Source organism: Ruditapes philippinarum, unplaced genomic scaffold, assembly GCF_026571515.1.
Source record: "Ruditapes philippinarum isolate M1 unplaced genomic scaffold, ASM2657151v2 ctg4657_1_1_1_1, whole genome shotgun sequence".
NCBI lineage: Eukaryota > Metazoa > Mollusca > Bivalvia > Venerida > Veneridae > Ruditapes > Ruditapes philippinarum.
The window spans coordinates 1-72,089 of NW_026865242.1; the positions used below are offsets into that span (position 1 = coordinate 1).

The 72,089-nt window shown below is 32.8% G+C and overlaps 6 protein-coding genes across 7 annotated transcripts; 3 read left to right on the plus strand and 3 right to left on the minus strand.

Moving 5' to 3' along the window:
* Positions 1-755: 755 nt before the first annotated feature.
* LOC132728329 (uncharacterized) lies at positions 756-7,416 on the minus strand. The gene is made up of 4 exons (XM_060713979.1): positions 7,121-7,416; positions 3,904-3,995; positions 3,451-3,533; positions 756-2,266 (listed from the first exon to the last, which is right to left on the minus strand). The coding sequence occupies exons 1-4, from the start codon at positions 7,265-7,267 to the stop codon at positions 756-758; spliced, it is 1,833 nt and encodes a 610-aa protein (XP_060569962.1). The 5' UTR covers positions 7,268-7,416.
* A 2,999-nt stretch (positions 7,417-10,415) lies between these two features.
* On the minus strand, positions 10,416-12,885 carry LOC132728328 (uncharacterized). The gene is made up of 2 exons (XM_060713978.1): positions 12,765-12,885; positions 10,416-12,275 (listed from the first exon to the last, which is right to left on the minus strand). The coding sequence occupies exons 1-2, from the start codon at positions 12,808-12,810 to the stop codon at positions 10,690-10,692; spliced, it is 1,632 nt and encodes a 543-aa protein (XP_060569961.1). The 5' UTR covers positions 12,811-12,885; the 3' UTR covers positions 10,416-10,689.
* Positions 12,886-23,882: 10,997 nt separating this feature from the next.
* LOC132728327 (uncharacterized) lies at positions 23,883-26,205 on the minus strand. Its single transcript, XM_060713977.1, has 2 exons — positions 26,042-26,205; positions 23,883-25,899 (listed from the first exon to the last, which is right to left on the minus strand). Exon 2 carries the CDS (start codon positions 25,760-25,762, stop codon positions 25,136-25,138), a length of 627 nt encoding a protein of 208 aa, XP_060569960.1. The 5' UTR covers positions 25,763-25,899; positions 26,042-26,205; the 3' UTR covers positions 23,883-25,135.
* A 1,792-nt stretch (positions 26,206-27,997) lies between these two features.
* LOC132728324 (fas apoptotic inhibitory molecule 1-like) lies at positions 27,998-34,818 on the plus strand. 2 transcript variants are annotated; one of them, XM_060713975.1, is made up of 5 exons: positions 27,998-28,108; positions 29,796-29,915; positions 30,761-30,992; positions 31,857-31,906; positions 32,735-34,818. In XM_060713975.1, the coding sequence occupies exons 2-5, from the start codon at positions 29,802-29,804 to the stop codon at positions 32,918-32,920; spliced, it is 582 nt and encodes a 193-aa protein (XP_060569958.1). In that variant the 5' UTR covers positions 27,998-28,108; positions 29,796-29,801; the 3' UTR covers positions 32,921-34,818. The 2 variants fall into 2 exon arrangements, with proteins under 2 accessions (XP_060569958.1, XP_060569957.1); XM_060713974.1 differs by having other exon boundaries at positions 28,032-28,104.
* Positions 34,819-38,561: 3,743 nt separating this feature from the next.
* On the plus strand, positions 38,562-58,795 carry LOC132728323 (glycerol-3-phosphate dehydrogenase [NAD(+)], cytoplasmic-like). The gene is made up of 9 exons (XM_060713973.1): positions 38,562-38,681; positions 42,721-42,901; positions 48,959-49,099; positions 51,814-51,961; positions 52,288-52,400; positions 52,784-52,904; positions 53,162-53,271; positions 55,457-55,563; positions 56,778-58,795. The coding sequence occupies exons 1-9, from the start codon at positions 38,635-38,637 to the stop codon at positions 56,908-56,910; spliced, it is 1,101 nt and encodes a 366-aa protein (XP_060569956.1). The 5' UTR covers positions 38,562-38,634; the 3' UTR covers positions 56,911-58,795.
* Positions 58,796-63,133: 4,338 nt separating this feature from the next.
* On the plus strand, positions 63,134-67,265 carry LOC132728325 (uncharacterized). Its single transcript, XM_060713976.1, has 3 exons — positions 63,134-63,290; positions 65,900-66,090; positions 66,723-67,265. The coding sequence occupies exons 1-3, from the start codon at positions 63,194-63,196 to the stop codon at positions 66,858-66,860; spliced, it is 426 nt and encodes a 141-aa protein (XP_060569959.1). The 5' UTR covers positions 63,134-63,193; the 3' UTR covers positions 66,861-67,265.
* The last annotated feature ends 4,824 nt before the right edge of the window (positions 67,266-72,089 follow it).

The following is a 72,089-nucleotide window of genomic DNA, read 5'->3' on the forward strand; positions in this document are numbered from 1 at the left end:
AGTCCAACGAAAAGTTATGTACAGGGAACGTTTTCTTTATTTACATCATTTATATAAAACTCTGTGCATGTTTACTTTTTTCTCTTTTTATTTCTTGCGAAAAAGTGTAGCAATGTTCTGTTGCATTATTAACCCCCAACATTCAGAGTTTTTGTAGTGGTTACAGCACTTTTTTCACTTTTGAACCAATTTTAAGTTATAATCATTGTAACATAATTTAAGAAAAAATTACTTTTAGTTGACCTTAAACTCATGTCATTATGGACGTATTGCTGAAACCTTTTGATACTATTTCATTATTATTTCTCACATTATAGTACATTTGTATTACAAAATAATTTTTTGTTATAGAATTAGGGTTTTCCAAAACATTACCAAGCAAACATTGGTCTGTCGTTTATTTGATATTATACATGTACATGTATAAATAAAGTCAGAACGTTGAAAATATGAAAGCCATTACGATGGAAATTAAAAAGAGAAGTGCTTTTTGAGAAAGGAAAGTTTTGAGATTTAGTAAAACAACTACAACATATGTATCTTAGAAAAAACAATAGACTACATAAATATAATTTATATAGATAGGACACAATTTCTAATAATGATTAACACGGGAAGCGTAATTAATTAGCAGCTTGGTTATGACTCCAATTGTTATCTCAGTGCTTAAACACAGGAGAAGAAATGAGTAGAAATAAAATAGATTCAATCAATAATTTTTTTCATGCATTCAGCCCGAGACTGCTGTAATGAATTTAAGTTGGAATGAAAAATGTGTCCGTGTCTGTTGCTTCCGGCTGTAATCCGTTCATTTGCTCCTTTCCGTACATTTTGCATCTTGACACTGTATCAGCCGACTCAGTATAAGAGTATGCGGAACAATAAGCGTCCTCAATGCACAGTTGTTGACATTTCTTCGAGTCTGCTTTCTTGTCCTCCTCATTTTCGAATCCCCGCGGAACGCCAATAATACCTGTACTGTTGACCACAAGCTGCAAATCGATCTTTCCCGGAAACACGTTAGTTTGCCACTCAGCGTTTTCATCATCGGTCTTTATACTTGTCAAACTGTCAGTATTGTTTTCTGCGATTAAATGACACGTTTTGTAGTCACGGTTTTTAGCCGAGCAAGTGGTACAAAACGAAACTGCTACACAAGGGATGTCGTCCAGACATATCTCAATACAGTCTGACACAGACGACACCGCCTCCTCTTTATAATCTCCAACAATTCTTGTATTCCGTAATTCAATGCCCGCAGCAAGATCTTCGCAAGATTCTATTTCACCTTTCTTTTGAAGGAATAAGCAATAGTTTTGCTTGTAACTTACGATCTTCTTGAATATTCCATTGTAATCAACACCCAATGACTTCATGTATGTTGCTGTAAATAGATTTTCTATAGATGAGAGCTGGTATGAAGACGGTACTGGGTTTTCTTTCACCTCGGATGCCCAGGCATTAGCACCTCCTTCTTCCGGCGGCGGAGCCCCAACGGTCATTGTCTTAGTCTCCACATTTTCTCGGAAATCTGACATGGCTTGTTCCTGATGGTGTGACAGCTTAAATTTTGCCTTGGTGTACACCCCATACAAGAGAGCAGACGCACTTGTTTCTACGTTAATTTTTTGTCGCATTTGTTTCTCATAGAATGTTGATGTCATCTTAAACTCGTTTGTATATCTCGCTCCAAACGTTACTTCAGTTACAAAATGTGTCCCATAAGTTTGAAAGAATTTAAAGTATAGCTCTTCATCCGACTGAGCTCCATTCAGCTTACGTATCCATTTAATGAATACATCGTCAAATTGTGGGGGATTTTCAGTTAACATTTTACTGAAGTAATAATTACATTTGGCTGTGGACAAAACGTAAACGTATTTACCCGAGGACATTTTTGAAGAAAATCTTTTAAAGCCAAAACTTGCAGAAAATTTAAATCCCCAAGATCTGGCGCTAAATTTTGCATACGTTGATAATGCATTGGAAAATTCGTACTTGGTTTGTATGGTAGTGGATGAAAATGTCGTAACACAAGACACGTCTGGAATGACGACAAGTCCTCTTGGAACCGAGTATCGACAGTCGGCTGTTTGTTTTCCGGCGGAATAATCTGCTTTAAATATGGGATACGTAAAACCTGGGTCATGTCCGACAGCGAGCGGAAATCCCTTTAATATGTTGTAGCCCAAAAGTGCGTAATCTAAATCAGGAAAGGACTGTTTCAACTGTGGACCTTTGCAGTCTTGATAACTTGGCTGCTTTTCTGAAATAAGATCATAAGTGTAAATTTGAAATCATTATAGAAATAGAGGTTAACCTTTAACCTCATATAGGCGTCTTTTGACGGCTTTTCGCCCCCCTCCCCTTCTTTTGAGGCCTCAAACAGTGAAATATGTCCTATTTAGGTCCCAAACTCCGTTTTTCATGTGAGAATTGTTGTTAAAGAAGTGATCACTTTTTCGGCGCCACTTCCCATCATTTAGTCACATCAGGGGGTTGCCAGAAGGGGGTTGTGCCCCCTTCTGTCTGAGGATTTAAAGGAGGCGGCAGCCAACCCCCCCCCCCCCTCATCGCCAAGAAAATTCTTGACATGTGACAGGCTAAAAATGGCATCAGGTCGATCTTACCAACGCTTAAAAGCATTTTACTTTATTTCAATCCATTGAGAAGTTGCAGCACCCCGTTGCCAAGGTAACAGGAAATTAAAGATTGAGCATGCTATTACAGAGGCTATGGTTCAGTCAACATTAAATTTTGTGCCAAGTTTCATCAGTATTGAAGCATTTTTCATAGTTTCATAGCAGTTTGAACTTGTAACAGGAGGCTTTTCAATGAAAACGGCCATTTTTCACAATATGCTCATGCGGTAAAAGGTTAAGTCTTTAGAACTTGAATAGCCGCGGTCTATATACTTTCTATTGAAATGAATGTTTTGCCTAATTTTTTGATTCCAGCACTTTTAATGGTGTGATTTGAAGGCTTGGAATATGACGCATGTACCTTTATAAAATCATGGACTGCCTCTTTGACACAAAATTGTCTGCGAATATTTGTTTTTTGTTTCAGTTGCGTTCTCGGGAATACCTTTTCCATTTTTAGACAAAATGAAACGAAATATCTTATAGTTCTGTGACATGGTTTTTTAAAATGTAATCTTTCTTACAATTTTGTTCAAAAATAGATATGAGCCATGTCACGACAAAACCAACATAGTGCGTTTGCGACCAGTATGGATCTAGACCAGCCTGCGCATCCGCGCAGTCTGATCAGGATCCATGCTGTTCGCTATCAGTTTCTTTATTGTAAGCGAACAGCATGGATCCTGATCAGACTGCGCGGATGCGCAGGCTGGCCTGGATCCATGCTGGTCGCAAACCCATTATGTAGGTTTTGTCGTGTCGCGGCTCATATATGATCTGATAACTGAATGGCAAAGTGTTTTATTACCTAAATGCATTTCTATTGCATATGCAGAATTGTGATCACCAGTTTGTCGTTCAGCTGATGGTGCAACCAATGCTTCCAGTGTGCTTTAAAAGTACAAAAATATATATTGTCAACAACACACTGACACAAATCACCCAAGTTTAGTCAAGTACTATTGATTTTGTATTTTGTAAAGTAGGAAAATACAACATGTAATAATACAACCTCTTTTTTATTTCATTTTTATTTCAAAGCTGACAAGTAGCATAAAATTGATAATAATTTATTTTTAGATCTTTATTTTGTTTTTCATTTATTATGTTATTTATTTTTATCATTTCTTCTTATTATTTTTGAACGAAAATATGAATTTCATAATCATAAATTTCCTAAATTGATTTCATTTTGTTTAACACCATCTTTATTGTATATATAATAAAAGACACCAGAAGAAAACAAAACAGTAATATTCACCTGTCTTGCTTTATCTGTGTAACAGAGTAGACAACAATGGCAGTCACAATAAGTAAGCTGATGACCATAAGCTTAACACACCCTCCTGAAACCTGTAAAGCAAAAAAAAAAACCCTTATGTACGAATATAACAGTTTTCTGATTATTCCAACACCAAACTCATCACAGCGGTTACGTCACACTTTGCTTCTTTAACTGTACTGATCAGGGGAAGTAACCGCTGCGGGGAGTTTGATTATCACGTATGCTTAAAGTGGATTGGTCTACAATGGTCACATGATCAACAAGTATTTCAAATATTTTTCAAAACAATATGCCATTTGGATATTCTTACAAAGTATTTCTTGTTAAAAAAATGTTGATCGAGTTCGAAGTGATTTAGTATGAAAATATTCGTATGATGTATAATAATATTTTGTTCTAGAATAATTTTTTATCTGTTATATAAAGATGTGTAATATCACATCATGTATCTCACATCTACCAACGACAACCATATCTAATTTTCTCATAATTATAGTTTTTGTCAAGTATTATACTAAATACTATAATAATAATAATAATAATAATAATAATAATAATAATAATAATAATAATAATAATAATATCTTTATTTAAAGAAGGTTACACATTAAGAACATACAATAACAATCATATATATCTTATTTCCAAAGTGGCCTTCTGAAAAAGAAAACAACAACAACAACAGGACATGCATAGGTAGAAAAATGAATGTATAATATGTAATTTTTAGAATAATACAACTCATATACTTTCGACAGGCACTCAACAATTTTTGTTTAAACATATATGTATATTGCATCATTTGTTCGTTCGTTCATTCGTTCGTTCATATATTTATTCATTCATTCATTCATTCACTCACTCATTCATTCATATGAACATCAAGATATGCTTTGTATTTTTCTTTAAAACATTTAAGGTTATTAACATTACGAATATTTAAAGGTATATTGTTCCAAATGTTCATGCCATAATAAGTAAATGTGTCTTTAATATAATTTGTTTTAGGTCTTGTCCATAATACAATATCTTTCCGTGACCTAGATCTTAAGTTATATATTTTGTTGTCGGATAAAGTCATCAGTTCTGTCATATACGTCGGTGCCATGTTATTTAAAGTTTTAAAAACAAGCACCGCCGTGTGGTATTTACATCTGTCAAGGAACGGTAACCAATTAAGAGTTTCGAATAGATTTGTTGACGGAGATCTTTGAGGTTGCTGTAAAATGTTTTAGCAATTCGTTTTTGCGACGGACGCGCCCTCAGGCGCGTTCAGAGCTAATTCATCTACACATGGGATTTCGTCTGCTACAATCGCGCAGTGTCCTCAACCGAGTAACAGCCCATGAAATAGTACATGAATTTGATCCTTTAAAACTTACATTCTTTGTCGGGATATCTTAAAATCTTCCATATTTAGCCTTTTCAATTTTCAAATTAAGTTATCCAAGTTAAAATATGAACGTATTTGATTGATAAAAACGTTGTAGTCCCGTAGTATTATTGCGCAATATGCAAATTACTGCCGAAACGATTTACAGCTGTCGAAAAAGTAGGACAGCAAATTATACTATAATAAAGGTGTAAGCTCTGAGTTCCAAAAAATTATTAGTAGGACATAAATATTTCTACATTATACAAAACATAATTATTAACAAATCAAAGTTTTTCGTGACTCTAGAATAACTCGCGCATTAATAAAAGAAGAACTATTTTCGTGACTCATACAGCGGGTTTAGCTGAATATTCAGCAGTTATTAATAAATTAGATATAGTATAATGGTTAGTATAAATATCTATTTTTGAAAATGCTTGTAACAAGAGAGTTTTTTCAACACTTTACTACCATGTAGTCTTTCATGGTAATCTTTATTGAAGGAAGTTATAATATCAGTTCTACTTCCGATTCTTGTGGTTTGTTTACATATTTTTCTAGGTCACGATATAACATTCGCTATTCTAAAAATAGATTATGCTTCACCTGCAGGCGATAAGGGTGTACACATTATACATGTAATAAACCAGCGGATACTTACTTTGCTTACATGCAATACTTACAATTGTAAGAAAATGGAATTTAGTGTGAAATTGAAAAGAACAGCTTAAGTGGCATTTAAATTAAAATAAAAACGATGTGCTCTGGCCTCTACATCTTTACCTTGTAAATAAAAAAAATCTAAAAAATACACTTTTAATTGCTGATGATTTCAACCAAAAATATTTTTAATTAATGAGACATATCCAAGAGAAATAAAAATACAAATGACTTCTATTTTATTGTCTGTATGCCCACTATGATATAACACGAAGCAATTCTAAATAACATTCTCACATGTATAATGTATTATGCTTGAAGTTAATTTGCATGGTTTATTTTAGAAATATTTCGTTGACAGTTTTTTCTATTTACATATCATTCCTTGGACACTGATTTACAAGTTTGACCAGAGTTTTTAGGCATAAATTTCATTCTGTATAAGTAGAAAATCTGAATTACATCAGATTTGGACACATAATATATATTGCTCTACAAATCTCGAACTTGTATGGAACAAATTTTCTCTGTTATATCTTTTGTGTTGTTTTTTTTTCTAAAAGAAAACCTTAATGTCTCTCCGGTTGCATGTCCGTCGCATTCAGTGCTGCAGCACTTTGATTGTAACTTACAAACATTATTTATGTAGTTTGTGTTTCCTTTACCCCATATAATACAACAATAGTCCATAATGGGCAATATATATGCATTGTAAAACAATAATTTCATATCAAAGTGCAAAAAATACGATATTTTTTTCAATAAGGCAATTTTTCCGTTAAGTTTTTTTACAAACATTGTCAATTTGCAAGTGCCATTTTAAGTTGTTATCTATGCAAATACCCAAGACTTTTTGATCAGTTACATTTTCAAGAGCTATTTCATTTATCTTAAGAATTAATTTTCTCATAATATTTACTTTTTGTCTTGTTCCTATTACCATACATTTTGATTTATCTGGATTTAAGGCCATATTATTTATTTTGCACCATTTGTCAATGTTATTTAAATGATCTTGAAGTTTTATACTATCAACATGCATAATTATTTATGGCATTACATACGTTTTATTATGTATCATTTCACTTTAAAACCTTTACTCGACTAAAACTGTCTCGGAAAAAAAATAAAACCAAAGAACGTTTATTTATTACTTACAAAGTTTGGACATTTATGTTTCGACATTCTCTGGAAGATAGATGGATGTCTGTTCAAACGTTCGTACTGACGTTGTAACGCTCCATTTTGATCTTGTAAAGTTGTATTCTGTACAAAAATTTCGCTTGGTCTAGCATCTGATGCCATTTTTCTTTCCTATGGTTGCTTATTTTACTCCAAAATAACACTCATCGTTAATATAAAGCCTTAAACTGTTCTATTTTAGAGGACACGGTTATGGAAAGTCGCCCTACGTGATAACTTTCGACAAATCAGAGGCATACAAGGAAATATTTTTAAACTAAAAAATGTTTAGAGACAATTCATTGTAAATAACACCTTTTTCTTTTGCAAAGTTATTATACACCTAATTTGAAACCTTTTGTTGAATATCTTGTAAATCAGGGAAGTTTTTTTTAAAGGTTTTGTATCAGCGACAGTTTACAAAAACATAAATCCATGGGGAACATTGGTTACTTGCTCGTTAAATGATGAATTAATTTCCTATTGCATTGATGTGTACGTGACTGAATTATTATTTTCGTCTATTGAATGAAAGAATAAAGAAAATAAATAAATAAAATAATTTTAATTTCATGTTACGATCTTCATTAAATGGTGGATAATAAGATAAAGATGAAGTACATGTAGTAAATCAATGAAGGCCGACAAGATTTGACCAGAAAGAATGATCATTACTATTGACCATGAACAAATGAGCCGCGTCACTACAAAACCAACATAATGGGTTTGCGACCAGCATGGACCCAGACCAGCCTGCGCATCCGCGCAGCCTGATCAGGATCCATGCTGTTCGCTGTCATTTTCTCCACTTGTAATATAGTTGGTAAGCGAACAGCATGGATCCTGATCAGACTGCACGGATGCGCAGGCTGGTCTGGATCCATGCTGGTCGCAAACCCACTATGTTGGTTTTGTAGTGACGCGGCTCTAATACATGTACACCAAAAATGTTGTCTAAATATTTACGTGTACAATAACATTCTAGTTACTTGAGTTTAAGGTAGAACGCGACACTGTGAACTTTCCATTGGCGTTCTGAAAATTGGCATGTATAAAGTTGATCATATTTCAGATTCCGTCGATTTTATTCCAATAGTTTTAGCCATTTTTTGTACAAATGACGTCAAAGTTGACCACTGAAGCCCGATTTGGAACATGAAATCTGAAATATGGTCAACTTTTTACATACCAATTTTCAAGACTCAAACTAGAAAGTTTGCAGTGTCGCGTTCTACCTTAAGTATTGCTGTTTGAGGTCGTTGTACAGTAGACAGTCAATCAAAAGGTGCACTTCATTTTCAATAACATACACATTACATAATAGACAAAATTAACAATAACTTAATTCTTTGTAATTGTTTAAGTACCCTCCTGATTTTATTTTCAAGCTATGGCCACTGCATCTAAAATTTGCTAAGGCGCGCTAACATACATAAAGGCATACTCTTTGACAAATAGCATTCATCAGAACTATATGTTTTATACATACTGTAACTTATAGCATTTGGCATAAATATAAATATCAGACATTAAAGCAGCACGCATCCAGATTCATGGTAACTTTCCTTAAAAAAATCAAAAATGTATTTAGAAAGTAAATTATTGTAAAGTAAACAAAGAAAGTAATTCACGCATTGCAAAGAGCACTTCCAATCTATGAAAGTTACCTGAAATAATTCAAAATACGCAAAAATAGCCCTAACTGCGCTAGTGAAGCAGTAGAAATATGGTGATTAATTCTGCACAATCAGCCACTCATTGCATATAACATGTAAATAATTTCTTGAATTGTAATAATTTTATCTTTCTTTGAATCATCGTATATTTTTCTCAAAGTTCATTATCTTGCAATTATTTGGCTCATCTGGATGCGTGCAGCTTTAACGCTTGTCTACAGCAGTATGAGACTCGGGTCTTAAATGTTTGCATGAATGACCCCGTTGGCCAAGACCTATGTGAAATAGCATACGTTCAACATAAGTTGCCCGTGTGATTCGCCCTTATTCTTTCAGTTTCTCAGCATGACCTAACATTGAAGGTCCTAATGATGGCTTACAAACTTGGACTTACACATTTGTAATAAGGTTTTTAATCTCCCATATTTATTGTCTTGTTTGTATTTCATTACTCCTAATCATTATTAAAAAAGACTTCATAAGGCTTTCCAAACTCCTTATTAAAACTTACACAATTTTTAAAGAAAATTTTGCGTACCATAACACTTTCGAAAATATTGTCATTTTTTTAAAAGAAATTTTCGACCATGCGACCACATACATGCATCGAGGACATGTTTTAATATAAAGTGACCGTGCGACCACATACACGCATCACATGATTCCCCTTCTCTTACGAGAAAGGGACAAAGAGTTGCCCGTCTTTTTATTAAAGGACAGACTTTAAAAATATGCCATTTCCATTATGTTATAAGGAGGCTAATTTTCACAGATATGTCTTAAATTGGTTTATATACAAGACTATTTATGCAAACCAAGCGAGTTTTAGTTTTTCGTTCTTTTAAGTTCGCTATGAAATTTTCAAAAGATCATATATAATTTCTTGTAAAGTTTGAGTTTACAGGTTTTTTTTTACTTTTCATTCTGTCTATATAATAGAATTCTTTTGCTTTTGCAAAACATGAACGTTTCCAAAACGTTTTATATGCATTGAATATATATTTCACACTTTGTTTGCAAATATTAACCTGGGGGAATTTTGCTAAAATACGCATTTAGTTTCTATATTCGCCTTATCCTAGTAGTAATAGAAAAGGTATAGATAATGTGATGGCCTGTAAGAAAAAAAGATGCCGACAAATCTGACACTGGTAGGACTGTATGTATTTGCAAGCCTAATCTAAACTTGCTAAATTTGTTAAATGCACTTTTCAAACTTCCATTGTTTTAGATCTATCAATCTTGGAATATTAGATTGAAATTTCTAATGTAAATAAGCCATATTTACAGAGCCGGTTCAGTCTGCATGGATGTACAGCCTAGCTTATTCATTTCGGTTCCAGCATACATGTGTAACGTACGCATACATGATAAAAACGTACAAATTGTGCTAACATTATAAGTAACGTAGACTTTATCATATGAAAACTATAAACAACGGAAAATCGTGTTCGTGACCATGTTCAAAGCCACGTTTAACATATTTTGTATATTGTGCTTAGATGAAAAAAATAGGTAGAAATGTTTAGTCACGAAAAGTTATGTACAGGGAACGTTTTCTTTATTTACATCATTTATATAAAACTCTGTGCATGTTTACTTTTTCTCTTTTTATTTCTTGCGAAAAAATGTAGCAATGTTCTGTTGCATTATTAACCCCCAACATTCAGAGTTTTTGTAGTGGTTACAGCATTGTTTTCACTTTTGAACCAATTTTAAGTTATAATAAATTTTAATATCAAAATACTATCATTTGTGCAAGCAGACCTGGCACTAAAATGGTGGTAAAAGCTAATCACTTTCGCTTCCAAGAGGCTAATGGCTAGGATCGAAACAGTTCATCAATGTATTCAGATATAGTTATTATATCTATAAAGTTACGTCAATGTTGCTGGGTAGAAAGAAAGTATCCATGCCAACCATTTTCTCAAGGGCTGTTACAAGCTTTTGATCGTAAAGTTTACATAGAGTGGTATTGCCTGAACTGTAACTAAACGTGTAAACTGAACAGTAAGCTTCAGTAATGCAGAGCTGTTGACAGCGGTCAAGATCTGCGCGCTTATCATCTTCATCGTCAATAGAGATTTCTGGACCAATAACAGAAACATCGCTTAATTTCAGTTGGGTGTCCATTTTCACTGTAAAGATATTACTCTGCCAAAGAGGGTCCGGTTTTTCTGTTTTGACAGCTGAAATTGCCGAGTTATTTAGTCCCCTCAGTAAAAAACACTTCTTGTAACCGGGATCTTTACTCAAACATGAAATGCAGTAAGTTGTTGCTTTGCAGAGGACATCTTTCAAACATTTGTCGATGCATCCAGATATCGAGGTGACGGCAAGTTCTTTGTAGTGTCTTAATAGTTTTGTGTTCTGTAAGATGATTCCAGCGCCTAGATTTGCACAAGATTCCACTTTACCAGCTTCTTGCAGAAAGGAACAATATTGGTACTTTAAGCCTATTATATGACCACGCATCTTTTGATAGTTGATTGTCATGTTTTCCATAAATGTATCTGTAAAAAGGTCTTCGATCGATGAAAGTTTATACTCCGTCGGTATTGGGTTTGACTGAACCTCTAAGGCCCACGATAGCGCCGTTCCATTTTCTGCTGGGGCGATACCAACAGGAATTACTTTTGTTTCAACATTCTCTTCGAATTCGGGGGCATATCTCTGAAGCGTAGTTGACAAACTAGCATCAAGAGATAAACGTTTTGCCCCTACGTAATCTGATAAAATATTCACGTTGACATTCCGCCTCTTTAATTGATTATAATATTTTGACGACATTTTGTGTTCAAATGTATATCTAGCTCCAAATGTAACTTCTTTTACGAAATGTGTGCCGTAAGTGTCAAAAAGCTTGAAGTAAAGTTGAATGTCAAGATCCGCTTCATCGAGTTTGTTTAAGAGATTAAGAAAAGCCTCGTCGAATTGTGGAGCTTCCTCCTGTACCAACTTACTAAAATAATATTTGCATTTTACTGTGGAAAACACGTAAACAGTTGCACCGGATGATAGTTTTGACGACGTTTGCTTATACCCAATGCTTGCAGAGAAGCTTTCACCCCATGGGTTTTCTGAAGTGTCTTCGGTGTTCTTCGGTGCTTTCGCGTCATTGTCTCCTTGTTTTCTGTCTTCACCTTCTATGTTAGTGTGTGCTTCAAGAAGTTTTGAATATTCATATTGTGTTTGAACTGTCTGAGAGGTTACTGAAAGGAAACATGAAACATCAGGGTTGACAACTAGTCCATCGGGTACAAAGAAACGGCAATCAGCGGATACACCATTTGAGGAAAAATCGGCAGCAAATATAGGGTAGGTGAACCCTGGGTCGTGACCATCTGCCAGCGGAAATCCCTTCAGTATATGATACCCGTACAACGCGTAGTCGATGTTTGGAAAGGAACGCTTGAATTTAACATTGCCGCAGTGTTGAAAGGCGTGCTTCGAACCTAGATATAAGCATAAAATATTCATAAAATATAATCTCGAAATATCTGCTGTCTTTCTATTTTATATCGGAGACAATTAATTGTGTATCTAAACTAAATATGCTATTTATTACTGCAGTATCAGAATTAGTTCCTTGCTGATATTCTTTTTCGTACTTGATTTACTTTTCTTTCTTTCTTTTTTTTCTTTTATTATTATTATTATTATTATTATTATTATTATTATTATTATTATTATTATTATTATTATTATTATTATTATTATCATTATTATTATTATTAATATTATTATTATTATTTATTATTATTAATTATTATTATTATTATTATTATTATTATTATTATTGCCTAATACTGAGTATGAATCTTCTTCTGTTCAATACATCATTACATAAATACATGAAATACGTATAACTTATTTATAATTTTTTGGGTAGAAAAAAAGTATCAGTTTTACAAATCATTAAGTGCAATGAGTGCACCACTCACCTATATTTAAGTCTATGTCGTCATACGTATTGGCTACCGGCTTCATCTCCGACGCTAGGGAAACCAGTGAATCTATTGCACTAGAGTACAGGAAGATAATAATATTTAATTCATAAAAGTTCTTTTTAAGAAATGTTATTAAAACCATGTTTTGGAATTTTAGGTACAAATTTAATTTATCTTATTGAAGCATTACTTATTGTAATGTTATGTAATGTAATAATAATAAAATTAATGCCGGAATTGGGAAAATAAATAGCCGGGATCAAGCCCTTGATTTCCGCTGTTGGTTCAAATCCCGCCAGGGACTTCGGAGGAAGCAAAGCTATCTAGCTAGCTTCCGGAACGTTGGTGGTTCTACTCAGATGGCCGCTCGTGCCTGAAATGGCGCATTGAGGGGCACCTGAGGTCTTTCTCCACCAGTAAAGCTGGAAAGTCAACGTATGGCCTTTGAAAAGTGTCGGTGTGGCTTAAAACCCAACGAAATAAACAAAACATTAAAGATATACTATGCTCAAATTTGATATTATAAAATTTTGATAATTGCTACACAGTTTCTTTGTAAATATAAAATAAACATGTTTTGACTTCAGGGTTTTTTTAAAAGAAAAGACCAACTTTACTTGACCTGTTACCGTGAACGCAGCTTCACGTGCATTGTTTACTCATTCTTGTAATCAAAGTAGACATATTCAGTAAGAATTTCACAAATTTCAATAGATCTATGCAGTTAAAATACTTTAATTAAGGATGAGCATAGTATATCTTTAGAAAAACAAACGTTAATCTTAGCTTTAAGAAAAAGAAGAAAGAAAAAACACCTTCCGCTTACTTGTTTTCTTTGATGTGCGTAAGTGTATATGCTACAACTGCTCCACTGACTATTAAAAACACTGCCATATACTTCAGCGCTGTTTTGATTCTCTATAAAACATTTAAACATTCATGATTTGCATCAATGAACATTTTCAAATATATTTTAACAGTTATTTTCACCTGAAGCCGAAATAAATAAACAATTTTAAGAATAATTTCTAAACTTCATTTTTTTTGTCTGTAGTGTTCAATATTTTTTGTTTGTTCAATGGCCTTCTTTCTATGGACGAGCTTTTTGTTAATCTTATGCAATTGATTAATGATAAGAATGATTTTACAATAAAGCTGAGGTTTTTTTTCGCTGAAGATTTTGCAAACTTATAGTTTGCAAATATGTTATATGCAGTGGATGAACTATATACATCGTATTGTACCAATTAAAGATATATATAGGATCTCACATGAGATGTAATATAATTTTATAAGGTTATTACACATTGCTGAGTTCAATATTGAATTCTAATGGACTATTACTCAGTTGTGAAACCTATATCGGACGATGCACCAGCTCACTCAACCTCTTTATTTCACACCTCCAATCGTTTTACATTTCGACAGAACTTTTTTTACTTTGGATACAATATGAAATTCATATGGATTTGGACAAACGACGCTAGATTGATAAAACTGGTTTCAATTATGATTGATATTGGAACATCACGTGGTGCAAACGCTAAATGTTAACTGGTAACATTTCAAACGATGCGAAATAAAAAGAAATACGTCATGGAAAACAGACGTCATGTGATAAAACAAGTTATCACATATCCGTGCCGTTTTTGCGTCTCCGTAAATATGGTGTTGCACGGCCGTGCACATATTTTGACGTGACGTCATTTTTGCGGTATATAAACATACAGTAGCGTTAAGACGTGCAAAATGTTAGCGTTACACTATAGGCGCATCAATGAAAAATGGTTCTTTTTGAACTCGCTGAATAAAATAATTTTATTCAACTCGTTCAATAAATTCAGAATTAAACTTACACTCATTCAATATCCTCTATATAATGTTTGATGTTAGTTTTCGATTCAGCCTGGTAAATTAATAATTACTTAAAATCTAAACTTTTAAGAACCCCATTTAATTTTCCTGGCGTCACAAATCTTATTAAATGAAAAGACTTACCAAGGATTTGTACCTGGGTTCAGGTGTAGTCTTATATTCCGACTGGTGTAAACCACGGCGTTCTTGTAATCGAGGTAATATCTCACTATGATCTCTAAGCGGAATACCATCAGTTTCTATCTCCCTCGGGCTGAGTATGGTTGCCATTATATATGCGATGAATATTAAAATAGTAAATTAGTTTATTTTAACCATGCAGAAATAAACAAAATGTGTAGGTATGATATGTCGATCATAGTATGATAATGGAAATTCAATACAGAAAACTTTGCTATTGAAAACATTGGGTGTTTGGGTGTTTGTTCCTTTTGTCCGAGCCACACAAGGAAGTTTAGTAGTCATGTCGCTATCGCCGTGGTTTCGAGGTGGTTAAAGCTATTTTTAGTGTCATATTTTGTTAAAAACATAGATATATTGATAGGGCATTTGATTTCTAAAGTTTAAAAACTCTTATGTGTACAATCGAATTTTACACTGCTACGATGAACCTTAAATGAAGATAGTATCAAGCCTGGATCTTCCTGATTGTAGGAAATCATCAGAATTGCGTTGGAATTTCTGACTGTTCATTGGAATTTCTGACTGTTCATCGGAATTTCTGACAGTTCAAACATGCGTTTCTCTCTGCGGAAAATTCCAAAAAGCATTATATTTATCCTTACTCATTAGAATTCCAGACTTTTTGCTGTATTTCACAAAAAATAAAAATGAAAAGCTATCAGTATTAAAGAAATATCCTTTATTACTGTTTTTTCCCCGCCAAACTCTAATCTCAAAAACTAACGTTGCGGGTGTGATTTGTTTTGGGTAGAACATAATATGTGCATTTTATCAGTTGAAAATTTATGTGTATGGGTATAATCTAAGCACCTTACTATGATAAAACTAAACGTCGAGTGGCATTTTATGTAAAATTCAAATATTTCCACTCGAAGAAAAAACACAAACTAATTAATTGACTTTTTTCTGCGTATTTCGAACTTAACGAAAGTAAATCGCATTGATATGCCAAATACATTTTGAGTGACACTTTCACTCAAGTCAAATATATTGACTGACACTTTCACTGAAGTCAAAACACTTAAAGTTGGAAATCATTACAGATCCAGAAAGTGATGCAACCTTGTTTAGAAGAGCTTGGGAAGTAGAGCGGGTGCGGCTTTTAAAGGAGGGGTGGGTGCGTCCAGATGCGTCCTTTAATGGAGAGTTTGTGCGTTCTAAAGTGGAGTATATTATTATTATTATTACACTTTATTTCCCATTTTCATAGATTTTAACATAATAGAAGAAAAAAAACATATATATATATATAAATGTACAATCACAATCATTACAAGTTATACAATAATTCAACATAGAAAATATAGGTCATGGTGTAAACATAGGTTAAGCACATAAATTTATATGCATCATAATATAATTTATACATATTTACATTTGTAACAAAAGATGCTGCATGTGATATATATATATATTTATATATATAATTTATTGTCTAGAATTCCATTTAAAATTAGTGCTTTAACGAAACGAAAACAAAAACACTAAAAAATGGATTAACATCTAGGTACGCTTATTGTTTGATATGACACAATTTGTGAAATATATTTCAGTTAGTTTCTCTGACAGTAAACTTGTTGCCTACAACAAGTTTTATATAAGCAAACGACTGGAATAAAAAGGAGTGGTACTCGTTTGGGTTTATTGCACATGTGTTTAAAAGAAGAGATCCCATCATAGCGTCAAGTTTTAAAGGATTTGAAAGATTATGTATGTCTTGTATAATATTGATATTTACAATGGAATTGAGTTGATCAAAAAAGTGTGATCTTTCATTGTTGTTAGATGGACATTCTAAACATATATGTGTCAATATATCACTTGTTTGAACGTTACATTTTAAACACATCTGGATTTTTAAGTATGATACACTTGCCCATAATTTTGCAATGTACATACACAAAGTCAACTCCTGAGCATTACGTGGTATTTCGTAAATTATAGCAGGTTTAAGGTCCAGATGTAATCTTCTGAAACGAATAAAGTCTTCATCTTCAAAGATATTTTTTCTCCATTCAAAAACTGTAAACGATTTAACAGCTTTTTTAACAATTATTTTCCACATCCATTTAGATGCAAAACGACCACTTTTGGCATAGTTGTATAAGTAATCTGTTAAATTATATTTTCTTAGAATTCTAAATATATCTGGTATGAATCCTTTCTGAATAGTGAAATTTCCATTTATAAACAGCTGTAATCTAAGATCGAAAATTTGTCTTGCCAGTAGATATGTTGGTGTTGTGCATAGTTTTTCGAGAAAAAGTAATTTTCTTTTGTCAATATTTGACTCCATTGATGACCAACCAAGCATACTTAGTGCGATGTCCGTTCTTGTTCTTTGACTGAAATTTTGTATACGTTTGGCACAGAATCTAACAAACTTTTCTACGATATTTGAATCATTCAATGTCATGCTATTCCATAGTTCACAGCCGTAAAGAGTCGTAGGGAAAACTATTTTTTCAGTCATATTTGCTAGAATCATTGGATTTATTTCAGAGTCTTCATTTCTTAAGTCCAATATTGAAAATAAGGAACCTCGGCCTTTTGAGCACCTAGTTTCGATTGAATTAGTACATTTTAGTGATGGCACAACATCAATACCGACGTGGCGAGCACTATATACACGTTGTAGATTCGTTGATGCTATCCGAATCATCGGTGGTATATGTGGGTTTCTTTTAAAGCTGCATATCAAAAATTTGCTTTTTTCTCGATTAAAAAGGAACCTCCATTTACATGAGTATGAATATGCAATATTAAGAGATGACTGTAGAGAATTTGCATCCGGGCAAATAAGAGTAATATCGTCTGCCATTGTAGGCGCGGAGCAGTTTAATTTTCCCACAAAACAACCTATTTTATTGTTTTCTAGTTCATTCAGAAGATCATTTATGTAGATTAAGTAGTAAAAACTTGACAACACTCCTCCCTGTCTTGTTCCTTGGTGCAATAAAAACGCATCTGTGACAGTTCCATTCACATATATCATACTCGTCATTCCGCTGTAGCATTTCATTATTATTCGTAGAGTTTTTGATGGTATGCCGATTTGTTTGAGTTTGTAAAATAGTCCATTGTGCCAGACTGTGTCAAAGGCTGACGAGGTGTCTAAAAGACCAACATATGGTTCTGAACCATTTTCGCAATAATATGACACGGTTTCTCTCAGGACGAATGAAGTTGTTAATGAACCAAGATACTTTTGATAGCCATTTTGTAATTTATTCGGAAATTGCATTTGTGTCTCACATAACCATTTTTGTATTCTGTTCATTTTAACTTTTTCAAACAGTTTATAAATAACTGGTAAAAGTGACACTGGTCTATAACTCGTAACTTTCTTAGAGCACTGTAAGGCCACATGTGTCACAAATCACATTCGTCACAATTGTGAAGAATGAGATCACATTCGTCACAAATTTTGTGATGCATGTGATCCAATGTTTTAGACAATCACATTCGTCACGAGTTTAAAATCACAAATGTCACAAATTTGAGATAAATATTGTTTCTTCAATGCTTTTCACTGAGTCACAAACGTCACAAATTTTTAGGACTGAAATCAATTATTGGAACTAAAACTACAGACATTTTTATCCCCTCCCCGCTGATGAAATCGGGAGTGATGGGACTGTTTTAGCGTGTTCGTCCGCCTGTCAGTCCAGATTTAGTTTCCGCACTATCCGGCCATTGATTAGTTATTATACACTGTATATGGAATCATTTCGTTTCCACGCTATTTTTTCAGCAACTTCTGGATGGATATCGATGCTGCAACTTTGTAGGAACCTTCATTCACAAACCAGTTGCACATATAACCAGCATATCTCCATTTCTTTTTTAAAAAACAGACTTATTGCCCCTTGTTGTTGTTGTTATTTATAAAACACTGTATATAGAACTATTGCTTTTCTGCGCTCTAGGAATTTCAACGAAATTTAGTTTAATATAAAGAGGAGATGCGCATCTCGAAAAATCTCGACGGGACACTAAAGGATTTGGTCCGACTTGAGGGTACGGTCGCTTATATGGGCTTTCCGGCGGCGACTTTAGATAAACACATAAACAAACAAACAAGATGTGCATATCATCATCATCATCATCATCAGTATTTCCCGTTTGGCCGTTTAATACAGAGTTATGATCCATAATTTATTATCATTTATTGTTCATAGAAAATCTTCGCGGCGAAGAAACGAAACAAAAAAGACACGGCGTAAATCAGCAACAAAGTGTTTTATTGAAACCGTGTGGACATATAACACAATTCGTAATGTTTGATTATGCGTCCTTTTCAATATTTTGAATTGCTACACGATAATATTACATTACATTACAACTTACATGCTATCCTACTTGATATGTTTAATAACGTTCTGTACTATACAGTCGCGCAACAACATTCTGTATTACACAACACTTTTCAGCATTTAACTACAAAATAATTATTTATCACGTTTGAAGTCGCGGGAGTGGAATAAAGCCATTACATATTTTCCATATTACACTAGTGTAATATCGTTTTGACGTGCTCTTCATGTATACTGAAGGAAATAAAATATCTATCTACGTTAGCGGACGTTGCTTAATTTTACCGCGCTTATAAGGGAAAATAACGACAAGTTTTCGCTTTTTCGGCGGCAAAAGTTTACCTGTGATAAAAAGAATATTACATTCGTGTCTTTTAACATTGAATTTATTAAACTCGTTGAATAAAATAATAAAATGCTCGGCAGAGCCTCGCAATTTATTATTTTATCAAACTCGTTTAATAAATTCAATATGAAAAGACACTCATGTAATATCCTATATTTATTTGATGCTAACTAATGAAATACTGTTCTATCAATGAAATATATTCATATTATATCAGTCACAGTGTGGTGATATAGATTTGGGTGATATAAGCCACGCCCACTCTGCGTACGTATTTATAAGTCTGGATTCCCTAAACATGCATTAAAAATAACTGTTTAATTTCATTCTAAATGACATATTTCTCGATTCAAATGTCCGTAATTTTGTAAGATTGTTGACAATGAGACCGCAAAAAGAAATATAAATAAATAAGGATTATTTTGCTTGCAGCGTTAACGTTTGCCGTCATATTGTTTACGCGCGCGTAGTCTCCGCGCTTCAGTAGTAAACGGTCTAAAAGCACTTTTCAAAAGGCACATAAAATAAAAAGAAAATGTGTTTGCTTTTCGTGAATATGAACTATATCTCACATCGAAGTGAGAAAATGTTCATATTTTCACTCGCGCTACGCGCTCGTGATACATATTTCATTTTTTTTCTCACTTCTCAGTGAAATATATTTCATATTCACTCAAAACAAACAAATATCCTCTATAAAATTCACTAAACACCGTCGTTTGAAACTATCTAATCATAAAAGGCGAAAAAAGCTAAGACGCGTCGAAACGATAAAACGGCCCCGCCACAAAGACACGATCTGTTTAAACGAATTAACTATATTATTATTACTAGTGGAATAGATATGGAAAGTTCCATAGAGCGTCTGCAAGCAATTGGCACAGACTTGCAAAATCGTCTCAGGAAAGAAGGTTCCTAGATGTCAAAATGTCATACTCTTTAATTGAACCAAGATTCCTGAAAGTCTGCGGAAGTCAAAAGTCTGTCAGACCAAAAAAGGTTCATTGATGTCAAAAGGTCCTAATCTCTAATTAGATATCCTGAAAGTCAACGTGGGTCTCAGCTACTTCCCAAACAATCATATATGGTCTCATTGGTGTAAATATGGTCATAATTTGTACTGAAACTAAGATTAAGTCTGTGAGATTCCTTTAGACTGTCGCTGTATGGTGGGAAGAAATTTGAGGTTCACAGAGGTAAAAAGATCACTTCCAGTTGAAGTCTGATACTATGCCGTGCATTGTCACCAAAATTTTTTGAAGGTTTCGAGAACGTAAGACGACTTGATAGCAATACCATTACGACAATGCGACAGTTCTATGAAGACAATACAATGCCGACGATACGATATTGCAACAAGTTAGTACGATGGCGATAATGCAATGGTGGTGAAAAGATATTGGTATCGTGATGTCGACATCACAATATCGATTTATTGCATTGTCGCCCTTGTACTATCGCACTGATATAACCACGATTGTCCTTATGATATTCCGTGTATCACATATTGAAAAATAAACTTGTGACATTTGTGATTCGCCTGTTTAAAAATTCTCAATTTTGCTTGTGACGTTTGTGATTGGCATTTTTACCCGATTTTGGTCAATCACATTCGTCACAAAAGTCATTTGTGACGAATGTGATCACATTCGTCACAAATTCATAAAAACTTGTGACGAATGTGATTTGTGACACATGTGGCCTAACAGAGCACTTTCCTTCTTTCAATACAGGAATGATTATACCTTTTTTAAGATCGCTCGGTATGTATTCGTGCTGTATCATTAGGTTAAAGAACTCCAATAATAGCTTGCATACACCACTCCCTGCATATTTTATATGTTCATTTACAATTTTATCGTGACCTCCACTTTTATTGATTTTCAAAGAATCTATCGCAGTTTGAAGTTCATTCTCTTGCACAGAATTCCCAAATATACTGTCAAATTCAGAGAAACTATTCGAATTAATGAATTCTCTCATTTCAGCATCCACTTTATCTTTAAAATCCTCATCGAATGAATTACCTTCTGTGGGAAGAAATATGTGTTGATAGTGTTTTTTAAAGGATTCTGCGATATCAATGGGGTTGTCTTGAACGCTATTGTCATCAGATATAATTTCTCGAACTATGTTTTGCTTCTTTTTACGTCTTCGATTAACAGTGCGCCAAAAAAGCTTAGAGTCACACTCAGCATGTTCTTCGAGATTTTCATAAAATTGACGATCCACGTCTGAGATAGCTTTTACTTGATCTTGTTTAAATTTCCTTTTAGCATTTTTATAGTTTGTAAAAGAAACACTGCATTTACCACGTGGTTTGCCCTCAGATATCCAAATACGTCTAAGACGTCTCTGTTCACTATGCGCAAACTTAACTTCCGTAGTCCAATATGGCTTTGAGTGTTTGTTAAATTTAAATTTTGGAAGTGTTTTATCAGCTGCACAAAGTAATAGATTAACAAGATAAAGGTACATATTGTCTATCAAATTTATAGGGTCACTTCTCACGGCGTTTTCAAGGTAGTCATTGACATCAATATTTGTTATATTTTCGAATTCCCGCTTTTCGTTTTCCGAACATTTGGACCAGTTTGTATTCGGATAAGAACTTTCTTGAAAGCTATACTTAGAAAATTTGATGTTTAATATAGCGTGTATAGGATTATGATCTGAAACATGACAAAGATCATTGTCTATTACTTCACACTTTGCTATCATGTTGTCATTAAACTGATTGAATACAACGTAATCAAGTGTCTTTAAGGTAGGTCTAAACGTATGATTACAACCTGCAGTCTTTGCATAAGACATCTTGTTTCTGTTTAGAAACTGCTTGAAATATCTATCTCTTTTGTCAGGCTTGTCAATAAATACATCAACATTGAAATCTCCAAAAAACATAACATTTCCATCTTTGGAATATTTTTCTGAAATAGTTTCCAAAATGTCAATACAGTCTTTGAATTCATCAAAATCATAATTTACAGATGGTAAGTATACAGAAAATAAGAATGAGGATATTTCATTTGAGTGACATATTTCAATACCAACAATGCGATCGCTAAAATTATGCACTATTTCTTTAATATTAAAGGATAACTGTTTTCTATATAAAATAGAGACGCCTCCTTTCCCCAATTTAGTACTTTTCATAGTAGAGTTATCAAATCTACTAACAGATAAATAGTCTGTATGAATGCTATTGAAAAAGTCTTTACAGTGAGGTTTTAATTCATGTTCAGATATAAAGGCTATATCAACATCAAAGATGTCTAACAATTTGCTTAAACTAGCAGAAGAGGACATAGCGCCTCGAACATTCCAAGTTAACGTGTTTATATTTAATTGTTCAGTACTTGAACACATGTCATTAAAAGGTGTTAACAGCAGTACACAAATGATATAGAATGCAAATTTAAACATTTTCATTGTAATAATTTGCCCATTCATTTATTCCATACCACCGACGGCAGTACATTTTTTTCAGCCAAAAGCTTTTATTTTCAATTATACACTTAAAGTTGGAAATCATTACAGATCCAGAAAGTGATGCAACCTTGCTTAGAAGAGCTTGGGAAGTAGAGCGGGTGCGGCTTTTAAAGGAGGGGTGGGTGCGTCCAGATGCGTCCTTTAATGGAGAGTTTGTGCGTTCTAAAGTGGAGTAGCGGGTGCGACCTTTAATTAATGGAGAGCGCTTGCGTCCTTCAAACGAGGAGTAGTAAGTGCGTTATTTGATAGAGTAGCGGTTGTGTCCTTTAATGGAGTAGCGGGTGCATCCTTTAATGGAGCAGCAGGTGCGACCTTAAATTGAGAGTGGGTGCGTCATTTTGCAACATCGAAAAATTCAGTCAAGTTTATATTAACTTTTAAACAAGATTTTGCACATGCGTTTATTGACTTTATAATATTCAAAAGTGTACAACTTAAGTAAACAATATAATTTGAAATTGAAACAGGAAGATATATTGGTGTAGAAAGAAATGCGATAGTTTGTAAATTTTGTTTTCAGCAAGCTGTTGAATCGTTTTATGCTGTTCACTATAATCAAATACAAATTGACATACTCCTTCCCAAATCTAAATAAATTTTCAAGTGATGGCAATTATGAAAAGAAAAAAAATATTTCAACACGAGTCCATTTTACAATATGAGGATTGAAATGAAAATGCAAAACACACAAAAAATCAATAAACATTTATGCTTTTTATACAAATACAAATGTGTCTTAGTTTTAAATTAGATTAAGTTGTCAAGAAATAATTGATCTACACGAAATGCATCAACAGAATTAAATAATTTTTTTAAAAATGTCACAGGGCCAAATATTCTATACAGAATGTAGGGAAACCAACTCATCAATTTTGATAAAGAAATAAGAAATACGGAAACAATGACTCTGCGTCAAGTACGTATATAATATAAACAGAGATATATATCATCACGCTACATTGAGAAAATTTATAGAAGTTAGTATTATAAACTTATAGAAGTTAGTTTTCGCACAAAATATTAGCAACTTTGATATAATTATGTAGTTTTATTGTTTATAAATATAATAAATATAACTTGATGGCCAACACTGTTCAAGACATTTCAGTGTCAACAAATAGTTGCAATTAAGTATCATGCGTTATTATGACTGTAATTTTTGCTGTATGAATAATTGGAAATCAAGTCTAATTAATACGTCATTATCATTGTACTTTTGCTAACTTATTCCTCACACGTAAGTATAACAATATATACCCTTTCATTTAAGCGATAAGCGTCGAGAAGAGTTACTTCCCTTACCGGATTATACCCGTTGATTGTTATTGCAATATACTATGTCAGTTTAAAGCTGAATAAATTGTATTTATATTGTATTTTTATTTCATTTAAACATGTCATTGTTTGAACATAGTTTCATCACCCGTATATTGTAGATTGGCAAGATAAATACATGTATACAAACGACACAAAATAATAGCGGGTTAGTTAGTTTTCACATAACATAATAGCAACTGAGATAAATAACGTAGTTTTAGTGTCTATTATAAGTCTTAGACATTGATGACAATGTACAAATGACTTGTAAAAAATCAATTGTGTCGTGTACATTTGTAAGATAAATATTAAACGAATAACCCAAAATAATAGCGGGGTGAATCATTAAAAAAAGAACAAATTTATCTCTAAAATCACTAACAATTGTTAATGATTAATGGATTTAACATTCTTAAAATTCAAACTGTAGAAGTCATGTCTTTTCAAAGAATATATCTTTAAAAAGTATTATTTAAATTCCTGGTAAAAGTTGAATTTCACTATATAAATAAACGTCTTCAACTGATATCTAACTCCATTATTGATGGATTTTTGTTTGTTGAAATAGATTATATACATGTATAAAAGAAACTGAGAAATCATACATATTAAAGTTTATGGTCCAATAAATCCGACATGGGTAACAACTATAAATAACTACATGTATTCTCTAAATAACTATTAGTCAGCATTTTTCGCTTCGTCATGCAGCCGTGGCATTATCGCATGACTTAAATTAATGATTCACTCTCCCATCGATACAAAATGACAATTTTGTGATAGACTTTGAAAATTGTTAATATACATATTATTCAATGAAATGCTGTAACGTAAATTTATTCGTTAACAAAGTCTGACCCAGTTATTTCTTTTCTTTGAGGCATTCTCCCTACACGCACTGCAGGTTTACACTCCTTCACCTTTTCAAGCGACGTCTCAAGCGCCGTAAAAGCAGGATTTACCTTTTGGAAAACTAATTCATTACCAAAGGTTTCCATTAGCACTTGCTTCTTTAAGCTGTCTGCATCCACTTTTTTACCGGTATGGTACAAGTCAACCGCTTGATAAAGTTTGTCCAAGGTTTCTCTCTCACTTGTAAATATGTTTGTTATTTCTTGTCTTGCAACCTCCAAATGGGCTAGTCGTAATTTCTGTAAGTTGTCCAGGGCTTTGTTGTACGCTTTGTCAATCTCCGCAAACATCTTTTTTTGTTTCTGGTCCACTGTCATTGTCTTTTTAGACGCCAATATTTCCTGTTTCATAACAAAACATTCTTTCATTTCATGACTCATAGTTTCCATTTCCAGAACCTTACAATCGATACCAAAATGAACCTTTTCTGCTATACAAGTCATGCAAATAAGAGTTTTGTGAGATGAACAGAAACCAGTTGCCTTCTTTTTACCATGATAATCGCAGTAAATAGTGCTGCCGAATCTAGGTAAAGAGTACGACGCTCCCATTTCCACAACTGTTGTTTACTTAAACCGTGCTGCAATTACGTTCCCGAATGTAGAATCGGATTTCAGAAAATGCTGTGTTGGTTTTCAAGAATTAGAAACCCACAGTAGCTGGCCCGCCACGTAAATGGAAACGAAACCTAAAACGAAAGTAAATAAATCCGTTTAAAAATAGTTTCCTATTGAAAATTAAATCAATAAACTGATCGTCAGCCATTTGCGGAAACAACATTCAAACAAAACGGTTAAAAGAAAACTACGCTATTCAAATAAATTGTATACCTCTGTCTTGAATCACGAGGGATAAAAACACAAATGTAATTAAGTATATCCGTAGAAGAAGGAACAATTGAAACAGAAACAGAAAATACAAATGCCGAATTCTTGTTATCGTTCCAATATTTGATATTGATCGATCCTATATATGAGCCGCGTCATGACAAAACCAACGTAATGCGTTTGCGACCAGCATGGATCCAGACCAGCCTGCGCATCCGTGCAGTCTGATCAGGATCCATGCTGTTCGCTGACAAACCCTATTACAAGTAGGAACAGCATGGATCCTGATCAGACTGCGCGGATGCGCAGGCTGGTCTGGATCCATGCTGGTCGCAAACCCATTACGTTGGTTTTGTCGTGACGCGGCTCAAATATAAACTTACTCATCTATATACACTTGGTAGTATTACTTCGGATCAAACAAGTTAAGGTCGAGTGGTTCCGTACTCGACGTAAGATCTACATCGATTGAAAAAGTCCATTAATTTGAACAATATAGGTATAGGCGTTTAATACAAAAAGTGACCGCTCAATGTCAATGCGCTAAAGCATGTGGATAACTGTTTAAATCAAGTAATATTAAATCATCATTGAGGCTCGCCTATTACATGTACAGAGAACAATGTGTATGTCTGTATGTCCGTCCGCCCTTTCAGGCACTGAGTGTACGGACCCCGAACATACCACCACCATTCGTACGTGTCCTTAAATGTCCTTAAATGTTATGATCTACCAAAATGTGACATATAAATTTTGAATTCGGTAAATCACTGCATAATACTAAATAATATATATGCAAGTCGAACGCCCTATCCTCCCGAATGAGAACTCACGTATATGCGTGACATTTGTATTTTAGTTGATTTTTTTCTTAATTATCTTATTCTTATCTTGTACAATACAGTCCTTACGGACAATGGTACTCCATAATCAGATATGCTTTGCAACCGATTTCAAGTATAACAAAATGCTATAGGAGCAAAATGTGCAATCTTATCATAAAAACAAAGTTCAAGTTTAGTAATCTTAGAATTTTTTCAATAGTACGGTCGTTTTTAAAACGTTTTACGCTGTTATTAAGTCGGCGTTTAAACGGTTCGCATTTTTGCTAACCGTGACCACTCCTAAATATTTATCTGCGTTATATTATGCAGAAGATTATCATGTTCTCGTAGCCAGTGCCTTTCATCTCTTTTCAAAATGCATTCGTTTTATACTTTTTAATGAAAATGTCATTACAATAGTTGGCAATTTGATAGCAATAGAAGAGGTAGAGACTGACCGAACGTTTTAAAATTGAAAAAAGTACTGTTACTAACTTGCCTAAGTGTCATATCTTATAGCAAGTTCTTTCTTTTTTCTCTCTGTCAAGGTATAAAGCTCTGCTCATCATCTGACACGATCGGATTTAGACGAAATCAAGGTAGCTTAGACTTTTCAAATGGTAGCGACAATCAAATACTTTAAACAATTAAATTATTATAAATTTGAAAATATGTTACTCTCAATTGTTGTCCTTGCTAAACCCTACAGTATAGCCTGTGCATGCCTGCTGGGCTAGGCCTATATATAATAACAATGAACCTCTCTATTATATTATCAGACACAATTTGAGGAGCTAATTAATTACTGACATTAATCGTTTATCTATAAATGTTCAATTGTGTATATACTGACGTCAAAAAATATTTGTATTTTGCATGTCAATTCATTCTCTGGAGTTAAATATATGTTTATATATCTGTGATATATGTAGACCATTCTTTGTACGTCGTCTAAATTAAAATATAACATCTAGATGTTTATTCAAATTATATAAATCATAACCTCAATAATCTTTTCTAATATTTTGAGTATTTTAAGCTGTTTTATGTAATATATTTGATTTAAAAGCCTACAAATACTTGCATATTTAAAAGCGAAATGATGAAAATCGCAAAGATTTTCGTTATTAGTAAACTCCTTTCGTAAGTTTTATTTCCATTTCCGGACCAATCGGATTACGTTGTTGCCCGGATATTGTAAACAGAATTGACATTTAGCTAATTTTAGCTGTTTTCTTGCTAGTTGGTATCTATCTATATTCATTTCAAAACAATTTTTATTTCTAAAATCAAATAATTTCTGTCAACTGTAATTTTACTCTGAAAATTCGGATTGGCGTTGATTTAGTAAAAATATTTGTTTCCACTTCGTCCTTAAAATATGTCGAACCCAGTAAATTGTAGGATGTTTTAATTACAAATATTTTTTTAAATATTATTCCACTGACTGAGAACTTATATAAATGTTTAATTTATTATCTGAATATCTAAATATAATTTTTTAACTGTCAAGTATACTCTAACTCTGTATTATCGGCGCAACTCTATTACCGACGTACTCTCAGTATTTTGTCATGTGCGGTCATGCATACATTGAAATTAAAATTCTCATTCAATAAAAAATGTAATGATTAGTTGAATTTGTACTGCTTTACCAAGAATATTGATTATTAAAGTCATCAATGAAATTCAATGCAGACATATAGGAAAAGTTAAGTACGCCGATAATACGGAGTCCCATATGCTACTTGTTGCTTCTGGTGACCATCGAAAGGGGATGGCACAATGAAAAATAAAATGTATCTGTTTTGGCATTGAATACCCTTCCCCCATTCAGCAAGTTGAAAAATGTCAATACCCTTTGAAAAAACAAAAATGGGATTATGGGATAAAAAATACTCTTTGGATCAAAAGCTTATCTGGAGCTCTGCAAAAATATGCACCACTTGACCTTTTCAAAACCTAGCTAAACACCATTTTCAGGTACGTTAGTCGTTACAGATTTAGCTCTGGGGAATTACACCAAATGAAGTATAAAGCACTATTACATGATATTTCTATTTTACTATGATTATTTTACCGTTTAAGGTGAAATAAACTTGATGTTTTTGAAAATAATCAATGTTCCTTTAATATCTATTGCAAAGTTTACAAAAAATAAATTGTTTATAATAAAAATTAATAAAATTAAAACAGTCGTTGCTCGCATCTCCCATGATAAATAAAGACATTTTTGGCGTAAACCTGTGTATTAACTTTATATTTTGTATGGAATAATTCATTCAATGATATTTTATTATTAATTTATTTTCTTAGTTTTATCTCACTACATAAAGCGTTCATTGTTACACTCCATTAGGTGATTTCCCCAGAGCTATGTACAGAAAGTACTTGAAAACGGCGTTTAGCTAGGTTTTCAAATTCCTGACTTGCAGTGTCAAATCATGGAAAGCGCCTTTGGTGAAGGATTCACATATTTTTTTCTATTACTTTAAAATTGGCCATGATGAATCCTGTCAAATCTGTGATGTAAATTGTCATAATGAATTTGGCCAAGCTAAATAAGAAACATTTTAGTTAATTGTAGAATTATAAAATTTATTATTTTATTACATGTTACTAGTTTATGAGTAACCTTTCAACAATAAAATTATTGTCTTCCACATAGTAGGAGATATCAGGCCTTTTCATTCATTTTGGGGGAAAATACCTTACCCAGATTGTGAATTTTGTGTCATAAAATTGCTAAATTGGGAAAAATGTAAGGTACTTTTAAATTAATGAATTAGTATACACAATTGTAACTATAAAAATGTTCTTGTTTAATTAACTTTCATAACAGTTTTCCTGTCATACTCTAAGAATTTTTTTTTTTATTTCGTAAAGATAATATTAAGTTCATTTAACACAATCATGTTCTGTTTGTATATAAGATAAAGATGTCTTCTGACTTAGTGGCAACTTGGAGACTGCCACTGCCGGATGGTGATCATAAAGTGGAGTTTGAACATGGAACTACCTCCGGAAAACGTGTCATTATTGTTGATGGAAAGGTATGTTCTATTCATAATTTTTTTTTAATAACAGGCTGTGACTGTATTGATTATATTATATTATATAATTTTTAAGGAATTTATTATATGCAGCAGTTTTAAGTGTCAAGAAAAAAAAGCAAATGGCTTAAGTTCATCATTAAAGCAGGCTCGAAATTTAAATACAAAATTTCTTTGTTGATTCAGTCTCATTATAATCATGTCCTAATCTCCAGTAGCTTTTGCTAGATAACACTGATCAAGACTGATGACATACAGCAACATAATAAAAGGCGTTGCATAACCCACATCTTGTAGACTTCTTACTACAATAAATACTGCAAAATCAGTTAATAATTATTGCACATAATTAATATATTAATTTATATTATTAAACAGAGGGTATTGAATGAGTGTAAGTTCAATACTGAATTTATTGAACGTGTTATATAAAGTTATATTATACGAGCCTCTGGCGAGCATGGTAATAGTATTATTTTATTCAACAAGTTCAATAAATTCAGAATTGATTTTATATTATATAATATTCTATTTACCACATACCCAAAATAAAGATTGTTTAAAGTGAAGAATAATCAATTTTCAATGACACGCCTATAGTGTAAATCTAACATTTAGCGTGTCTTTTCACTATGTTTGTAACGCAAACATCAACATATATGTACGGCCGTACAATACTGTTTTTACACAGTCACAAATCGGCACGGGTATGTGATAAAAAATGAATATTTTTACTTTTTCATAAAATCTTAAACAAATTTTTTTTCTAAAGTTTGATTTTCTTGAAATATTGTGGCTCATCTGCAGGCATGCCACTTTAAAGATTGTCTTATTTTTATATTCAGGAAATATACAGAAATGACTGGATGTTTAAACTTGTTGGAAAAGAACATTTTAAGGTTGGAAAGGAAAACTGTACTATATCTATTGACGCTTGTTCAGGCTTTGCATATGAGTACACTCTGTCAGTGAATGGCAAATCTTTGGAAAAGTTCAAAGATAACAAGAGTAAAACTATGAAATGTTGGTACTTTACCACAGGCTCAGCTAGCAGTACACCTTATAGAGTAGTTTTAGGTGAGTTTTTCATTATTTCAAAGGTGAATTCTCACTCTTGTAATGTTTTACATGGGTTCCCACTCTTAGGTAAGTTTTCACTATTCCTTTCAGATCTTTTAGGTGAGATTTAGCTCGACTTTTTAAAGAAAAGGGAGAGCTATTGTAGGATAATAGGTCACTATCCAAGGCCCATAACTCTAAGATGGATTTTGACAAAAATCATGGCCCATTTCTTGAATTTTGAAAATTCTACATTATCCAGGCTATTTTTTGGCTATCAAGCACTGAGAACAGTCAAGCATGCTTGTCCTTTTGACAGCTCTTGTTTATATTATTACAAAGTTGAACTTCAAGATAAATGAAGTTTTATGGGGTATCCATCATTGCTGAGTGCATAAGATAATGCTAACTGTCAGTCATTTACCCCTCCGAGCTGTAACTTAGAAGCTTAATAGGATGCTGAGTTCTTAAATGTAAGGAATGATAGTTTTACTTACATGCCTTCTTATGTGTTGAATGGTGAATTGAGGTATACTTCTCTTATAAAATGTTAAAAGTTGACATTTGACCTTTATACTAAGTACAAAACCCAGTCTTAAAAAATTACAAATTTAAAATCTAATAAAATACATTGCAACCTTTGTTATGTATATCTCATATGTTGAGTATAGTTTAATGTACATTTTTAACTGAAGGAAATGCTGCAACCGATTCTAAATGTAACAATTGGGTAATTTTTAATCAGTAATATATGCCTGTTAATTAAATTATTGTTAAAATCGAAAAAATTAATATGCAAATAGTTTACTGAGGGATATAAACAAGATTCTATTTAGTGTTAATTTTGATAATAGAAACAATAAACTTTTTTTGAATTTACAGAAAAAGATAAACTTGATATATGGGTAAATGGCGTAAAGGTGGAATCGACTGTAAGTATTTTTAATTTACTTTGAACATACATTGTCTTCTGACGGGCGTCTATGGCAGAGTGGTTAAGGTCGTTTACTTCAAACCCCTTGCCTCTCACTGCTGTAGGTTCAAACCGAGCAAGAGTCTTTGGATTCTTTTATGTGAGAAAGCTATCGAGCTAGCTTACTAAATGTTAGTGGTTCTACTCAGGTGCCTGTTTGTGTCTGAAATAATGTACAGAGGGGCACCTTAGGTCTTCCTCCACCAGGAAAGCTGGACAGACGCCATATGACCTATATTGTGTTGGTGCAACTTAAAACCCAATAAAAAAATCTTTTCCTGCTGCGTCATTGATAATTCATCCTGAAATTTTTTGATGGAGAAAAATTTTTATCTGTTTGGGCATTCGGGCATTTGATAATTTGTTATCTATTTGGACATATTGTGCACTAAAATGAGATACTGTGCAACTTAGTATATTTGCATATTCATAAGCATAAATAGCTAATATAGTTTGATGATATAAAAAATATGAAATATAAATATCTGAAATAATCTGGTTACAGTTTCACATAACACTACTTACTGTGCCAGGAATAATGCATGGGGTAGCACGCCCTCTCAAAATAAAGCTGGAAAATTGCCAAATAATTGCAATAGTGTGATTTAAAGCCAGCCAAAAAAAGGGGAAAAAAATTCTAGTCTGCATTAGATGGCAATTTTTTATCATGGTATTTTCATTGTCATATAATTTTTAAGAGTACAGAAAAAAAATTGATATTTATTTTGCCAAAAGTAGAACCTAACTATTAAATAATATACATTATTATTTTATATTTTACTTGAAGGGCGAATTTACAGATGAAGGCACTGAGACTCACTTTGCCCTTGGTAATAGCTGCAGGTCTGCGTACATCAGGGCGGAATCTACGGGGAAGAGACGGGAAGGAATAGTTCATAAACTTTTTATTGATGACGAGGAGGTCCCGTCGCTAGAGGAACAACATCATAATCAGTTCCAGCAACATGATTAGTTTAAAACAACAGTAGTGTTGTTGACCTTTCTCTTCTTAATACTTGATCTGTTAAAAAAAAGGTTGAAAAAACTGTGGACTTCAATCATGTCAATTCTCACCTCTTTTGTTTATACAAAGTTTTTTAAATGGCTCTTTTAATATGCATTTTGTATCCTACATGAAAAGTCTTTTTAGATTTAAATGAAAAGCGTCTAATGAAATATCATAAAGTGAAATTTTAGTAGGCTTTACATGATTTCTTGGATGAGATTTATTTAAATCTATAAAATGGCAACACATTTAAACATTTTTTTTTATTACATGATATTTTATTAACAGGAAAATGGCAAAGTTTCTATCGATGTAACATTTTATATGAAACATATGAAATATAAAAAATACATATGATGGTTGTATTAAATTGAAAACAAGCGAAGTCATGTGATAAATGTACATTTTGTTTTCTCAAGTTGGTTCATCAATGAGGTTACCCTTTCCATAATATGTATTTGTCGGACTAGCAGTCCAAAGATTTCTTGGGTTCAAACCCCATCTGAGGCAAGTTGTTGTTTTCACGAGTTAGAAACTTTACACTGGTTGCTTTGTACTGGTTGTTTCCAAGAATGGGTCGGGGAGTGTTTCAATAAGCTTATAGCTTCCTTCACAATTTAACTAAAATTAAAACATATAAATTAATATGACTGTATTGAAATATTAGACATGTTAATTTGATATTGATAGGGCTATCTTTCATTTATTTTCAAAGCACGTGCACAATTGATTCTAGGTTGTTTATAGTATTGTAGGTATATACCTAGTCAATATTTTGTTAGCCTTTTTTTTAGATTTCACCTTAAATGGATTCTACTGAGGTTTTTTTAACATGATTTGTTGATTTGTTTACGGATATTATATTTTTAGAAACAAACATTTTTGCATTATAAATAGCTCTCTTGACGCTGTTTTAAGGAAAGCTTACACTGTGTTATGATGTACTTTTTCTAAGATATGAAATAAATCTTTGTTAAATATTCTTTACTTTTTTCCAGATTTAAAAATGATTTGTCAAGAAATCAAAGAGTTTAATTACTTCCTGAACTAGAAAATCAATCTGGTTTGATTGTCTTTGACAATATGTTGGTTTGCAGTAACTTTTCATACCAATTAATAAAATATTCTATACATTTTAATGCTATTTTGGTCAAAAATAATTTTTTCTTGATCTGATATTGACAATGTTAAAAAACAAATATGCCATTGCTAATTTATTATTATTCTTATTATTATTGTATAATTGCAATAGTGTCAAAAAAAATCCAGTGTGGATTTGAATTTCTAAAAGTTTTAATGTAGTTAATCAGGCAGCTATATTAACCTACTATATCAACCCATGTTTGTTATTTTATGCTGAAATCTCAATTTTTGTTTTCTTTTTTCACTCTATTTTATGCCTGCTGTGATCAGAGTAGTTTTATGTATGTGTCCAAAGTGTAAGTGAAGATAGAATAGAGATTTTAATACTTTACTGCTGTCACTCAGTAAACTTTTACCTTTACCTTTGTTGTGTAATTGACTTAACTGAATTAGAATTCCATTTTTACTTGAGATATTTTAAGAGTATAATTTTTGAATTTGAGTAGCTAATAGAAAAGAGTAGTGTTAGACTGTGACTCTGGCAGTACTTGGAAGCATTTTCAGGGTTGAGTGCAGACGTTTGCAATAATTTAGAGCATTTTCAAGGCCTAATGTAGAATCTGGCTGTAATTTTAAGCATTGCAAGGGCTAATAAAGACTATGTCAGTAGTTTGAAGTATTGCAAGGGTTAAAAGTAGACATGTCAGTAGTTAAGTATTGCAAGGGTTTAAAGTAAACTTTGGCAATAGTTTGAAGTATTGCAAGGGTTAACTGTAGACTATGGCAGAATTTTGAAGCAGTTTAAAAAGAATTAAAACTTACTTGTCAACCAAATTTTATCCAAAGAAAATGCTGTATATATCTTGATAAAATAAAAATTAATCATATATTCTGGGGTTTGATTATGAAATATTTCTCTAAGCTTAAATAAGCTTAAACAGGCAGGTTGAAAATGTGGTGATGAAAATGATAAAATTTGCCATCTTGTCACCTTGATGCAGTAATGGATTAACTAATAATGATAGGAGTTAACCTGTTAATGCACTAAGATGACAATATTCTGCATTTACATGGTTTTTCTAAATGTCAATATTTATACATTCCTTAGACTCAGATAATGTGGGTTTTTTAAGTTTGATGTTTTGTAAAACTTCAGCTGCTAATCTGGATGCATGCAGCTTTAAAAGCAGACTTTTTGTAAGAGAACATCACCTTGATGAAATACTGATCATGTTTCTCTATATTCTGTTGAGATTTTTACAGTGTTGTATATCTCATTTTCTCATTTTTGTACTGTGTATATAAAGTATACTTGGTTTGCATAATTGACATAATACTTGATTTGCATAATTGACAAAGAGTGATGCTAATATATTAAAAAATGATCTTGTAATCAATAATCTTGATTCTGTGCCAAATTATGTACCAAATGTACCTATTGTTAATTTGAATATTTTTATAGTATTCAAGTATGTTCCTGGGTCTTAAAATGTAAACAATTGAAAAGTCAAAGAATTGTAGATGCAAATAAGAAATATGAGCCGCGTCATGACAAAACCAACATAATGGGTTTGCGACCAGCATGGATCCAGACCAGCCTGCGCATCCGCGCAGTCTGATCAGGATCCATGCTGTTTGCTTACCAACCCTATTACAAGTAGGGAACGTGATAGCAAACAGTATGGATCCTGATCAGACTGCGCGGATGCGCAGGCTGGTCTGGATCCATGCTGGTCGCAAACCCACTATGTTTGTTTTGTCATGACGCGGCTCATCTGTATACTGAATGCTTGAGTATTTTGGTACATTATACATGTACAACAATGGGCAGAATATTTTTGAGATTAGAAGGTAGTTAGTTATACAATCTGTGAAAATTTGACTTCATAGAAATGGTTTAAGTTACCAGAATTATGAAAAGTAATGGTATTTCAACTCCTTAAATTTCTAAATTACACTGCAGATAAAATGACTTCTTTATGCCAGATAAGTCAGCACGTCCCTGCGGTGTTATCAGAATGCTCTGTTATGTAATATTGTCTGACTTAAAGTTGCTAATTAATGATATTTGAAACCCCTATAAATTAACATTGGACATTTCCAGCTTTTAGACAGAGAAATTTCATTAGACAAATTTATTTGTTTAGAGGTGAAAACATAATATTTGAGATTATGGATAATGTGCCTTCTTTTATATTTGTTGAATACATTTACTAAAATGTCTTATTCTGATACACTGATCTACATTGTTAGTTGTATTTTGGGGGGTTATTTAAGGGTAAGAGGGGATTTTGGAGGGAGGGTAAGGGGGGAGGGTTTGGTATACTGTTGTTGTTTATATATATCTATAACATTCCATGTAACTTATCCATATTATTTATATAATAACTGTTGTATCACTGTGATCAGGGTGTTAATTTTGTTACTTTTATCCTAAATAGTCTGTTATAATAATAAGTTGTTGTTTTTTGTTTAGAGTGCACTAATACACGTTTCCCACTGTGACAAATACACATTATATGTATTATGTATATCATGTTGGTAATTATAAATCACTAATTGTACTTTTTTCTATGTAATCTTTTTACTAAATATATAACTATTTACTGAATATTTCATCTTTGATGTACAATTTGTATTTTTTTGTGTGTTTTTCCTTCGTTCATGTACACAGTAAAAAAGAAAGAAACTAAAAGAATATTTTTGTCTCACATACATTGGATCTGAAATGTATAAGTGTAGTATTGTGTGCCAATAATAGCACTAATAACTTATTTTAGACTTTCATGTTCCTGTATTATGTTTGTAAGGTTATGAAAAATGTTGAAGGCTTCAGTGTGAAACAAGCCTATGATAATTATAGAGATAACTTGAATGTTATGACTGACAAAGACTAGTTTTCAATTAAGCATTTGATACTATGTACAGGGAGTTGATATATATTATACATGTGTAATAGGACACTACATAGAGACATTTGAATGAGATTTAGAAATGTAATGTTTTAATTTATCAAAAAAAAATTCATTTATCATAAACAACAACAAAAACAACACGATACAGGAGTGTAACAAAACAATAACATACTAACTTCATTTAATAATAATGATATTACACTAGAGTCATAACACTTTAACAATTACATGATGTCATTTTCGTTATATTCATGCATATAAACATAGCGTTAAAGAGTACTAATCTTATCCTTACACTATAGGCGCATCATTGAAAAATTACTCTTTTTAACCGTTAACAGTTTTTATTTTAGATATGTGATACCTAGAATATTATATTTGTATAGATTCAATACTAAATGAATATCATTAGTGATCTAAATATTTGCTTGGTCATCAGAGTTTGATGCTAAATTTAAACTGTTTTATTAGTGAAACAAGTTAAAGGGTTTTTGTTTCGATATAATATTATGTCTTTTCTATGTGATGTATCATTATGTGTCAAATGTTATAAGTATATTTGTTTCTCTATCTTAGTCATTTGTCCGTCCAATTTCTGAATAATACAATGTACTTGTTTATGTGCTTTCATTCTAGAATAAACAGAAAATAGAAGATCACGACTTTGTTAGTATTTTGCAGAAATGACCATGTTATAATATGCAGGCTTAAATCATTTTTAATGCATATTTAATAGTTGTATTTGTATCAGTCACACAATTACTAAGAGCAGTTAATAAAATAAAGAACCAGGAGATATAAGTTTAGTTTGTAAATAATTTCTTTTGAAAATTAATTTTTTTATGTGATGTGAGACAAAAATTAGGCCTACATGTATTTCAAGAAAATTAAACTTGAGAAAAATGGACTAAGATTTAAGAAAGTTTAAAAGATTAAAATTTCAAGTTATAATTTAGATGTAAATATGTGCAATTAGCCATTGATTTTGCAGTGTCCATCACCATATTTCTACTGCGTGACTTACACAGTAAGAGCTATTTTCGACCTCTTTTTAGTTTTTATGTGCATTGTAAGTGCTGTTTGCAATGAGTAAATCACTTTTTTTGTTCACTTATCAATATTTTACTTAGATTCTATCAATACATTTTCAAAATTTTCCTGAAAATTAGCATGAATCTGGAGGCAAGATGCCAAAAATTTTGTGATCCGTTTGACGTATTAAGTTAAGCTCAAATAATGTTGGGGCGGTTGATATTCCGATGATAAATATCATATTTTAGGCCTAATGAAGTCCAGCTTAGCATTGTGTCATTGACAAATTACCAGGCCTGAACCATCTGTCTTTATTTTATTAAAATCTGTATATGTTATATTAGAAAAGAAAAAAAAATGACAGAAGCCGACATAGTGTTGGGATAGTGTATAATTAAGGTAATTCTAGAAAAAATATATACTGTTTATTCTGATATATATTATATATACAGTGTATTTTTTTCTAGAATTACTTTTTTTACACTATCCCAACACTTGGCCGTGTCCCAATGGCTTGAAGTACTATACGAGTACGTTGTATTTTGAGTACGAATCATTTGAAATAATTACCGGGAACCAATTACACAGTTCGGGAACCAAATCAGGAAGTGATAGTTTTGACAGACGAAATTTTCGTGAAAACGGTGAAAAATGAGTGCAGAGAAATTATCAATTTGTATCATAGGATCAGGAAATTGGTGAGTTACTTTATTATTCGCTCCTGATAATACTTTTAGGCGACTTGTCATATAATCTAGCTCTGATCACGTGTCCATTTTACAGATTTCACATTTCTCGACGTCCTTCACCCTTTGCCTACTAAACTGATACAGCATGAAGGACATCTGAACTGTAAAATAAGTGTGTCATGAACTTCTTGACATACTGGCACACATCAATGTTATGTCTGAACCAATTATTGTCGACTCTTGAATGGAAACTGACTTTTATAGTCTATATGTTCAAAATATTCCAGACAGTCTTGCATTAGTCTAGTAACCCAGTGGTTAGACCTTCCTTTTGAAAAGTATAATTGTAGAATCTTATTTATCAGGTTTATAGCTATAATAAAAAAATAGCCTGCATGTCACCTGGCATCATAAAAATAAGGGAACGGCTCAGGTTGTCTATACAAATGTGATTATAAATTAAGGTGTCTGGCCCTATCAACTATTGTGATTTTAGGTTTCATAACTTCAGACACTTGTTTTGTAAACAAATATGTTTGAAGTAAAAAAAATATTTGCCAGACTAATGCATCAGTCAATTGGAACATACTATGACAGGCCCCTACTCCTGCTAAGTGTGGACTTCGACCCAGCAGGGTAAAATCCCAGCTTGAAGTCACTTCTGTGTGATATGGACATATCTTTAAGTCCAAATATTTAGACGTAACCGCGGATTTGAAGCTATTTTTTACATTGTGTCAAATCCGCTTTAACCACATTAGAAATTCGCATTTTCTGATAAACATCAAACTGTAAAAAACAGAAAATGCGATGTCTTTCAATGAAGGACTAGGACATATCCATGCCAAAATTGTCTACTGTACATTAAACTGGCAGTACATCAGCCTGAGTACAAAAGGTGAAAAGGATTTAAAGGTCAGTTAATTTTTAAATGCCACTTAATTCCCTGTGACTTTTTCATTGGTGAGAGATGATTCAATAATTTTACTGACCATGTTGTGCAAAGTAATAGTCAGAGCATTTATAACACATACATTTTTAGCTCGACTATTCGCAGAATAATCGAGCTAATGCAGTCACCCATTTGTCGGCGTCGGCGTCCCTGTGGTTAAGTTTTTGCATGTAAGCTGGTATCTCTATAACTACTGAAGGGAATGGATTGAAACTTCACACACTTGTTCTCTGTGATTATCTAAGATGATTGGCACAAGTCCCATAACTCTGATTTGCTTTTTTTCATAATTATGCCCCTTTTTCGACTTAGAAATTCTTGGTTAAGTTTTTGTATGTAAGCTGGTATCTCCTTAACTACTGAAGGGAATGGATTGAAACTTCACACACTTGTTCTCTGTGATTATCTAAGATGATTGGCACAAGTCTCATAACTCTGATTTGCTTTTTTTTCATAATTATGCCCCTTTTTCAACTTAGAAATTCTTGGTTAAGTTTTTTGTATGTAAGCTGGTATCTCCTTAACTACTGAAGGGAATGGATTGAAACTTCACACACTTGTTCTCTGTGATTATCTAAGATGATTGGCACAAGTCCCATAACTCTGGTTTGCTTTTTTTCATAATTATGCCCCTTTTTCGACTTAGAAATTCTTGGTTAAGTTTTTGTATGTAAGCTGGTATCTCCATAACTACTGAAGGGAATTGATTGAAACTTCACACACTTGTTCTCTGTGATTATATAAGATGATTAGCACAAGTCCCATAACTCTGATTTGCTTTTTTACATAATTGTGCCCCTTTTTCGACTTAGAAATTGTTGGTTAAGTTTTTGCGTGTAAGCTGGTATCTCCATAACTACTGAAGGGAATGGATTGAAACTTCACACACTTGTTCTCTGTGATTATCTAAGATAATTGGCACAAGTCCCATAACACTGATTTGCTTTTTTACATAATTATGCCCCTTTTTCGACTTAGAAATTCTTGGTTAAGTTTTTGCATGTAAGCTGGTATCTCCATAACTACTGAAGGGAATTGAATGAAACTTCACACACTTGTTCTCTGTGATTATCTAAGATGATTGGCACAAGTCCCATAACTCTAATTTGCTTTTTAATATAATTATGGCCCTTTTTCGACTTAGAAATTCTTGGTTAAGTTTTTGCGTGTAAGCTGGTATCTCCATTACTACTAGAGGGAATGGATTGAAACTTCACACACTTGGTCTCTGTGATTATCTTAGATGATTGGTACAAGTCCCATTACTCTGATTTGCTTTTTTGCATAATTATGCCCCTTTTTCGACTCATAAATTCTTGGTTAAGTTTTTGCATGTAAGCTTGTATCTCCATAACTACTGAAGGGAATGTATTGAAACTTGAAGAGTTTGTACCTTTTCGGACAATTTTATGTATTCATATAGGTAAGCATTATTATACTCAATGAAACACCCTTGTGACAAATTTTCGAATAGTCGAGCGTTACTGTCCTCCGACAGTTCTTGTTAGCTCGACTATTCGCAGAATAATCGAGCTAATGCAGTCACCCATTTGTCGGCGTCGGCGTCAGCGTCCCTGTGGTTAAGTTTTTGCATGTAAGCTGGTATCTCTATAACTACTGAAGGGAATGGATTGAAACTTCACACACTTGTTCTCTGTGATTATCTAAGATGATTGGCACAAGTCCCATAACTCTGATTTGCTTTTTTTCATAATTATGCCCCTTTTTCGACTTAGAAATTCTTGGTTAAGTTTTTGTATGTAAGCTGGTATCTCCTTAACTACTGAAGGGAATGGATTGAAACTTCACACACTTGTTCTCTGTGATTATCTAAGATGATTGGCACAAGTCTCATAACTCTGATTTGCTTTTTTTCATAATTATGCCCCTTTTTCAACTAAGAAATTCTTGGTTAAGTTTTTGTATGTAAGCTGGTATCTCCTTAACTACTGAAGGGAATGGATTGAAACTTCACACACTTGTTCTCTGTGATTATCTTAGATGATTGGCACAAGTCCCATAACTCTGGTTTGCTTTTTTTCATAATTATGCCCCTTTTTCGACTTAGAAATTCTTGGTTAAGTTTTTGTATGTAAGCTGGTATCTCCATAACTACCGAAGGGAATTGATTGAAACTTCACACACTTGTTCTCTGTGATTATATAAGATGATTAGCACAAGTCCCATAACTCTGATTTGCTTTTTTACATAATTGTGCCCCTTTTTCGACTTAGAAATTGTTGGTTAAGTTTTTGCGTGTAAGCTGGTATCTCCATAACTACTGAAGGGAATGGATTGAAACTTCACACACTTGTTCTCTGTGATTATCTAAGATAATTGGCACAAGTCCCATAACTCTGATTTGCTTTTTTACATAATTATGCCCCTTTTTCGACTTAGAAATTCTTGGTTAAGTTTTTGCATGTAAGCTGGTATCTCCATAACTACTGAAGGGAATTGAATGAAACTTCACACACTTGTTCTCTGTGATTATCTAAGATGATTGGCACAAGTCCCATAACTCTAATTTGCTTTTTAATATAATTATGGCCCTTTTTCGACTTAGAAATTCTTGGTTTAAGTTTTGCGTGTAAGCTGGTATCTCCATTACTACTAGAGGGAATGGATTGAAACTTCACTCACTTGGTCTCTGTGATTATCTAAGATGATTGGTACAAGTCCCATTACTCTGATTTGCTTTTTTGCATAATTATGCCCCTTTTTCGACTCATAAATTCTTGGTTAAGTTTTTGCATGTAAGCTTGTATCTCCATAACTACTGAAGGGAATGTATTGAAACTTGAAGAGTTTGTACCTTTTCGGACAATTTTATGTATTCATATAGGTAAGCATTATTATACTCAATGAAACACCCTTGTGACAAATTTTCGAATAGTCGAGCGTTACTGTCCTCCGACAGTTCTTGTTTCTGGTATTGTGAGAATATCTCAGTGTTACTGATAATATATTGCAGTTATTCCAATTCTGGTTGGTACCAGTCTGATGTAAATGTACACATGCTTAATGTATGCATAAGTAAGCATCTTCTTACATAATATTTCTCAAAGCTAATTTGATTTGTTTTATTTTATAAAGGGGTTCAGCTGTTTCAAAGCTAGCAGGAGAAAGTGCATTGGCTCAAAATGAAAAGTTTGAGAGGAGAGTCAACATGTATGTGTATGAGGAAAACTATGAGGGGAGGAAACTCACAGAGGTTATCAATGAGAAACATGAGAATGTTAAATATCTACCTGGTATAAAGCTACCAGAAAATGTGGTAAGCAGTTTATGATACATGATATTTATGATACACAGAGGATATTTGTTTTTGTGTAAGATGAAATTTTGTTTTATTGAATGTGCTTCAAAAACAGTGTTTTCATAAGTGGTGTATAGTATAATGCATTTACCTTTTGAGTGTATAGTGTTCTTGAGTAGTGTAATGACCCTTGATTTGTGTTGTTTCTTGATTTTGAAATCCAAAATATTAAGAAAAATATAGATCAAAGCAATTCTACTGGATGTCTGATACTCCCAATGCAACATAACTTCTTTTTCCCAAAATGGTACCAACTGGGAAGGTTTGCCAAAAATCAAACTGTTTTTACTTCTGAGATAATTTGAACTTGTCTTTTAAACTGTTTTTTTCTTAGAAGTTACTTATGTAATCAAACATGTGGACAAAACTTAAATAGGGTAAATCCCGGTAAATACGGACAATTCGGTAAATACGGACGCGAGCAACATAAATATCATTATCACCAGCGCTTGACAAACTGTAATGTCTATTAATGACGATGTCGCTTCTTTTAATATTCATGTTCGAATATATTTAACAGTGATGATGTCATAAGGTATGTATGACGTCATTTCCTTTCTTTTAAACCAACCATCTACGCTTCCAGGCTATTTTTTTCAACATTTAAATCGAAGATATACCAGTCACCTTGGTTTTGAGGTCTCAGTTTTGAATTTATTGTATAGCCTTCTCTTTAAATTTGATAGATTTTTCTTAAATTACATTTATTTTTTTGAAAAATGTACTTGCACAAGACATTTTAAGATTAACTAAATAGATATTTGCAAAAAATAAATCGTCCGTATTTTTCCTACGACTTTTTCTTCAGTACTGAAAATACGGACAACCTGATCGAAGAGCAATTACGAGATTCAAATAAAAAAAATAAAGGCATTTTCTCAATTTTCAATGCATAGAACTGACAATGTTTTATAACAATAAACAACTACTCTTAATCTATGTTATAATCATTGCACGCGCGCTGAATTTCAAACCTGATCCTTAATATGGGCTATAATTACAAGGCCACTTCCTCAAGGCGACTTCATCATGCTAAATTTATACCATTTTAATCTGTTTCTAATTAACCTATTATTCAAACATATCTTAATCAAACCTCTTATATCTGAGTCTGTCAAAAGTACATATTTATTTCCCTTTGCTCTTCCCTCTTTGACAATTTTCATTATATATAATTATATTATTTCATCATCCCAACCATTACTTCTTTTACAGGATGCCTTAAAAGTATACTTATAAAAATAGGGGGAAAACTATGAAATATGAACAAACGTCCCTAGAAAACGCCGTTCGAGCCGTTGAAGCCGGGATGTCGGTACGAAATGCGGCAAAACAGTTTAATGTGCCGAGGTCAACCATCGGTGACCGCAAGTCCGGAAAGCATGGTCTGAACACAAGTCATGGCAGACCACCAGCATTACCTGCTACTGTAGAAGCAAAAATTGTAGGTAGCATAAAGGCAGCTGCTAAACTTGGAGTTGGCCTTAGCCGTAAACAAATCTTGAGAAGAACACATGTGTTGTGCGACCGGCTTAAGATTAAGTCCAGTTATAATGACTTCAAAGCTGGAAAAGCATGGTTTGAAGGCTTAAGGTGACAACGGAGTCAATTATCACTGAAAATGCCTAAAATGAGATTTTTTGCTAAGTCGATTTATCAACCTTTTCTGAACACATTCGTGATTTAATTTTGGAAGTAGTTAGTCCAAAAAATGTGTTTTTAAACGTTTTAAAACGGTACCTGTACCATTTTTATCTGCTATTCGCGTAACCTGTCAATTATCGATAACGCTCCGCCCCCTGTTGAGGCATCAATGAGGGAAATCGGTAGTTCCATATATGCGTGAATTACCGGTCCATACTGGTCCATACTACCCGTAATTCATGTATCGTACAAATACCGTACATCTTTTATGAATATCGTCTACCTTTTATTTAGCCTTTTTTTTTTATAAAATAAGAAATTGTCGGCCAATGTACGTAACATAATATATGAAACATAAATATATAGCGGCAAATCGCACGACCACGTGGTTGATGCTAAAATATCCATAATGTGTGAAAATAATTTGTCTGTCCCGTTAATCTGATAGATATTACATTGAGTTTATGGACTTTTGTACGGATTCAAGGGCTTGCTTTACATTCAACCTCGTTTTCTAACAATGTCAAGTAAAACAACAACAAAACAGACAACATTTTTTATGTGAACGCCTATATGACTTGTGGTAATTTAAGGTGTCCCTGACAAATTTCTAAACCATTTTAGGTTGTCTAAGGATGATTATTTCTCTATGAATCAATAAAAAAGATAATAAAATACGAGTATATTATCAGTGAATGCTTTGAATAAATTGTTCGCCAGTAAAACGAACACAGTACTAATAAACCTGGAACAAATTATGGAATTTATTGTATATCCCAGTAGAAACTGGATCTCTATGCCGTGCATAAATGATTTTCATGATCATAGAAGTCAAGAAGGTCAGATCATAATGATCGAGTGATACCTTTTATTTCTATTAAAATATGTTAAGCATTTATATCAATTTGGAGGAAAAAATATATAATATCCCGTTCTACCGTGGATTTTAAAAAGACCGTCAGAAGCTCAGTTTTTTGTTATTTTAATTTATATTTTAACGGAATTTCATACACGAATTCACAGACAGAGTGACACTGGTGTAATATAATAATAATGCCGATGATAATAATAATAAAAATAATAAACTTCAAAAGTGAAACAATTAAATACCCCGCTACGTTCCATTCCCCCCACCGAGTGCCTCAAATTTTACCGAAAGTCACGTGACATGTGCGACCGATATCAGACGGAAGGTAAATCACGTTAAGATTTGAAGATATTTCTGTTATAAATTGATATTAATCAGCAACTTTTTAATTGGTCAGATGTCACTGGGTCATAAAATGTTGTTAGAGTATGTTACCGCAACTTGTGACCCTCTCTGGTGCGATATTTGTGTATTATGCAATTATTTAGCGTGAAACGTAGGGGTCCGAGAGAGAACAGCCGATTTATGACACTTCGTTTGATGCGGGTCGGACTAACTTTGAATCGGCATAACTTTTTTAATAATCAAGCAATTAACATGCGGTTTAAAGCACATGAAAGGGAATTCATTTACGGAGGGAACCGTGTCAGGGATTTTTGTTTGCTCAATCAGCGACTTAATTATCTTTAATTACGTAATATGTATGGTGAAAAAAGTCGCATAAAATGTTTGACGTTACGTAATATTTTTTTGAGAAAAGATAGAAAAAATTTGAGACACGGTTCCCCAGATATTATAAGTATGTTTATTTTCCAAAAGTTTGATGACAAAAAAATAAAAAATAACTTTGATATGACGATTTAAAATTTTAGGATTTTTATTAAAATTCAATCATTTACAAAGGCATTATTTTCAAATATGTTATTTTTTATGATGATCAACGACATTTAATGCACAAAGATTAAATAAATAACAATTATTACTAAAATAAGTTGGTTTAAATGACATTTATGTGAGTACCACAGAAAGTGTCTGTTGTCACCTTAAAGCGCCGATTCCCGGACCTTGTTTTGAGAAAGCCCGAAAAATTGTCTTCCGTAAGGGCACGCATGTTAAATCCAGAAGTGCTTGGAAAGTACTTTGGTACACTAGAGTCAGTTGTTGCTGCAAATAATCTGCTGGATAAGTCGCAATACATCTGGAATTGCGATGAATCCGGCTTTAATATGGAGCATAATCCAGTCAAGATTTACGCTGAAAAAGGAGAGAAATCAGTTGTGAGCAGGACCAGTAACAAGTCATCAAATATTACGTTGATGGCTTGCGTTAACGGTGCAGGTGATCGCATGCCTCCCATGTTTATTACCAAAGGCAAAACCAAACGGTCTTTACTCGGATTCAATACCCTTGGAGCGCCTGATAATTCTGTATGGACGTTTCAACAGAATGGATGGATAACAGATGACATTGCTGAAGAGTGGTTTGACACAGTTTTTCTGAAACACTGTGGTCCTGATCGCCCGCAGCTTCTCATAATGGATGGCCATGGGTCGCATGAGAGTTTGGCTATAATAGAGCGGGCTATTGAAGAGAATATTGTCCTCCTAAGTTTACCACCCCATTGTACCCATTTTCTCCAACCCTTAGACCGCACAGTCTTTGGGCCGTTGAAAAAGGCATACAATGATGCATGTTCTTCTTTTTTGCAGGAAAATGTTCTACATGTAGTTGACAAATGGACATTTCCTGCTCTATTCTCACTTGCTTGGGAGAAAGCTGTGTCATCAACGAATGTACAAAATGGTTTTAGAGCCTGTGGTATTGTACCTCTCAATAGACGCGCAGTGCCAACAAGGGCTTTCTGTCCAAGTAAGCTTACTGATCAACCCGTCACTCGACCTGTTTCAGCTTCAGCAAATGTCTCCTCTGAAGACGTTGTCAGTCCGCCCGAGCCTGTATTAGCATCACAAAATATGCCCGTTAAACAAGTTGTTAGTTCGCTTAAGTCTGTTATAGTTTCGGAAAATATCTCTTATGTACAAGTTGTCCCTCCACCAGAGCCTGTTTTAGCACTAGGCATATTTCCATAGAGGAAGTGAGTATGCCGGCTCCGATCAATGAATCCCCCGAAGAAGTCACAATGCCTTTTACAAGTGTCTCATTCGATGGTGACAATCTGTCTTCTTCTGGCAGCTCACTTGCTCCAATTTTAGATATAAGTGAACCTGGTCAGTTAATGAGTCTACTTGCCACCGGCGATGTCATTGTCATGGATATTATTCCTGAGGAAGAGGAAATTTCTGTTAACAGCAGCATCGACGCACTTTTTCTACCACCACAAATTGAAAAACGTTCAGAGTCTGTAGAAAAGCGTCGCTCTAAGCCGACAAGTCATAAATTGCTTACCAGCATAGAGGTTTTGGAGCAGAAACGGGCATTGATAGAGAAAAAATGTCAAAAAGAAAATAAAAAGGCAAAAAGGGGCCGTGCTCTGAAAAAAATTACAAAAACTGAAAAATAACTGACATTTCCATACAGTTTAATCCTGGATGAATCATAAACAGATTGATAATGAAAAAAACTTCCAAAGAGGTTGTTTTATTATTTTATAATCATACTCTTGTGGTACACTTGTATATTTAAACTTTTACCCTGCGAGTGTTTTTGTACAAATAATTAAATTATTTGTGTATTTGATATTTAAGTCTAACAGGCATATATGAATTACTTTGTCTATAGTAATAATTGTATTTAACGGACAAATTAATGGGAATTTATACTATAGATGTTAATATTTGAGTAAATAATACTTTAGTAAATGCACAAAATTTTTATGTTCTAACAAATTTTTTATTGTCAATGAAATTATATATCTCGTGAATATACGTTGATGTGTTCTTTTTTCTATTTCCTATTTTTTTTAAAACGACCAATGTGTCCGTATTTTCCCTATCGCTAAGTACTATGTCCGTATTTACGTAACACCTGTCCGCATTTTCAGTACTGTGTCCGTATTTACCAATTTCTACACGGAGCATAAAAAATATTAATACCGCAACGTTTTGGTCCAGAAACGTATTTGTTCAAATGAAAATGACCGAGGAATATGTATTTACAAATAGTAACATCAACGAATAACAGATAACGTAACTCTTCTGCCTATCAGAAAGCTTCTAAAGAATGTCATTCAAAATCTGTCCGTATTTACCGGGATTTACCCTACATGTGCATGGTAGTTTTTTCAACTTTATAGAAATTTCTCTAATTTTCAAAAATGCCACATAGTTTGTCCCAATTTAAATCAGGTGCCTTTATTAAGAAATAGCTGGAAAAGGTTCTGTAAACAGTGGAAATAGCTCCAGATTCAAAACAAGAAAATTCCTTAATATTATTAATCATCATCAATGGCAGAGAAAAATTCAACATTTTTTTATAAATTTAAAAGTCTCTTTATTGCAGGGACTGTTCTGTTCTGTTGATTTTACAATTTCATGCATTGACAGGTAGCTGTTCCAGATGTTGTTGAAGCCAGTAAGAATGCTGATGTTCTTATATTTGTAATGCCCCACCAGTTTGTGAGGAAAACATGTCATCTTATGAAGGAACATATCAAAAAGACTGCTTTAGCTGTTTCTCTCATCAAGGTAACCTTGAAAATTTAAAATATCATTTAGGCCATCCTTAAAAAATGTTTGTTTGCAGTAACCCGACCCAGAATTTTCAAGGTGGGTAGGTAGGTCGATTTTTTTTTTTTTTAATTGAACTGTACTCCCAAATAAACATGGAATTTCAAAATGCTTGACAATATATGCTTTGATAATCTGGTAACAATTAATAAATTGATAACTGAATTCTAATTTAATAAGACCTACATTTTATTTCTTCTATTAACCTTTAAAAGAACGAAAACAAAGCACAAGGCATAATTTTCTGATTAAAAAAAAAAAATATTTTTTATCCAGACCATGAAAAAAGATTTTGAGTAGGGGCAAATTTGTGAGTCGGTCGCGTTACTGCAAACGAACATTTTTTTAAGGATGGCCCTATTGCAGGATGTAGAATTTAGTAAACTGTAAAAGTTTGATAATGAATAAAAATGATTAATTCATATTGTCCAAAGATGCTCTTATTGCTTTTGCTTGTTTGAAATAGAGCTGTAACATATTTTTTTAAAGACAATGTATTTCAATGTTTGATAGTAAAAGTCTTGACTAGATGTCTTGAACTCAACATGAAGTCCATGGGTTATACATGTATTAATGTTGTAACAGTATCTGTTAATCACTTGATAATATTGGTGTGTTTTCTTTTTTTGTTTGTTTTGTTTTTAGCTCGACTATTCGAAGAATATGAGAGCTATTGTAGTCGCCCCGGCGTCGGCGTCGGCGTCAGCGTCCGCGTCGGCGTCTGCGTTGGTTAAAGTTTTTTGTAAAGTCAAATATCTCAATTATTACTTGTGATATTCAATTGAAACTTACAATAGTTATTTATAGTAACAAGGTACATCAGATTGACAAGTTGGATAACTCTGCCTACAATATTGACAGAATTATGCCCCTTTTTAACTTAGAAATTTTGGTTAAAGTTTTTTGTAAAGTCAAATATCTCAATTATTGCTTGAGATATTCAATTGAAACTTACAATACTTATTTATAGTAACAAGGTACATCAGATTGACAAGTTTGATAACTCTGCCTACAATATTGACAGAATTATGCCCCTTTTTAACTTACAAATTTTGGTTAAAGTTTTTTGTAAAGTCAAATATCTCAATTATTGCTTGAGATATTCAATTGAAACTTACAATACTTATTTATAGTAACAAGGTACATCAGATTGACAAGTTGGATAAATCTGCCTACAATATTGACAGAATTATGCCCCTTTTTAACTTAAAAATTTTGGTTTAAGTTTTTTGTAAAGTCAAATATCTCAATTATTGCTTGAGATATTCAATTGAAACTTACACTACTTATTTATAGTAACAAGGTACATCAGATTGACAAGTTGGATAACTCTGCCTACAATATTGACAGAATAATGCCCCTTTGGAACTTAGAAATTTTGGTTAAAGGTCTTCAAAGATATTTACTTGAAACTTTACACATGCATGTAGGGTCATAATTGGAGGGTCATAATTGTATGTCACTGACCAAGTTCCATAACTCTATCTTGCATTAAGGCTGATTCATATCCCCTTTTCTACTTAGTCTCTTGGTTAATGTTTACATGCAAGTTTACATATCTCAATAACTATTAAAGATATTTATTTAAAACTTCACATATGCATTTAGAGTCATAATTGTAGTTCACTGACAAAGATCCATAATTCTATCTTGCATTTAGGCTGATTTTTCTCCCCTTTTTTAACTTAGAAATTCATGGTAAAGTTTTGCTTGTAAGCTGTTATCTCAATGACTACTGAAGGGTTTTTTGCCTTTTTTGGGACAATTTAAGCATTAATAATAATAAAGCTGTGATTTACTTAATAAAACATCTTAATAACAAGCCTTTGTACCTTTTCTGTCAAATTTATGTATTCATAGGTAATTAGTATTATTATACTCAATAAAACACCCTTGTGACATTACCTTCCGAATAGTCAAGCCAATACTGTATAATTAGACTCTCTCCAAGGCCTATAACTTGAATTTATAAAAAAAAATTAGCCCTTTTGTGAACTTAAAAAACTTAACATTATCAAGGCTCTTTTACTATCAAGCACTTAGAATAGTCGAGCGTGCTGTCCTTCGGACAGCTCTTGTTTTCTTTGCATTAACTTTTGTTGTCATTTCATAAATATTTTCTTAACAACATTGCCTTCAACAAGGAATGTATTGTACATTACTTGGCTACAATTCAGTACTTAACAATTTTCAGACTTTCATTTAAGTGGAATGAATGACAAACAATATATGGCAATGATCATGGATATAACGAATTTGGTGTACAAAACAGACTACATGCTCATGCCATGAAAAATAGACTAAACAAATTGCAATACATAATGATTCCACCATCATTCTGTTTGCCTCTTTTTCTTCATAATTTTCGGCACTTTTTTTCTCAACATTTCGGGAATGCCACCAATACCACTTGAATTGGGGAAAAATGTGTTGTTAAAAGTTCAAATTTGTAATTTCAGAGTAACTAATGGAAGTAACTGAACTTGTCTTGAATAAAAGAATAGTTTTTATTTTTGTTAATAGGGAATTTATGGTTTTCTAAACTAGGAAGAAAACATAAGTTTTGGCACTGGGAAAGCCTCCATTTACCATTTGTAGCTTTATATAGAAAATTAAATGACCGGTTTACAAAAAAAAAATTACTGGGTTTATAAAATCATAATTTATTTCAGGGTTTTGATTTGCATCCTGAGACAAAAGGTAAAATAGCAATGATTTCCAATTTGATCGAGGACATTCTTGGTATAGATTGTTGTGTTTTAATGGGGGCCAATGTAGCACCAGAAGTGGCTAAAGAACAATTTTGTGAAACTACTATAGGTAAGTTTTTAATTCCATATTTATACAAAGGCTAACAAGTGCATAATATAAACTCACTGACTTCAATAACTTCATTATTTTGATTGAATATTTTATTTTATATACTCAAGACTTACGAGTATCTTTCTATCTTACAATTTAACTAGGCACCTCTTTCAAGGTTGAAAAGTTTTTTTTATGCTGGAATATATATTTGCCCTTGTCTCTCTGTCATATTGGTTAACCTGGACTGACAAAACATGGAACTGTTTTGTATTTTAACAATTTTAAGGTAATAATTGAGATAATAAAAAATTTAATACAATTTCTTTTTACATTCATTATAGGATGCAAAACTAAAGAGCAGGGATATCTCCTTAGGTCTATTTTTGAGAAGCCATATCTACGAGTAAAACTTTGTTTTGATATAGATACTGTAGAAATGTGTGGAGCTCTTATAGTAAGTACAACAGCGTAACTGTTACTAGATTACGGTGTAGATAATGTTATATCTCTCATTTTTTTGGAAGTATTTTGCTGTTTAAAATAGTGACTTCAAGTTTATTTGAAGAAACTTAAAGCTGTGAGACTTATGTAAGTGTTTTGTTTTATTTTGAAAAACTATAGTTATTATTTATTTGAAACTTTAGAAATGTGTGATATACTCAACCAGTTTCAACTTGCAGATTTTATAGGACAGGATTTATAATCTTGATATCGTATCAGACTCTACCCAGTCAGTAAGAGAGTAAGTGCTATCCATGCACATTTTGAACAACACAAATTTTGTTTGTTTTATAGTATGATATAACATGAACTGTATCATCTGTCGGTGTATTACAGAACGTTATAGCTATTGGTGTGGGTATAGTTGATGGTATGCGTCAAGGTCACAATACTAAAGCAGCTGTTTTACGACTCGGTCTCATGGAGATGGTGAAGTTTGGGGAACTATTCATACAAGGTACACACTGTATTTGATGCTATAAGATATGTATTTGTAGATTAAATTTGTTTTCTTTTTCCCTTTATTTTCTTATCTGATAAATGTCCTTTCAGTTGCTTTGCTCTCAGCAGGTTGATATTAAATTAATTTCAAAGTAAATGAATAACAATGAATAAGAAAATGTGTCTGGTAATTGTCTTTAGATTGCTATTAATGAAAATCATTTTTCTTTAGTTTTCAAGGTTTTATTACTTTATCATTATGATGGATTTTAGATTGTCAGAAGATCACATTTTTTGAGAGTTGCGGAATGGCTGACCTTGTAGCAACATGTTATGGTGGCCGCAACAGAACATTAGGAGAAAATGTTGTCAATTCAGATAAGGTATGTTTAATTATGCCCCCGCCATGGGCAATTAGTGTTACCCTCTTCCGTCATTCCGCCATTCTGTCATTCCGTCATCATCAGTTTCCGTTCATTAGTAACTTAGTAACGGTTGCACACATTCAACTGAAATTTGACATATGGATATGTCATGAGAAAATACAGTTCAAGTTCGAATTTGGTCATGGTTTGATGATTTTTTGGCAGAGTTATGCCCCTTTTACTTTAAAATAATATGAAATTTTCAGTTTCCGTTCATTATCTCCCCAACGGTACAACACATTCAACTCAAACTTGACATATGGATATGTCATGATAAAATACAGGTCAAGTTCGAATTTGGTCATGGTTCGATGATTTTTGGAAGAGTTATGCCCCTTTTACTTTGAAAATAATATGAAATTTTCAGTTTCCGTTCATTATCTCCCCAACGGTACAACACATTCAACTCAAATTTGACATATGGATATGTCATGATAAAATACCAGTCAAGTTCGAATTTGGTCATGGTTAGATGATTTTTGGAAGAGTTATGCCCCTTTTACTTTGAAAATAATATGAAATTTTCAGTTTCTGTTCATAATCTTCCCAACGGTACAACACATTCAACTCAAACTTGACATATGGATATGTCAAAGGAATGCGCAGGTCAAGTTCAAATTTGGTCATGGTTCAATGATTTTTAGCAGAGTTATGCACCTTTCACTTTGAAAATAATATGAAATTTTCAGTTTCTGTTTATTATCTCCCCACCGGTACAACACATTCAACTCAAATTTGACATATGGATATGTTTTTGGAATGCCCAGGCCAAGTTCAAATTTGGTCATGGTTCAATGATTTTTGGCAGAGTAAAGCCCCTTTCACTTTGAAAATAATATGAAATTTACAGTTTCTGTTCATTATCTACCCAACAGTGTTACATATTCAACTCAAATTTGACATATGGATATGTCAAAGGAATGGGCAGGTCAAGTTGGAATTTGGTCATGGTTCGATAATTATTTGGCAGAGTTATGTCCCTTTCACTTTGAAAATATAATAGATACATCTTAGGAATAAGCAGTTTAAGTTTGAATTTGGTCGTGGTTCAATGATTTTGGACAAACTTATCTTTCTTGAATGTTGGAAAAATTTTGAACTTCCAGTTTCAGCACTCATACTTTTGTGGAAATGTATGTAGCCATTATTTTGCTACAAATATGAAATATGCTATTTTCAAAAGGTTAAGACTGAATAATTTCAGTGCCTTGAACATTGTATGGAAATGGTTTGTGTTAACATTGAAAAGTTTTAAGGGCTTTGAACTTAAAATGAAAAAAATAATTTGTGCAAACAAATTTGGAACTAAATATTATAACATCTGAAATTTTGGCTGCATGCGGGGGCATCTGTGGCATGATGACACATTTCTAGTTAGATGACATTCAAGATTTCTTACAGTGATGCTTCAGTCACATGAAGTTGTTACATAACTCATTCTGATTTGATCTACATGTCAAACCTGTTGATGAAGACACATATTTGGAATAGTGTTCTTTGTTGTCCTTTGGTGCCGTAAGGGTGTCCATTGCCCAGTGGTTAACTTGGTTGACTTCAAACCACTTGCCCCTCACTGCTGTAGGTTCAAAACCTGACGGGGACTTTAGGTTCTTTCATGGTAGGAAGCCATCCAGCTAGCTTACAGAATGTCAGTGGTTCAACTCAGGTCCCTGTATGTGCCTGAAATAATGCACAGAGGAGCACCTTAGGTCCTCCTCTGCCAGTAAAGCTGGAAAGTTGCAATATTACATGATTAACTGTATTGGTGCGACATAATTCCCAACCAAACAAATATAATAAAAATAGTGTTATAGCCCTTTTGCACTAAACCTTTGATTTACTATTTGACTGTATATGTTGTAAAAGAAGCTTACATAGTCAGAGGAATAAGCTTGTGTCCTAGTCTAATTATTAAGGTCAAATGGATAAGTTTTACTGTAGGTGAAAGTCCCTCACTGCATCATTTCTGGCAGGAGGTTGAACTCACTGTATAATTTCCTAAAATGAAAGAATTGAAAATCTCTTGTTGAATTTGAACCTAGAGGACTGATGGACTGGTAAGTGATTTGCAAAGTCCACTAAGGCCTTAGAGGTCCCTTTCTCTTTTCTTTTCAAAATTTGAAATAAAATTTTATCATTTCAGTCTATAGATCAACTAGAAAAGGATATACTCAGAGGACAAAGTTTCCAAGGTCCTTTAGTAGCCAAAGAAATTCATGAAATTCTTGTTGAAAGAAATATAGTGGACAGGTAAGAAATTGATAAAAAAAACTTGTTTGAAATTTCATATATAAAGTGGAATTTCCAGAATTCTAAAGATTATTGTAAGGATTATGACAAAACATGACTTATATTTTATTTGGGAGTTTAAAAACTTGAAACTTATTGGAACAAATCCCTTGTCTGCTTGCTGGAACAAACCAGTACTGATGTCATATGAGGAAACATGGCTGGGATCCCAATAGGGCTTGGACCCATGATCCCTGTGTTGATAGGCAGACACCTTAATGACTGGACCATTGCCCTTTATATTTTGGAGTGTCACATATATTCATGTGTCAATTCAAGAGATGATAAGGGATTTTTACAACTGATTTTCATATATTTATCTCCCTTGATATGCAATTACTGTCTTAAAGTAAATTTCTTGGTACTACAGGATATGATGGTGATTATTAGTAAAGGTCAGATCTGAATTATAAGATTTAAATTCAAATTGACAATGCTCTTTTGGAAATTTTTCATTTCTAAAGCTAATGAAAGACAGAATCCTTTTTGAAAAGCAATTCATAGCACACACTTTTATGTTTTTCTTTTAAATTGTACATTTCAGATATGTTAAAATTGATCTATTTACAAACAAATCAAACAAAATATAATTTAGATGACCTTTCACAATAATGGTTGTCATGATTTTTTGAATTAAATGACCTCTATCACTGATGACCCCTATATTTGTGGCTTTAATCAAATATGATAAATGACCTTAAGCACTGGTGCCATTAAAATTGATAGCTTTTATTGGTTTGTACAGAATTTATTTTAGTTTGATTGTGTAGAAAGCTAATAGCTTACAGACACAAACTTAATTATTACCTCCTGAAACCAACCATTATTAAGCAATGAGTGTAAAGTTTCTTGCTCTGCTCAAGGAAAGAACAGCTTGTCCCTGATGGGGTTTGAACCAACATGGCGAGTGATTCTTGGACTACTAATCTGATGCTTTAACTTCTTGACCATGCAGCCGAAGCTCACTTGGCCATGCCAAAAACAACAGCCATAGAAACTTTTATCACTGATGAGCTTGTTATGTATGACCTATTTTTTTGTTGACCTTTATCATTGACGACCTTTGTCATAAATGACCTTCATCACTAATGACCTATATATTGATGATGTTTGTTTTTTCAGATTTCCCCTGTTTACAGCTATTTACAAGATCTGTTATGTGTTTGTTATTTCAGATTTCCCCTGTTTACAGCTATTTACAAGATCTGTTATGAAGATATGAAGCCTACAGAGTTTATAGACTGTCTTCGTCATCATCCCGCTCATAAATTCTCCAGAAAATCTCGCCCTTCTATTTTCTTCTATTGATATGTTGTGTCCGTCCATGCTATATATAGATATTTATATGTAGAAGACTTGTCCGTAGCATACAGGGTTTTGCTTCTAATTTTAGAATGGCTTTCTAAGAAGTCCTAAAGATGCGTTATTTTTTATAGCAGTGTTCTAACCAAAAAGTTTATCAGAGTTATCAAATTGTCATATTTGTGATACATTTAATCCACCTTGAGAAGGTAAAGTTGTAAAGAGGAGATATCTAGAAGTAGAAAAATTTTATGGATATTTGGGAAAAAATCGTCATCGAAAATTGAACATTCAAATTAATTGGTAGGAGGAATGTATAGAAATAGCATGAATAACTTTATACTTTTAAGTTTATTCTGCATCTTGGACATTCAAATAGTATCTTCATAACTAGATATTGTCTATTTTGTGTAAAAAATAAACTGTACAATTTGTTAAAATCTTAAAAACAACAACAGTTTAATCAATAAACATAACTCCGAACTGACAAGCATCCTATTGTTGAGATAATTGATGATGTATTTTTGAATGTTGTTAACACAAATTGCACATGCACATTATACAGTTAAAGTCTGTGTAAAACCTAATTTTGTAATTTTTGGACAACTTTGCTGATACAGAATGTCCCATTGTTTAAAGGTAATATTATTCTGATGTTATTAATTAAGATACTGTTTCATTTACAAATAAATGTACATTTGTATATTTAGGTAGATTATTTTATCTATAATTAATAAAGTGATCTTTTATACACAAATGGATATGGTTTTTAAAGGTATATTTGTAAATTTATATATTTATGTTATTGTTGACCAGTTAGTTTACATTTAAGTGTCATATTGTATAGTGCTATTGTTCCATTTATATTGGAAGGGCCTTTGTTTTTAAGGTCACTGTCCTCAAATCCCCTGCATCTCTTTCTTGTTGGTTTAAATCTCCACAGGGATATGGATTTCTTTTTTATCTATGTTAATGTACTGATTTTCCTGAACTAGTTTTGCTGAGAAGACAGCATAAGAGCTTGGAAAATATTTTGTTTTACATGAAACCAGTTACACAGCACCCCTATGCCATATTCCCTTCATGTTTCTGTTGTTATGCAAAGATCCTTAGAGTTTCAAATCTTAACTTTTATATTTTGTACATGTCTATAATGTGACTGATACATAGGCATAAATGAGATAAACAGACTTTTGTTATTTTTTCCTTTCTCAAAACCATTTTTAAAGCAATTGGTTTGTTTGAACATGTAGAAGCAAGAATGTTTGTAGCTCTATGCAAGTGTGACTTGAAGTGTAGATGGGGAAAAGAGGATTGTCTCCCTTTGTTAAGACTGAGTAAATTTAGTAAATTTGTATAATGTACTTGTCCAGCTTTGAGTGAAGAAATGCCCATTATATTTAATTTTAAGGGTTTGAATATGAAAAAGGTACAGACAGGCTATAGAGCTTATGTGAATGCTCTGACGTGGTTTGGAACTTGGCATGGTAATGTACATGTATACTAGTATCATAAGTGTTAATAGCGCTTAACTGGTTAAAAAACAAGCTTGAAAGTTGAATTGAAACATGTTTGTTGAATTTGTGCTTTGTTAAGTTTAGCAAAACATGCAGTGAAAGTTGAATTGAAACATGTTAGTTGATTATTTGTTCTCTGTTAAGTTGAGCAAAACCTGTGTTAATTAAAGATAAAAATTTGCTCTCCATAGAGGTGCCACCTACATGTTAGGTCTTACCTAAGAATACTTTTACTGTTCAGTAATGAAATATAAAAAAAGTCAGAATTACTAGAATTTTGTAGGGGTTTTGAGTGTGTAAAAACAGATTTTTTATTAGCTGTTTAGAATTGAGTTTTTGTGATCACAAGATTTTCATCATTATCCACAATATCTTTAATAATATCATTTTGTGTGAATAAATTATGTATCCAAGGTGAGCAACTCTTAGGCCATCATGACTCTAACACACTCTGATACACAAAATCTGTTGATAATAATTATATTAGTTGACATATTATATCTAAGATGTTGATGGGTGAATCATGTTAATTTTAGATTTTATTGGTGTTATCTGCCCTTGTTTTTCAATGCCATGTTAAAACAAACTATAGGTATACTTTCACTGTTTTGTCATGTTTATATCACTTTGATAGCCTTACAAGGTTCCATTTATTTGAGCTTTTTTGCCAGAAATGTTTTCTACACACTTTTTAACAGCATTTACTTTATTTTTAACTTGTCGTGCTTAAAGAATTATTTGTTGTCTTAAGTCTGTCAGCCATGCAGCTATTTTATTTTGTGTTTTTCTTATGTCAGACCCATTTATGAATTACTGATTTAATTCTGTTACATCCGATCTGAATCAATTATTTTTAAAAGTTGCAGGTGAAGATATTTTCTGTTTTGGACAATACATTGGTAAATAACCTATTTATTTCTAAATCCAAATGAAAAGTATTGAAGCAGCACAAAATTCTAGACTACTAAATGATATATTTTTGTAAGTTGCTGTCAATGCTGTATTTCGATAGTATTTTCAATATTTTTTTCTTTTAACGACATTATATCTTGCTTGGTATGGAAAAGCTTATATGGACTCGTTCACTGTCCAATTTTAAAAAAAATATTGCCTTCTGCAGATTATATTATAGGAAATATTGGCTTGTCACAATGTAATGATTCAAAAGCAGGGATCATGTATAGGTAATTGTTATAGAATAACATATACATGTATTAATGTTTTGAAAATCATACTGCATGGTTTCCTTTTTTATCAAATTAGTATATATGAAGTATTTTCTATTTTCAATCTAGAGTATTTGTAAAGTGTATTTATAAGTATGTTTTTTTTTACTCTTTTGAATTCATAAATTTTAGTTTATTGTTTTTTGTTTTTTTTGGTGCATTTTTATGTTCCTTGTTTTTGTCATATTAAATCTACTTCCCCATTTTAAACAATTGTTGATAGATTGAAATAAATCACTTTATATTAACGGCCTTGTTTTTATTTGCTTGAATTTGAATTTCCTAAAAACAAAAGGTACATTGTAGATGAATACAGAGAAGCAAGACGATATAAATATAAAATAACTACACATAAAACATTTTAGCTCTTCTTTTTCGGAGAAAATGTCTTTCCTGTTGCCATCAAGAAACTTTAACATTGGCCATTATTTTTTTATTTGTTAATAGATTTTTTTCATTGACTTTTAAAAATGACCTTGACCTTGAAGGTCAAATGTTTAAATTTTGTTTCATTTTTGCTATAATTGGCTGTAAGTTTGTTATTTATGAATACTAGTAGATTGTGTTCATACTTGGACACAAGAATCCTTTGGATAAAACCTGCAATTAAACCAAATTGATAATGACCTTCGCTCAATATAATGATGTTGGAGGTCGAAAATTTAGCTTGAATTTTGCTATAAAAAGCTATTACTTTGTTATTTTATAAAAAGATTATCTGTATATTTGAGCGCAACTACCATCCTTAGGACAATGTTTTAAAGATGATAAATTAGAATTTGACATTGACGCATAAATGTCATGGTCAAAGAAGGTCAAAATATTGTAATCTCAAGTTTTTGCTTTAACTTTGTAAGTAATGAATGTATTGACTTCCTACTTTGACACAATAAACATTAGGAAAACATAAAAGTAGGTTTAATTTAACTTGACCTTGACCTTAATTTCTTAATTTAACATTGACACTTCAGGTCAAAGTGGAGTATGCTTCAAGTGTTCATAACTTTGTTATTTATGTATAGATTTGATTTATACTTGAAAAAAAGAACACATATGACAAAAGCAACATGTTGAATTATTCTGTTATGACCTTGACCTGTATTTGACCTTCATCATCAAGGCCAAATTATTAAAATTTGCTTGAATTGTCATATGTTGTTATTTATTTACTGACTTGATTTATACTTGCCAAAAAAACAACATATGACAAAACAGACATGTTGAATTATTCTGATATGATATTGACCTTTACTTGACCTTGACCAAAGTCAATTTTTTGAAATTTGCTAAAATTGTCACGACTTTTTTATTTATATACAGATTTGATACAAAAGAACACGTGACCTGGTAGAAATGTTGAATTATTCTGATATGACATTGACCTTTAATTTACATTGACTGTCAAGGTAAAATTATTTAAATTTGCTTGATTAAAAGAATACATATGGCAAATATGAAATATTTTGATACGACCTTGATCGGACGGTCTAGTAACGTTGATTTTGTGTAAATCTAGAATATCTTGATAATCCACCGTAGTTGAAGTTTATAAGCTGCGTACTATTGGGTGTTGAAAGAGATTTGCCTCGGCTTGTAGTCACCCTGACGTCATCAGAATAATTATGATCGTATATAGACCACTTTAACAGGGCTTCAGGTATTATAAATTATAGAAATAATTTACAACAGTTGACTATCAATATATCAATAACAATCTTAAAACGTTATCGAAGTACACGTCATTTTATACCTTTGTTTAGAGTTAAATTTCAATATCTGTCGCATCTACTCGACCGTTTCCGTCAAACTTCGGACAAGGACATATGAATAATAGCCGAGGAGTTCTGATTGGTGTCAACTTTAAAAGGAAAGCAATTGGAACAGCTGACTTAATTAAGCTTCAATGTTTAGTCGTATACTATTGGCACGATAATGACAATATTGCTTACTTGTACAAATATTACAAAGTAAATACTAGTATTCCAGTTACCATTCTTATTGCTAATGGTCATGTTTTGCACACGTTGTATACAATTAGAAAACATTGCTGTCAATGGTTATGGACATATACATTATGCCAATAAACAATTTGATTGAAAGGATTATATAATATTTGTATGGTCATACTTATATTGATAGCATTGACCGCTTTTATATACCTATACTGTACAATCCGATTATATCATTGTACTTTCTCGCAAGGATTTGTTTTGTACTTGGCTATATAAATACAAGATGATATCGGGTTATTGAACCCGTTACCTTTAGCAACCAAAATGCTTTAATCTACTCACGCTTTCGATATACATGTAGTCTGAAAGTCTCGTATTTTAATACTTATCTTTTTTGTTTTTACTTGTGTTCCGTATGGGCTCTTTCTTTGCTGGATAGAAAGAAAAGGGGATAAGGGTCAACAAGTACGGCGATACAAAGACGAAACTTGAAATGAGGAACATTTTGCATTTTAATACGTTGTTCATTTTTACTCTTTGTTAATAACATGGGCATATCTTTTATTTCCCTGAAAACTGCTACAAAGCACTCGTATACTAGTATTTGAAATTATGAGAATTTTTTGTTGAAAAAATTTAGAACTGAGGATAATTATGTACATGACTAAAATCGATCGTAAATTCAAACATATTTTTTCAGTTTGTTTAGATAAACGATTTGATGTAAAAGCGGTTCATGTCTTAGAAGTGTTTTATTTGCCTAGCAGCTTTGTAAATAAGTATATAATCATTGATATATTATACCGTCTCAGTTTGAACCTTGACCTTCGCCTACCATTTACAAAAATATATTCAAATTAACTAACGTGTCTAGATTTTTTGTGACCAAGTTTGTTATTTTTCTTACATGTCTTATTTTTTTAAATCAAGATGTAGTGAGAAACGATCGAGTGTCATATTGTCTTTGATTTGTTGACGACTCTTTACGTGAATTACGAGGGCCGTATTACGCTATATGTGATTTAACAGCCTTTAAGTATTAAAATGACGGTATATACAATTCACATTTTACTTTGCATCAATCGAATAAATGTTGTTTCTTTTTCAAATTCGTAGTAAAGACAATTACGTGATATTTAGTTTTATTATATATTGCGTAGGATGTCTAAACACTGTTGTGTCTAAGTTTTTACGTGTTGATGAATGAACATTAGAAAGCATGGCTCAAGATATTTTTTAACTCGAAACCAATTTCAAAATCTGAAAATTATCGGAACATTGTACAGTACTGTAGATTAGACTGTATAACATACTACGGAAATAATCCGAAAATCAAGGTCATACATGTATATGGTACTATTTATGACATTGTTAATCTTTATTAAATATGTATAAATATAGCACGATGACGAACTGACCATAACATAAACAGTCGGTCACTATGTTTATATTGATTACAGGCCGGTTGGCATGATGTCAAAGTTTTAAACCATACAGGTATTCCTCCCACTTATATATGATATATATTAGCCATAAATCAGTAAGAACTGCGGGAGAAAGGTGTACTAGACGCTCAAAGTTACTAAATTTAACAATGGCAGGAATCAAAGCTTTAATTGGAGATGAAGTTCAAGATAAAAGTGGAAAAATGTGTCCAGTTGAGGAAATATGTGCAGGCAAAAAAGCTGTCGGTAAGATAGTTTCATTTCTCGAGTTTAAATCATTTTGATGTATCACCAAGGTATGAATATGTTACGATACAGGTACGTTCGACAAAAAAAGGCACTTAATTAAAGAGTACATATAAGTTTAAATGAAGTTAAATTGTTGCACTTTAAACAAAGATTTTTAAAGTGCGACTGTCATATTTATACTAAGTTTGTCTATACATATATACAGTTATATCGGACGAAACAAGTTTGTACAAGGAGTATGTCAAGGTGACATTTTTTTACAATGATTGTTGCGTGAAATGTTTAAAATAGATAAGACAACCTCATTGAAAGTTTATATTTTAGAACTATAAATATTATATACGCACATATACTTCATATATATGTGTAATCTATTCATGCATTTAACATTTAAAATTATCTTGCGGCAAGGATAGCTGTGTAAAAATTAACATCTTTATGAAATTAACATATGATGTACATCGATCGTAATTCAATTTACGCGTACGACGACAAGTCGAATACTGTATACCTGTTGGTCTGATGTATATATTTTTTCTGAACCAGAGTTATATTAAAAGAGTCTGTTATTAATCTGGTTACAGGTTAGAAATTAATAACTCTTTTGTAGCTACCTATTCAATAATAAATGATGAAAAGTGTGTAAAAAATAAGGAGTCCTACCATTTTATCTTTGTTAAACATATTCTTTGGTAAATAAAACGTCCGCAAAGGATTTCAGCTTAATCGGCGTTTTAAGTGTGCCATTTTACGAGTATAATCTAGGCACGAAAATCGTATTAACTGATTATTTAAGAATGTTATAATTTAAATTAATAAAACTTTTTGAGTAAAACATTTTCAAGCATTTTAAACTATTCTTAAAATGTCCAAAATTATTGACGCAGCAAGTACATGATGTCATTTTTAAAAATAAATATTCATGTATACATGTATACAGTATAGTTATATTGATAAGATTATTGTTGGCAACTTATATTCTTAAATATTCGGTTGTATTACATAATAATATTTGTTCAAAAAATAAGAACAAGGATATTTTGGGCTACCACTCAACCATCAAGCGGATTGTACATGTATAATAAAGCATGTTTATATTCCCATGAATGAAATGTAAATATTTTATAACCGTTACATTAGCATTATCACCACTTATTTCAATACTTAATCTATTCGTAATAGTTATTTCTGATCGATATTGTATTGCGATATATTGAATATGACGTGACATGTATGATAATATTATGTGTACATATTTTGTACTTCCACCATTTTGTCAAAACGTGAACATACTTCTTATATGATAAATTTCATTTTCAATGTTATATCACATTATATACCTTTTTTAAACCTAACTGCCAAATGATAAGATGTCGAAAATATTTATATATGTTTTATACAAATAGATATTTGGACTTGACTTAAAATCTAAACGATATAATTATTATTATCAGTTCATAACTTCATATATTTCTCCTATCTTATGCGGAACTAGGTGCCCCCTGCTTGCAGTTTTTTCAGACAGAGTCGGGCATTTGTAAAGAACCACAAACCTTTCGGAATTTAGCTATGAAATTCTAGCTGCTAAACTTTCTTGTTGGATTCAAACCCGCAGCCAACAGGGGCGAGTGGTTTGATCACATTGGTATTTACCTGTCAACCGCGGAGACCGCTTTTGACTTCTTTAATCTGATTTGAAATTACAGACCTTTTCTTTAAACTGTTTAAAACTATTTCTAAAATGGTCTAAAATAAGTTAACTTGCCGATTCGTTTGAGTTATTGCTTGTAAAGTATTGAAGAATCTTTACATTTATTGATTAGATTTGTACTTCCTGAGACCGGAGAAATCCATTCATACCCGTGCATTGTTGTACCTAATAGTTTACCAACATGTATCGACCTGTATAATGTATAGAGTCAATATATTATTAATACATGTATCATTGTATGTTTTGTAATTAGTCAGTCTATTTAGATTGTAACACGATTCATTCCTCTCTATTTCGCACACTGTATGTTTTCACATTTTACCCAGTATCTTATTGCGTGACATTTAATTATGTATATAATATACAGTAAACAACCTCTTAATAACTGGATGAAAGTTGTTGTAATTACGGGATGGTCTCATTAGTGGATACTATGATTAAGGCATATATATTATATGACCACTGTCTTATTTTGGTATTTTTGTTATATAACAATTAGATACTACTACACTTTATAAAATTATATATTTTAATATTCAATACATAATTCTAGGTAAATTATTATTTAGTTGGTCTGGCTGACCTTAAACCACTTGCCCCTGTCACTGTTAGTGCCGCGAGCGATATGTGATAGCTCACGGAATGCGTGGTGGTGCCCGTTTGTGGCTGAAATCGTGCACAGAGGGGCACGGAGTAGCGATTAAAATCTTTTTTCTCTCGAACAATAAACCTGGAAAGTCGCCATACAAATACTACTATGTTGCTGCAACGTAAAACCCAAGCAAAACAAGTCCTTTATCCTCTGAACATTGAAGAATTATAGCTTTAACAGAAATAAAATTAGATGTATCACGAATACTGTATTCATAACAAAATCTTGTTGTTTTTTTTACAGGAATTTATTTCTCGGCCCATTGGTGTCCACCATGTCGGGGATTCACACCTGTTTTAGCCGAGTTTTACAAAGAAAATGACGGCGACTGTGTTATTATATTTGTCAGCTCCGACAGAGATCAGGCTAGTTTTGATGAATATTTCGGAGAAATGCCCTGGTATGCCTTGCCATTCGCCAAACGAGACGTCAAGGTAAGAAAAATGAGTTTAAAGGCCCAATAAGCCTCTGAAATTGTTTTATTTTTCAAAAACTTTTTAATTTTATTGGCCTGTTATAGCTTCCAAAAAGCTACTCATTGACCAATTACCTAATCTATCTTTATAGCTTCTGCTGCTTTCTGGTTATTAGTACAATAAATAAATAGTAATTTGTATGGATGTCAAAATACTACTTCGTTTATATTTTGCTACTACATGTATTATGACAAATAATTTCATTTTTTTTGTGCTACTTTCTTCTTTTACATGAAGGGACTTGAAATAATTTTTCGTGATTTGTGAACCATTTTATGTAGGTCTGGCCTAAAAACTTGTGTGCACATTCTCAGATTATTCCCTCGCCCCGCTTTCCCATAAACATCATTTTTATTGTGCAAAATGACACAAAACTAATTTGTTTTTGTGTATGTGTTTTGTTTTTATCTTTTTTCTTTAGTGTGGGGAGGGGTGTTTTTGTTTTGGTTCCCAAACTGATGATATGCTATTTGAAAATATTGCTTTTAAGCTTTTTATACAATAATTGTTAAATAATTAACACGATTTATGTAATCAAAAATTGTATTATCACATGTTCTCTTATAAAAAATGTTTTGTTTATTTGACAGGAATCTGTATCACAAAAATACGGAGTTCGTGGAATTCCAACATTAGTTGTACTTAGACCAGATGGCACGACGATAGAAGAAAATGGACGCGGAAGTGTAGCCAATTCGAACGGAAAATTTCCACAAAACTGGTGTTAGAAATATGAACGCTAGCAATAATGAAATATCCAATCATCAATAAATTAATCAACAATTAATCATGTTAATTACACAGAGCATATTTTGCAATCTAAACAGTTATTTTTTTTTATCAATATACTTAAAATGAGCTATTTTTTTCAACCGTAAGTGCAATTATGTCTAATAGAATGAATTATATTACTATTAATAGAATTGATTTATAACATTTCATTTTATATTCACTTTTGTAACTGTTACAGCGTTCGTTTTTTTTAATTCATTCAAAATTAGGTTACCGTGGTACATGTAATATCATAACAAATACGCTTCATCATCAGAAATTATTTCTTAATGTGCATAATATTTATGTAATTGTAATAGTGAAACCATTTGTACAATTCATTCATAAAATTTGTAAACACATTTTTGTCAATCGTTTTTTATTTTTCCAAAAGGGCATCGACCGAATTGTTCAATACACGTCTGATATTTGATTGGTCATCAATTACAATGTAGTTAAAAAGCAGTTAACAGTTCGAAACCCGTAAGGAAAGTTGGTTGTATAAAGTTTGTAAAGTCAGAGTGATCTCCCTTGTTAAAACTCTAAATGCCAATAAAATTTATATGGAACCAGTTTAAACGGTGGTGGTATTTCTATATGGAAGATTTTGTTTAGTTGATTTCATCAAATTAAATTCAAGAATATGTAAAAATGATTCCTGTGTTCTAAAAATAGCCAAAAACATGGACTTCAGAATCAAAAGATTACCTATGCATGTAATGATATTTTTCTGCCAATTTTAAATGTTAGTTAGTTAACGTTTCATTTATATATCACTACCTTGCCAAAAACAGACATCATGTACATTTATTGCCATGTTAAAGTAAATACATAAATCGAACTTTATATATGATGTGAGCGATTCATGCGTTTAGTAACTAAGATGTGTTAATCAAAAGTTAATGAAAGTCACCGGTCCCTTAAGATTAGAATGAACTATTTAATATTTATACCGAGATGTCACGAGAAAAAATCGTTAAGCTTTGCCATCAACATAAAGAAGTTGTTCTGCGGAAACATGCAAATGGTTTTAATTTAGGTATTCATTAAACAGACTGTTTCTTGAAAGGTTCAATTAACAAATCAATGTTATACTGCCTTTAATGTCGTTGTTTTAAGTAGAAGATTTGTGAAAAGAATTTCCCATAATGTTTAATATAGATCGGTCAGTGATATCCGAGATTAATTTTCTGAATTTGTTTTCTTAGAAGTATCATGTTCAATAGCATTGATTGGTCGCTTGTAGAAAGCTATTTTGTTTCATCTTAAATCCTGACAATAATTTTAGTTCAATTTAGAACTTTTTCCTATTCAGATCGTTTAATGTCAAGTTTGCTATATATTAAAGAAATAACAAGGTGCTAATTTTGTTGACTAATCACTCGCGTAATGATATTGTTTTGGTTTTTCCTAACTTGATTGCTCGAAAAAGTTCTAGAGAAGGTAAAGTGTGCCATGTAGTAAAGTTAGGATTTAATACAACCTTATGTCACATCGGTCATGATTTGTCCTAACACACAATTGGGAACAAACAAATTAAAAGAATAGTTCGATTATTGATATTCGTGCTATTTGATGCAATTTTTGTCACAGCAAATGCTACCACCTATGGAGGTTCCTTTGAAAGTACCGAAGTGAAGCTCTATTCGATGAATTCAACACCATGAATTAGGGTGCACTATACTGCGAAGAGGATTCCTGAGTCGAATAGAGTTTTCGTTATGAAAGATGATAACAAAACCTGTCGACAGAAACATAAACACAATAAAAAGCGGTATTTCCTTGTTTGCTGCTCCCTCATTGTTAGATAATTATCCGTATGATTTAATTTCTTTCCTTCATATATGACCAAAATCTCATTATATATCAATTTGACATTTTCATACAAAAACAATAGTCGCTATCTTCTCGTTGAGGAACATGATTTCAATAAATTTCAAAGAATATATTATGATAATTTTGTCATTAAAGACGAAACAATTTACAGACGTTCCCAGTATTTCAGGGTAGTGAGAGAAGTGCCGGTCTTAAAGCTTCGGGTTTCAAGAATGTTTTGGGGTTTAAGGTTTCTATGGGTTTGGTTGTGTTAAATGAGGGAAATACCGACATTTCTCTCACTTCTACTCAGAAATAACGACCATACAATGTGTAGCAAAGGCGGTAAAGATACTCAGTAATTTGTTACTGCTCGCAATACGAGAAAGAAACATTAGAACAGATTCAATACGAAGCTGCTCGTAACGTTACAGGATTGACAGGATCTGTATCTATACAAAAACTATTTACAGAAATAGGTTGGGTTTCGCTATCAGGTTGAAGTCATATTTAAACATTAATAGTCTTAGTATACAAAGGTAAAAAAAATATTACTAGTACCACTTTATTTATTGCAATTATCCCCCCCCCCATTAGTACAATCTGCACATAACAACCTATATATTCTATAAGAAACAATCATGACTACGCATCAATTGTCCATGTTGCCATGTTGTCAGAAGATTAGAAGTCCGTCATGCCATCAGCACTGTAATTATGGAATAAACTACCAATTGTTTCACGTGAATTAGAATCACACAGTTCCTTTAAATCAAACATTAAAAAAATGTTAAAATCCTTTTTGATCTCTTAATTTTTTTATTAAAGGTGAACGATTGTCTACTATACAAGTAAAATAGAGTCTTGTGGCAATGATCATAAAAGTCTATCTAAGATAACCAAAGGTCTACTTGGAGATACAAATGAAGTGATTCTACCATTTGATTCATCTTCAGAGCGCCTTGCCCAGAAATTCAGTGACTTCTTTATCGGAAAGATTGAAACAATAAGGATTAACATACGTTCTCAAACACTATCGGTACCGGATAATGTAGATATGGAATCTGAATATACGGGTGTCAAATATACTGTGTTTGCTCCAACCACAGAGCAAGAAGTGAAAGCATTGATTAAAAAATCAGCCACCAAATCCTGTGAGTTAGATCCCATTCCAACATGGCTGTTAAAAGAATGCCTAGATGAACTAACACCAGTGATAACCAGTTTTATAAACGTGTCCTTGGATGCTGCTTATGTACCAAAAATGTTCAAACACTCACGAATAAGACCACTTCTAAAGAAACCAAATTTAGATCCTAACGAACTGAAAAACTATAGGCCTGTGTCTAACTTGCCATTCCTGTCTAAAATCTTGGAAAAGGTCGTTGACGTACGACTTGAGAGCCATCTGAAGCAAATAATCTACACGAGGTCAACCAATCTGCTTATCGCAAGTTCCATTCGCCCGAGACTGCATTGTTAAGAGTTCAAAATGACATTCTACGGTCTTTGGATAATAACAATGTGACTATTCTCGTGATGCTTGATTTGTCTGCTGCTTTTGATACAATTGATCACGGAACGCTCCTTCGCCGCCTTGAACGACACTTTGGAATTACAGGCAAGCCACTCGCATGGATGACGTCATACCTGACCGACCGATACCAGACTGTATGCATAAACAACAAACTATCACAGCCAGTCCACATGGAGTACAGTGTACCTCAAGGGTCTGTCCTGGGACCCAAGAGCTATGTGATGTATACGAAACCTGTCGGAGAAATCTGCCGTAAACATGATCTAAACAACCATTTCTTCGCAGATGACTCACAACTCTATCTATCCTTCAAACCAGTGACTAATATTTCAATTCAAGAGAATATAAACCGTATTGAAAGATGTCTTGAAGATATTGTAATGCCTAGGTCACAAATAAAATGGGCGCCGTCCGATTAAACGATTTTTATAAAATCGGCAGATTTTTTGATGTCGTGGACGCCGGGCGATTTTAAATCTGATACCTTGCGTGGTCATGAATGAAACAGTCCTCGGGCGATTTTTGCCGAGTAGATTTTACAGAAAGAATGAACGAATCAGGCGGTCGCCGCCCGATGTCCGTACGGAGCCTGTGCGATTTAAAAGTGAATCGAAAGGTTGCCGCGCGGGCGCCGGGCGACAATGACTTTACATTTAATGACATCTTAGATCAATCAGCTAGTTGTAATTATGCCAGCAAAGAAGTCAGCTGCCAAAGCTAAGAGAAAGGCCAAGGAGTTGGTCCGTGTTGTTGACAACGAGTCACCAACGACCAGTATCGAGGCCGTAGAAGGCGAAAATCAATCAGACATTCGCATGGACATTGAAAAAAAAATTCATGTTTACTAGTATTCAAAAGAAATTCACAAATATATTTTTGAGGCAATTACAACTTCTTCAAGCTGAAATTACAACAAACACAAGCAGCCCGGTCGCCGGATGACAAAACGATGACCGCCCGGTGCCTGTACATGAATTGTCCGGGTACCGGGCGATAATCGTTTGACTACTTGTCTCTATTCTGGCACCGGGCGGGGCCCGGCCGATGTCCGGGCCCGGCCGATGTCCGCCCGGACGCCTTTTAAATTGGACGCTGTTTTAGTAGAACAAAAAATCGCCCGATCAAAAAAATCATCGCCCGGTCGCCGCCCGGCGACCAAACGATGTCCGCTCGATGATATTTATACTCAATGACCCCAAAAATTATCGTCCGGCCGCCGTTAGCTTTTAAGTATTACTTAAAACTCGAAGGCGCCCGCCCGATGAGCAAAATTTTCAGCTGCTGCCGTCCGATACTCACTGCCGCCGGACGGACGCCGGCCGATATTGCGATTTTTTGGAGAAACAGACGCCGCCCGGCGGCATTTTCTTATTTGTGACCTAGGCTTTAGTTGGATGAATGCCAACATGCTGAAGCTCAACGGCGATAAAACAGAGTTGATCATCTTCTCATCTGAACATAACGCACAACCTGTTTCAGATGTTACAGTAACAGTCGACGGTTCAAAAATAAGCCAATCATCTAGTGTGCGCAATCTTGGTGCATTTCTTGACTCGAACATGAGGATGGAACAACATGTAAATAATGTCTGTAGGAACTGTTATGCACAATTAAGACAAATTGGTCACATCAGACCCTATCTTACTGTTAAAGCAACCAAATCTCTAGTAAATTCACTTGTTACTTCTAGGTTAGACTACTGTAATGCACTGTTATATGGAGTCTCTAAGCAGTCAATGACCAAGTTACAACATGTTCAAAATACAGCAGCTAGAATTGTGACCAAAACACTCAAATATGACCACATATATAACACCTATCTTACGTGAACTTC

Coding starts and splice junctions, on each gene's coding strand:
- LOC132728324 (XM_060713975.1), top strand. CDS start 29,802: ATGTCTTCTGACTTAGTGGCAACTTGGAGACTGCCACTGCCGGATGGT. Junction 29,916..30,760: donor TCATTATTGTTGATGGAAAG/GTATGTTCTATT, acceptor TTTTATATTCAG/GAAATATACAGAAATGACTG. Junction 31,907..32,734: donor GCGTAAAGGTGGAATCGACT/GTAAGTATTTTT, acceptor TTTTACTTGAAG/GGCGAATTTACAGATGAAGG.
- LOC132728327 (XM_060713977.1), bottom strand. CDS start 25,762: ATGGGAGCGTCGTACTCTTTACCTAGATTCGGCAGCACTATTTACTGC.
- LOC132728328 (XM_060713978.1), bottom strand. CDS start 12,810: ATGAAGCCGGTAGCCAATACGTATGACGACATAGACTTAAATATAG. Junction 12,276..12,764: donor CGACATAGACTTAAATATAG/GTGAGTGGTGCA, acceptor GCTTATATCTAG/GTTCGAAGCACGCCTTTCAA.
- LOC132728329 (XM_060713979.1), bottom strand. CDS start 7,267: ATGGCATCAGATGCTAGACCAAGCGAAATTTTTGTACAGAATACAACT. Junction 3,996..7,120: donor AACATAAATGTCCAAACTTT/GTAAGTAATAAA, acceptor TTTGCTTTACAG/GTTTCAGGAGGGTGTGTTAA. Junction 2,267..3,450: donor TGCAATAGAAATGCATTTAG/GTAATAAAACAC, acceptor ATCTTATTTCAG/AAAAGCAGCCAAGTTATCAA.
- LOC132728325 (XM_060713976.1), top strand. CDS start 63,194: ATGGCAGGAATCAAAGCTTTAATTGGAGATGAAGTTCAAGATAAAAGT. Junction 63,291..65,899: donor TGCAGGCAAAAAAGCTGTCG/GTAAGATAGTTT, acceptor TTTTTTTTACAG/GAATTTATTTCTCGGCCCAT. Junction 66,091..66,722: donor TCGCCAAACGAGACGTCAAG/GTAAGAAAAATG, acceptor TTTATTTGACAG/GAATCTGTATCACAAAAATA.
- LOC132728323 (XM_060713973.1), top strand. CDS start 38,635: ATGAGTGCAGAGAAATTATCAATTTGTATCATAGGATCAGGAAATTG. Junction 38,682..42,720: donor ATCATAGGATCAGGAAATTG/GTGAGTTACTTT, acceptor TATTTTATAAAG/GGGTTCAGCTGTTTCAAAGC. Junction 52,401..52,783: donor AAATGTGTGGAGCTCTTATA/GTAAGTACAACA, acceptor GGTGTATTACAG/AACGTTATAGCTATTGGTGT.